This window comes from Nuphar pumila, chromosome 5 (genome assembly GCF_984573655.1).
Source record: "Nuphar pumila chromosome 5, dmNupPumi1.hap1.1, whole genome shotgun sequence".
Lineage (NCBI taxonomy): Eukaryota > Viridiplantae > Streptophyta > Magnoliopsida > Nymphaeales > Nymphaeaceae > Nuphar > Nuphar pumila.
Genome location: NC_143253.1, coordinates 20,958,631 through 21,030,719, shown reverse-complemented (window position 1 = coordinate 21,030,719; position 72,089 = coordinate 20,958,631). Strand labels below are relative to the sequence as shown.

Here is a 72,089-nt window from a genome sequence, read left to right as displayed (position 1 = left end):
TTAATGAAGACACTGCAATTTGATTCACTAATATTTATCTGGCTAACAGACACACTTGTGTATCTTCATGCAGCACGCAGTAGGGAAGACAAAGCATCACATGTTGAACTTATCCTCCTCCCACATAGCTAATATATACACTTGGCCTTTCTTTCAACAAAAAGAAAAGCCAATAAACTTGGCTTAGTATGTGCCTTGATGGGGAGAAAAAATAAATTAATGGTTTAATTAGGAAAGTATTGTTAAACAAAAATTTGCAATCATAGTTAAGAAATTAAGAATAGTGTTTCAAGGACCTTAACTAGAACACAGCATATATCTTGCTGTTTCATTATAAACCATGCAGTCTTAAACAACTCCAAAATCATAGCCAAAACACTAAGAAAGGTGATTGAAAAGGTTCTTAACTAGATCCAGCACAAAAGGTCAGCTCTCTCTCTCTCTCTCTCTCTCTCTCTCTCTCTCTCTCTCTCTCTATATATATATATATATATATATATATATATATATATTATTGCAGATGTTGAAGGGCGTACATGATTGCACATGCTGGATCCAAAGTGAGCGCCATATGCATAATAAAATATCATCGATCAATCATTTTGGCAACGCCATCAAATCTTTAACTTCCCTTTCACACCAACCCCAACTCTTTTAGTGTCTCACATGGGGCAGTGCAGTCCTTTTTTAACAAAATAGCCGCATCTTCGGTCAGCTTTTTTAAATGACAAATATTGTCCTAGGGTTTCATGGTATATTTTTTCCTTCACGGGGTTGCCCTTGAGGAAGTGGGACATGGGAACCTCACAGAAAACAGGCTCTAAACAATGTGGATCCAGATAAGGGGCTTGCAAAGATGAAGGCTCGAGAGACCAAATCCATGTCCAGGTATGTCACAAATATATATCAGCAATATTTTTTAATTTATCGCAGCATAAATTCACAAGAGGATATATCCCAAAAAGATTGAGATGAGTTCAAAATATAACTTCTTTTTTGGCAATATACCATGATTTTATCACTACTCTAGTAGGCTTTAAAGTTCTATTATTTTTAAAATAGGATCTGCTTCCCTCAGTTAAATGGACATAAGAAGCGATGCATGAAGCAAAAGTGGGAAAGCGAGTGTTAAAAAAGAAGTATGAAGCACATTTACAAATATGCAATAGGACATTCATAAACACTAAGAACGCAATTTCTAGAAAAAAAATGAAGATGCAAAAACAATCCATGAAATATTCTTGTACTAAACAATATCCTCTCAACTCCAAAGCAGATTTCAATCATGGAAATGTAAATCAAATTTTATGAACAAGCAACAAGTCGAAAATATAACGTTGAATCAGTCCAAACGAATGCTTTAACAAGAGGGAACAAAAAATATGCAAAACAGAGAAAAATAAAAATCAGAAAAGAGGGTGTCAGCCAAGGGGGTTGGAGATTTCTTAGCTCCCGCGATGAATGCTAGCCAAATCCATCACATCGTAGCTCCAACTCCGCTCCAGCCAGACTGAGGGTCACGCAGCCTGCCATTTTCCCGCATAGCACCTACACACACAGGCAACTCCTTCACATGAGGCACCAACAAGAGAGAGATGGGAACTCGACTCCTCCTCAGTGTCTTCGCCAAATGGCGTTCCACGAAAGGAGGGGGGTTTATAAATTTTCAAAACAACAACATTTTTTGTTCTCTTCACAGTGGGGGTTTTCCTTAAGAACCAAAAGGGAAAGAGGGAGAGAGTCTCTCTCTCTATTTTCACACTGCTAGCGGGTCCTTGGGGCCAGCGAGTGGGAGGCCTCAGGTTAGATCCTGTTTGGCTAGATTTCTATAACTGAAAAAATTACAAAAAATATAAAACTACCTGACAAACCCTCGACACCCTCTAATTGCCTAAACAAATCCTAACAGTCATCAAAACTACCCTAATTAAAATAAAATTTATAAATGCATAAAATAAACATCATCTATTCAAAATTTGAGTTTCAGGTCAAAAGGCTTTGTCCTCGAAGCCTACACTTTGCTTGATAAATCTCCTTGATACCTAAAAATAAATTTCACAAAAAAATACATCAACAGTGTCATATCAAGAAGGGAGATTTAATTGGTAAGCATTCTCATTAACAAGTGCAAGAGAAACAAAATAACAACTATCCGGTATTTCTTGGGATAAGACTAACAACCTATTAAAAAAAGTGTAATCATCAACGTGTAACGAAATAAGCTTATTAACTAATATATCAAATAAAAGAAATGTTTTTCCGCTAAAAAATCACTATAATTAAAATATGAAATCAAAATAGGAAAATGTGAGAGGGAGTAAAACACTTTTCAAAAGATTTGTTAATGCTCAAAATCAATGGGGAAGTAGAATTTACAAAAGATTTTGATATGCTATTGAAATGTGAGATGAAGCTTTAATAGAATGAAGCAAGACCATGAAAACTACGCACAACAATAATGAAAGTAGGAGTGGGCCAATTCTTGATTGATTCAACATTAGCAGGGAATACCCCTACTTGATGCTACATATCCCAAAAATAAGTCCTCATCTACAAAAAAATATGCATTCGCCGGGGGCAGCATAAAATTATTATTTTCTCAATACAGAAAACACTATTTGTAAAAATAAGTGCTCATAGACATCTATCAAAATATCAAGAAAATATTCAATAAGGAGTTTTTCTATGCATAACATTAAAACTCGATTTATGATATGCAAAAAAAATAGATGGTGTCTAATAAACCAAGAAATATAATAAACTATCCATTCAAAGCAATTTTTTATTCATTTCATGATTGAATACTAGTTTGAAAGTTTTCACTACAAAAATCAATGTGGGGTCGTACCTCAGGCAAGGAAGGTAACCCAAATGAGAACTCCTTAAAGGATATATCCTAAAGTGGCTGCACTAGAGGATCCACCTCATGCTCTACCAAGGGTGGTTCAGACACTAAAAAAATGGGAAGTGTAGGGACTTTAGACCGATGTTCTCTCATTTCAAATACTAGTGAAATCAAACGCTTACCCTCAAATTCAGATGAGGGTTCTTCCTCAACTTCTTCATCAAAATTGAGTTCACCTTCAAATTCTCACAAGGGTTCTTTATGAACCTCATCAAATATAGAAGCACCATCAAATTCATGTGAGGGTTACCCCTCAATCTCATTGAAGATCTAATCACTGAAGATTTCGTGGAGAGGTTCCTCTGTGAAATTGGTAGAGGCATCAACCTCTTCTTCCTCTTCATCATCCCTTCATGCTTGTTTGACCCTCATAACTTCTAATCATTGTGCCATTGTGTCCAACTAGCATCGGAGTTCATGGTTTTGCCTATGCAAAGCACAAAACTCTAACACATCCAATCTCTGTATCATATCCTTTATCTGATGTTGATGGAGATGGTGTTGGTAACAAAGCTCCTGAACAATTTTAGGAAACTTCATAATTATACCTAGGCCACATCCTTTTGAGGCCTCGTTAGTAAAGAATAGACCATACCGAATTAGGAAATTCGGTAGGCTGCATTGTGATATCACTTGATGGTGCTGTCTACGAGGGACACGGAGAACTGGATGAATAGGACACTAATGTGCATAAATGCTCACATGTGCCAAGGCAAAGCCTAAAGAAACTAACTATGGTGGAATTTTAGGGAACCTATTCAGCTATCCAAATGAACAAAAATGAGAATCTAACGTGTGCAAATATATTTTGAAACTATTCCAAACATCTAGAGAAAAAATCAAAATTAACGGACGCACTTAATCTCATTGAGGTGTTTCACCAACACTTGGTGAGTGCCTCAAAAATAGAAATTTGACATGACTTTTCCTAATTATTTCAACACAATAATTCGTGACAATGATATATATTGCCTAAACAAAAATATGAACACCCAATATATCCAAAATCTAATTTAATCAAAAAAATTCAATTCAATTTTCATAATGCATATCATTCCAATACTTATCAAAACCTCTTAAAAATCTGAAAACTAAAATAAATTTTCCTAAATAGATTTTCCTACTAACTGAAATCTATGTACAATGACAACATTCTGAATGAAATTGATGTGGACTTGGTATGCACCGATCCATGATCCATGATCCATGATCCATGATCCAAGATCCAAACGGATTTCAATACGTGTGAAAGCTTTTTCACTAAGATGAGTCCGAATAGGACTCTGGGAAATAGGTTTTTCAAAACCTGTGCACTCTGTTTCAATAGAGGTGGTTCAAAGGAAAGTTGTGCACGACTCGTACACCTTTCTAATGAATCCAAAATCACTGGATTTGGATCAGAAATGTTTGTTCCACGGACTTGAAATCGGGACTGATAGTCAAATCTGGGACAGACTCTTCGAGTTAGGTGGATAGCCTGTTTGAAGAAGGTTTTGATGCCTCAGATGATAGAGTTTGTGAAAACTCCCAAGAGATGAATTGAAGGTCTGATTCAAACCTTTCCAGAAAGCTATGACTCATAATTTTTTAGCAACCACACACGCCTCTATTAAATTTTAAAGATCCTTGACGATCTAATTGTTAACTAACCTAACCTGATAAAAGCGTTCTAGTTGGCCACATGAATCACCTTGGATTCGGGCATACAGATGAGGGTTTCAGAAGAAACCTTAAACTTCACTGTAGTGCAGACGGATGTTAGCTAACCAGACTAACTTTTGGATTTTAATTTCACACCATACATATTCAGATATTCAAAAATTAAGCAGCCATACACAAAATACTATAACAATGAATATTATATTCAAACCTAAGACAAATATAGAAAAATAGATTTTTCAGGCTACTTGCAAGCTGAATCGATTAAAATGAAAAACATGAAAATTTTAGATCTTTGTTTTAGCTTTATAAAGAGTCAAACAGATCAGATTTTTTAGGAGGGAATTGTGAGAAATCCCCAAAATACGGAATATTGTTCACAGTGTTCTGGACGGGAAAGGGTCTGATAGATTCTGTTTGACCGACTGCTTGACAGGAAATTTCAGAGACCTTACTTATCAAATCAGACTGCAACCTCAACAGCAATGTTGTAGGCCAGTGTCTTAGCTTTTCAGGAAGCCCAAGAACACCATAGTTGGACTAGTATCTTAGCATATACAGTTGATTATTTAGAATTGTTTCTGACAACTCCAGAACCGAGAATCCGATTTTTGACAGGAAATGGAAGAGTAAGCAATCACGAGTTTTACAGATTGTTGGAATTTACTTTCAAACAACATATAAACATAAAACTCAAACTTTCATTCATGAACATAAGTCAAGTGCTTGCATGCTGATAAAATCAAAAGTAACAAGTTTAAAATATAAGAACAAGGGTTTGAAAAGGCAAACAAAGCTTGCATATGTCAATGGAGATGAGGTAGGATGGTTTGAATGCGCCAACTCCTCCAACTGCAGCGACAGTGGTCCTCCTCACCAGTTCGAGCTCTTTCTTTATTCACCAAAATACACTCATCGAAGATCCTTCTCACTCACATACTCACCTTCTTCACATCCTTCTCACACTCACTAGGATCTCTCACAACCCATCACCCATAAACTTTCTTAATGCCATCAGTAGGTGATTTGTCATAGACTTTATTGGCTTAACCGAGATGAATCAAGTCAAGTGGTAAAAAGCAAACTTGTAGAACATGATCTTAGCTTTCCAACGAACTAAATATCATACAATTTGGACTAGTATCTAGGAAGATACGTCCAAAATACTAGGACTGTCTTCAAACCTTTCTTCTCCACTCCATTTTCAGATTTTTTTTTCTTTTCTCAAAACAACAACCACCAGACTTCATGGTCGACAACCATGAGGGTCAAAAAGGTGTCATAATGTTGCTGCCCTCTTGCTCCAATCATGCAAAAAGAGAGGTAGACTTCCCCAAGTCACTGCCCACTTGCCCAATGCATGGGCTCCTTTCAAAAATGGTTGTCATTGTTTCTCCAACAGACCCTTTTGACCTCCTACGGTCAAACTGATTCAAAAAGAGGTTATATGTATTCAACCCAAAGTGATGCCAATTAGGGTTTGGGTTGCTTTCGATCTTGGATAAGATCCAAGATCCAAATGATATTTTTGCTTCAAAAACCTTAACGATATTGGTTTTTTTAAATCCGAAAAAAAAAAACTACTCTGAGTACCCCATACACCCTCTAGTGCCGCAAAACAATCCTACAGAGCACTAGAACTATCCGAATCCGTAGAATCTGGCACCTAAAAATAAAAATAAAAATTACATAAAATAAAATACATAAATGATTCCAGAGACGTACAAAATGGAATCAAACATAGAAATACAATTTTTAAGAAAACAAAATATCCTAGAAATTGAAACATGATATTCAAAATGGATTTGGATACATGAAGATCCAATTGGACCCAGATGGTTCTGCATGATTGGATCTGCCACATATCACATCCTGGATCGGATCTTGAGAATTGGATTTGGATCCAATTCATCTTTAAAGCTCGGATCTTTAGGATGCTCTGCATCATTCTCCCCCTCGTTCGAAAGGCTTCATCCTTAGAGCCTTGTTCTTCTCATGCGAAGCTCCATAATCCCTGCAAAGATTCAAAATAAAATCAAGGCAGAGTATGTCTACAAGAAAAATAAATGTATTATGCAATATAGACAACATCAGATATATATTTAAACCATTATGCATGCTCGACAAATATTGTAAATTGCTATCAGATATTAACACATTAACATTTTTATCATGCAAGCCAAACATACTTGGGGTTTTACTCAAATATTCACATGGATTCTCACAAATATTTATGGTTTGACTAAAAACATGCAAATTAACATTCCTTGCATAATCTAATTCAGACGAATTAGATTGAAACACAAAATTTTTTGAGGACTTGATATTTAATAATTTGACCATATATCAGGGCTCTAACGATTGCAACAAAATTCAGATCAATCAAAGAGAAAATTTGTCTATGTATCATGCTAATCACAATATCAAACTTCACACACAGAGTTTTGTAATCATAAGATAATTCATTTTGAAAATAAGCAACACAATATAATAATAGAGAAAAATTACTATATTAATTTATTAAAGATAAAGAAATATGATTATCAACAAAATCCTGATGGTCACAAAAAAAATTAGAGTTTTTATGTTTGCCATTTCCAATGTATTTGTCTTATAATTTTTTAACAAGTCAATAAGAGACATTTCATTTTGAGCTTCTAAATTTTCAATTCCTAAAAGCACCTTATCACACATCTCGATCGAATTTTCAACACTATGATAGGGCTTTTCAATTTTGACATTTTTATCAAAGATGAATTCACTAATGAGACTTGACAGATCAATGTTGACAATCATGTCAAACGCATCTCGAGGCAAAATCATATCTTCTATAGGCTCATAAAATTTCTCGTAGACCAAATCGTCAAGACTGACATAAGATTGGTCTTCTAGAGGTTTTATTTTCCAAAATGATGAGATGTAGGGCATCTCTTCATACATCGTTTCTAACACTGGTTCAGTAATAAATCCATGCATAGGAACATCCTCAATTTCAAGTGAGGGTTTCTTCTCGATTTCATCAATTTTATCAGACAACGCATCGAACACTATATCGAGGATAGATTCTTCTTCATTCTCCTCATCGAATATCGGGTCACCTACAATTTTATGAAAAGGCTCCTCGGGAGAATCCTTTATGGAAATGATATGAGTACGACTGATTTCATCACACTAGGACTCTTTTTCGGGTTCTAGATCAATTTTAAAATTGCCACCTATGACCTTTTGGATTTTTGGAGATTCTAAGTCATAAGAAACAAAATTATCTTCATCCTCGCAACTCACATACAAGGTTTCCTCTAACCAGACTCCAGCATTAATATTCTTAAATGAGGTGGGGTTGGGTCAGGGACTAAAAGATGAGACGGGCATACGAGGGCCTTGCCTCGATTCTCTACGCGAAGAATTCACATAATGGGGCGTCAGATTTAGAATACGAGATTCTCAATTAGATCTTCTTGACGTATTCTTCTGTTTACATAAAGACGAATACTGATGTGAGTCAGACCCACGAATGGAATCAGACCTCTAAGATTGGAGCAGATCAAGTCTGTGACGACGGTCTTCCTATAACTTCAGTTCACAAAGTCTAGATTTTATCCTTGCCATCTGATTTTTTTCAATGATCTATTAACTTTACAAAAACCTTATTTTCTTATTCTATTCTGACTCAAATTCATCATAAGAGTCATAAGGAAGTGTTCTATGCATTTCTCGAGAAACTCATTGACTTTGCTCTAATGGCTTCTCCCGCTTCTTGGTAAAATCTTCTATTTTATGACAAAGATCATCGATTTGATGCCCCAAGGTTTGGGTTCCATCACCAAGGTTGTGAATGTCCTTTTCAAGGATATACTCGCTTTGACTTCTATATCTTATTCGCATAGACATGGCGCGTGGATTCTAAAAAAAAAAATAACCTTCCCGCTACACCAGGAATTATGTCGGATTGATAAATCCGGCAACCTTCGCTCTGATACCAAAATGATGTGGACTCGGTATGCACCGATCCACGATCTAAAATCCAAACGGATCTCATTACGTGCAGAAGCTTTTTCACTAAGATGAGTCTGAATCGAACTTTGGGAAATAGAGTTTTCGAGACCCGTGCACTCTGCACTGATCCACGATCCAAAATTCAAATAGATCTCAATACATGCAGAAGCTTTTTTACTAAGATGAATCCGCATAGGACTTTGAGAAATAGGGTTTTCAGGACCCCTGAACTCTGTTTCGTCAGAGGTGGTCCAAAGGAAAGTTGTGCGCGATTTGCATACCTTTCCAATGAATCTAAAATCACTAGATTCGAATCAAGAATGTCTGCTCCATGGACTTGAAACTGGGACTGATAGTCAAATCTGGGACAGGCTCATCGGGTTCAATGAACAGCCTATTTGAAGAGGGTTTTGATGCCTCAGATGATAGAGTTTGAGAAAACTCCCAACAGATGAACTGAAGGTCTGATTCAGACCTTTTCAGAAAGTTGTGGCTTATAATTTTTTAGCAATCATGCACACCTCTATTGAATTTTAAAGATCCTTGATGATCTAATTGTTAACTAACCTAACCTGATAAAGGGGTTCTAGTTTACCACGTGAATCACCTTGGATTCGGGCATACAGATGAGGGCTTTAGAAGAAATTCTGAACTTCATTATAGTGTGGACGGATGTTAGCTAACCATACTAACTTTCGGATTTTGATTTTACAGCATAGATATTTAGATATTCAAAAATTAAGCAGCCATACACAGAATGCTATAACATTGAATATTATATTCAAACCTAAGACAAGTATAGAAAGATAGTTTTTTTCAGGTTACTTGTAGGCTGAATCGATTAAAATGTAAAACATAAAAAAAATAGATATTTGTTTTAGCTTTTACAAAGTCAAACGGATCAAATTTTTTTGTTCCATATGAGTAAAGAGACCTTGTCTGAACCAGTGTTACTTGTGCCTCTTGGGGACCACCATGTTTCACCTCTTCATAATTCAACATCACTTGAAAGTTGTCATCCTGCTACTTCAAATCTAGAAGAAACTCAGCTATCTCACCTCCATGACTTCTCCAGAACTAGTTTTATCATCTCATTTATGACGATCTACTAGAGAATGTCAACCATCTATTCAATTGAAGTATTTTTATTGCGCGTCGATTCATTCATCACCTCAACCATCATCAAAATCGATTGGAGGTACGCGTTTTCCTTTGTCCAATTTTGTTTTCTTTGATAAATTTTCTCCCTCTCATAAAGTCTTTCTTGCTAACATATCCAATGATGTTGAACCCACAACCTTCACCCAAGGTATAAAACATTCTTGTTGGAGAGAGGCAATGGCTACTGAAATTCAGGCCCTTGAAGCAAATTGTACTTGGACTATCACCGAATTACCACCAGGAATCAAACCCATTGGGAGCAAGTGGATTTATAACATTAAATATAAATCTGATGGATCAATTGAACACTTTAAGACTCGGTTGGTCGCTAAAGGATACTTTCAACAATGGGGTCTCGATTATCATGAAACATTTGCCCCTGTTACAAAGATGACTACCGTTCGATGCCTTCTCACTGTGGTGGCCACACAAAATTGTTTTTTACAACAAATGGATGTTCATAATGCCTTCCTTCATGGAGATTTAAAAGAAGATGTTTATATGTCTATACCTTTTGGACTTGCACAACAGGGGCAGCATCGAGTGTGCAAACTTCACAAGTTCTTGTATGGGCTTAAACAAACACCCAGAAATTGGTTTGCAAAATTCTTTTATGCTCTCCTCGACTTTGGTTTCCATCAATCTCCGACGGACTATTCTCTATTTACTTTTCAGCAGGACAATGCCTTCATTGTATTACTTGTATATGTAGATGATCTCATTCTTGCTGGAAACAAGGAGTTTGTCATTCAAACTGTCAAGAAATATTTACATAGTCAGTTTCATATGAAGGATCTGGGTAACTTGAAATATTTTTTGGGCATCGAGGTGGCTCATGCAAAAGAGGGTATATCCCTTTCTCAAAGAAAATATACTCTAGAATTACTTGATGAAACAAGTTTATTGGGAGGTAAACCTGTTAATTTTTCTATGGAGCAACAACAACATCTCACAAGTACCGAGGGAAATTTGTTGCATGATCAAATCATCTATCGATGTCTCGTTGGGCGTCTCATCTATTTGACTATAACTCGACCAAATATTTTGTTTTCAGTACATATCTTAAGTCGGTTCATGCATGCTCCATGGCAACCTCACATGGATGCAGCACTTCATGTTGTCAGATACTTGAAGTGTCATCCAGGTCAAGGATTGTTTTTGTCTTCTTCGTCTCCTCTTCAGATTCATGCTTATTGTGACTCTGATTGGGCTGCTTGTCCGGAAACACTACAAGAAAACTGTGGATTAGCGACGGCCTCTATCCATCGCTAATCCGTCACTAAGTCGTCGCTAAACTGTTTAGCGACGGCTTAGCGACGGATTAGCGATGGATAGAGGCCATCGCGAATTTTTGCTCGCTAATTAGCGGAAAAAATTATCTATCGTTAATTCCGTCGCTAATTTGTGACAGATTAGCGACGGACATTATCCGTCGCTAATCTGTCGCTAAATTTAAAAATAAAAAATAAAAAAAAATTGATCCTTGTCGGGCGGTATTCCGGCAGCACTAAGCCGGACTTATACAAAAAGAAAAATTCATCGATGCATGGACAAAAAGAAAAAAATATTACTTAAATCAATCAATCTCTCTTATTAATCTTAATGAACATCATCAAATGATCTAAATAGGCAAGAATCATTTTGAAGGAATCTTCATTTGAACCATATTACTCTTCTCTCATGTGTTTATGTCCATGTCATGCTTGTTTGTAATGAATCTCTACACCTTCATTATGACTAATGTCATTGATGATTTCTCTTGGAGTCACCTTCGAGTTATCGAGCATGTGTTTAACATGCAATCCATGAGGCAGATATTTTTTTCACTCGAAGGTTGCTCAATAATATAGCAAATATATGTTCTCTTTCATACTTCTTCACTTCAAATAATGTTGTTCTGCACACATTTGTACAATAGATCTTTTAAGGGCAATTACCTATAGTCTACGGGTTTTTTCTCATGCATACGACAGTCACTCTATTACTACTACTCCTCATGAATTTTATTTTATACTTATTTCAGATCACGTGATTTTTTAAAAAAATCATGAAAGTGCTTTAGACCATTAAATCTTTAGCTGACAACATTATCTTCATCATTTGAGTTTATTGTTAGCTATTAGAAAGATTTTTTATCATTAAGTTTTTCGTTATGTAACTCTTCAGTCAATTAAGATGCATCTGCTTAAATAATTTTCAATTGCTCTTCATTGCATGAGAATTCATTAAACGAGAACATATTCAACCACGTCTCATTAGTATAAAAATATAAAATAATTCTATTATCTAATAAATGCTTATACAACTTGTATAATATACCAAGGGTTTAACTTTTCATTTGTTATGTGTATCATTTATATCCACCTTTAATTATCACATGTCATCAGTATCTTGGTCCTCTCCTATCATTTATGAGTCATCCTCATTTGACATCGTATAGTCTTCAGTATCATTTGATTCTCCTTTGTTAACGTGATTGCTGCTATAACTAATTGATTGTTTGAATGCATAAACTAAATAAAAAATTATTGTATTTATGACTTCATTTGTTTTCATGCATGCAACATTCTTTCATTTTTAAATTTCATGATTAATCATAAAAATTACTTACATCTCAAGAATAAATTACACAGTTCAACAACTTATACCTACTTATGGCATTTACCCTGAAAGACTAGATGTTATCCAAATTATTGCCGTGAAGATCAATAACAGTGGTTTGTTGACATAGTTTCTCATCCTCTACAATGATTCTCTAATCATGTATAATAGCAATTGTTTGTGAAAGTTCTTCATTGCCTACACGTCAAACATTTATATCCTTAATTGGTTCAAACAATTGAATGTTCGCCAAAGGACTAAGTTCAATAGATGGTGTCAAAGCAATTATTTCTTGCTTAACTTTGTGAGCATCCAATTAAACATCATAACTAAATAACATTGTTAGTATATTATCATCGTCCAAAACATCTATCCATATTTGTTGGCTATCTATGTTTGAAGAATAACTACATCGAAGACTTAATAACTCTTTCGCATATCTAATTTTATTTGACATCAAAGCCATAAATTCTTTAAAGTTACTACTTTTGGAGATCAAAGCCATAAATTACGGTGACCAGTGCTACGATAGTGTATTTTAACATTTTTAGATGTCATCATTAATTGCCTATATCAATTATACAATATATCATTCATCTAATGAAAATAGCATGTGACAAAAAGGTTATCCATATAGCTTTCATACATTTAATTAACAAAACTACTTACAACAATCACTCTAAAAATCAACTACCTACAAAAACCTTAAGCCGTTTTAAATAATTATACACAATCAACCCCATCACACTAGTTGAGTGCTTGTACACGGTCAACCCTAACTCCATGATAAAACCACTAAATATTAATTAAAGGACAAAAAAATAAATATAAATTATCTGCAACACCAACATATATATATATATATATATATATATATATAACCCTAACAAAAAAATCTAGTCAAATATTAAATAAAACATAGGTAAACATACATAAATCATCAACGTCAACAACCAAACACAAATACTACAAGCCCATATTAAATATATATCTAAAATAACTAAGAATGCAAGAAAATAAAATATATATTTATATATGAAACTCACTTTTTAACCTAATCGAAACACAAGAAAGTTGACCAAAAAGATGTTGCAACTTCATCGAAATGCTGCAAGATGATTTTACAAAAATCACCGTAAAGAAGAGAGAGAAAAGGGTTAAGGTTCTAAAAAAATATATAATTACTTTATATATAAATCAACATGCATGTCAAGGTACAAACATTCGCAAAAAATATTTGTGAATATCATTGCATATTTTGTGAACGTACATGAAGAGTATTTAGTTAAAGGAGGTTCACAGGTTTTCTTTGCAAAGATCATACTATATTTGCAAAGGTCATATTGTATTTGCGAAGCTCAGATCAGAGTGCAAATGATGGAACATTCATAACAGGTGACTTTGAATGGTAGCATACATTTGTGAAGCTCTTTGAGGAGTATTTACTTAAGGGAGTTTTGTAGGGTATCTTTGCTAATGTTGTATTATATTTACAAAGCTTCGCAAGCAATTTCCTTTTTTATTAGAGGTTGTGAACTCAACGTACCTATATATCACGCAAACATCAGTAGGTTCGCATGTACGAAAGACAAAATGTCCTAAAAATCATGAATCAAAGATTTTGGATATGTGGAGTATTTCGACAAATTGGAAGCACACCATTTTGCAACGCCAGTAAGATCATTTCCTGTATAAAGTATTGGTATTGGAGTATTTAGAAGCACTTTGATGAGTAAATTTGGAATCAAGCAAGAGTTAAACTCTCTAAAAGTTTTGAATCACGTGGTCAGCATGATGACCCTTTTTCTCTAAGTTGGAGAACCATTTTCTATAATGGTGCTTTCTCTCGTACAACCATAAATGGTTCAACTGAGCAACACAGAACTGAGTTAAATAAAGTCAATTATTAACTGCATGAAGGTAGGTCCTCCAAATTTTGTTGGTTTGGTGCATTGCCATAAGAACAACTCTACAGTACTAATATGCAACATAACGATCTCCCTTTTCACAAGAGACTAATAATGTGGAAATGCAATTAGGATCCAGTAATCCCTAAGTTCCACCTATTGTCATTAGGGGTGTCAACGGCTCGGGTTTGGTTCTCATCCAGGTGGAACCAGACTTAGATCAGATTTTCAGGTATGGTATCGGGTCCGAACCTGACTCTAATCGGGTCTATTATAAGAAAAAACATACCCGAAACCAATAAGAACTACATGAACCAGACCCGGACCATACTCGGTAAAATAATATTTTTTATCATTTTTTCATTGAAAAAATTACAGGTCTTAATCGGAACTCAGGTCGGGCCCGAGTCTGAAATAAAATTTCACAAACTATACCCGGGTCCATGTATTACACAGGGTCTTCTTATTTGTCACCATACCAGGACCCTATAGGGTTTGGTTGGGGTCGGGTTTTGGTAAACCAGTCCTGTTGACACCCCTAATTGTCATATATTGGAGGCAAAACACTTATATATACAATATTGTCGGTATCGGCTGATGGCAGAAAATTGATACGATACTATCCGGAATTGGCTATTTTTTAATAAATATAAAAATACTTAAAATTAATTTTCTAATATTATCGTAATGATTTTAACACATGTTACGTTATTATTGACACAAAATATTTTTAAATTAATTATTTTTTAGCTGATTCAGAATGATTCACTTGAGAATCGGTATCGGCCAATTCACCTGAATTGTTGGCCAAACGATTCGATAGCCGATACAATTTTGACAACATTGCTTATAAAGTAGGCACCTTTGTTCGATACTTGGTAAAAGTTTTGAGAGTGGCTTTTGCTAAAACTAGAGGAATTTTGACTTTAATATAGAGGTTCCTTTTTTTTTTACAAGGGGAAGCTATTATGTGGCTCCTCAGAATGGGGTTCATCAAACTCCCTCTTATCTCACTTGTCTTTTTAAATCGAATATCTCTAGTTTTTGTTTTCTTTTTTTTTCTTTTTAACCACCATAATCTCTAGTTTTTGTTTTCGTTTTTTTTTTAAACCACCATTATGGTTTGAACATCTTGTTATGTGCCAAGAGGTGCCACATTGACTTTGATCTTTGACTCTCCTTGATATAAATCGAGAGAGTTTGATTTACGAGAAAATCTACTAACTATTATTACCTCTAGTGTATATTCAAAAAAATTGAAAAATAATGAAATAACTGAAAACTTAACAACTTAGATTCTTATATCAACTTGGTTGTTTAGATAGAACTCATTTTTTTTTTTTATAGATGAGGTCTCCCAAATCTCAATCCAAGTAAACTACTTGTTCTGGTAAACTCTTAAAAAAAAACTCTTTTTAATTATCCCAACCTAAGAGTAGAAGAACTAATAAGAGTTTTAGTTTTTAAGAGTTTATCACAATAAGTAGTTTACTTGGATTGGGATTGAGAAGACCTCATTTATAAAAAAGATGAGAACTCTGTGCAGAGAGCAGGGTTGATATGAGAATCTTAGTTACTTGTTACGTTTTCAGTTATTTTCTATTTTTTTTTAGTTTTTCTTTGATATACAGTAAAAATAATCGTAGATGATCTATGTTCAAATAAATCGAGCCTTCCTGCATGGGAGGGCTCAATTTACAAGAAAATCATGTTACCTTACTCTTGTGCACAAAAATTGAGATAAACATGAAAATACAAAAAAATAATTAGAAAATAATAAATTTATAAATAATTTAATTGAAAACAAGAATAATTAATCATTAAGTATTTATAAGAAAACACTATAAACCCTAGGTACTTTGTGTCTGAGATTAATCCATTACATAAAAAGATCCTATTCTAAATGATAAAAAATCTAAAAACATCAAAGTAAATCTAAACAGATTTTTATGAACCCACAACTTTTGCTCTACCCAATAGAGGTAGTTTTTCATTAGCTTCCTTTAGCAAAAGACACCCCTTGTATGGAACTCGCAACGGCCTCCAATTTGTATGATGTCACCCACCTAGCCAGGTGTGTAGAGCCACACCCGAAGAGAGCGTGTGCACCCCAGGAACGGGGTCTTCACTGAGCGTCACATGGTGCTCAGTGGGGTGTACGAGGGAGCCGTACATCAGCCTTCAGGATGTACGGTGTGTAAGGCAAGCTAGTGTTAGGCCGACCCCTATCAGTTATACAAACTATATCATTGGGTTTTGAACCTGCAACCTCCCAACACAAGGTGACCTGCACTAGCTGCTCCTATCAGATAAGCGGAACCCCTCGCCCAAAAAATATGATAAAACATGGACAATTCATGACTCAAAATATGATAAATCCAGCCAATTGATTTTTTTTCTTGATGATTTTATCATTTTGTCACCTGAAAATTTAGGAGCTTTGATATCAAACCACACTTGTTTGAGTTGTAACCTGAAAAAAAATCAAACGCTGACACACGGGTGTTTTTAAAAAGGTATAAATCGTTCAAAAAATAAATTAATTAACGAAGAAAACAAAAAAATGCATAATAAAGCATAAAATAGCTAAATTATGATTTGTGCAAATAATTTAGTTGTGGGGCCCGGGGGTTTCCTTGCTGCATGTTCTATGGCCAAGCTTCTAGTTTTTTTATCATATATTTTGAATCCGGTTATTACATTGAATCTGGATCTTAAACTTCAATGTTTTCTTTACCACCAAATGGATCTGAATCTTCAAGTTGGATTTGGATTCCCTCGACATTTGCTTGGAATCTGCAGCACGGTAGCAGCTTGGAATTGGATTGAACAATCCAAAAGCCCTACTGTACTTTCGTTGGATCCGTAACACTCTCCAAGGTCCCATTATATAAATGATTGGCATAGGATTGAGGCTCTCAGACCCAACAAAGATCATGAAGCATCTGAATACATCCAGTATCTCATCAAGAGCATATTGGGTTCACCTTGGATTCGAACCGAATCCAATCCATTGACACATGAGCCGCTGAGTGATATGGCAAATATGGCAATTTCAGGTTATTATCAGGATGAGAGAGGGAGGGGGTTTCTGGAGAGGTCTAGACTCTCTCTCTCTCTCTCTCTCTCTCTCTCTCTCTCTCTCTCTCATATATATTAGAGAGAGAGAGAGACCCACCTTCCCTTTCTCTATCTATAAGAAAAAGATCCCATTGTTCAGTGAACCTTACGACGAGAGAGAGAGAGAGGGTGGGTGGGGTGATTCTTTTGTTTCTCTTGCCTTTATCTCCCTTCGGGTTCCGTCTTTTTTGGGTCTTAGTCCCCCAAATTCCGGCATTCTTTTTCACCATTTGTCCAGGTTCCGGCGACGTTGATGGCTGGGTTCGTGTCCGCGAAGATGAAGAGAAAGGATCTCGAAGGTGATGTATTCGATGACTTCGATTTCTCCCTGCCTCCTCCGGCTAGGAAGATTCGCCGCCTGGTAACTCTCTATCTCTCTCGTTTTCCCCTTCACATACGGTTTTTCTTTTTTCTTTTGATTTTCTATCGGATTTCTAGAAGAAAAATTCGGAATGTTTAGAAAGTTTTGTTGATTATTTTGGTTGGGCCCTTTGAATTTACGTGGAAAATCGGACCGATTAAGAGAATAGTCAACAACAACAACAACTATAACTGTGGTTGTTTTTCTTGTTGTTGAAAAGGCGGAGGAATTTTGGGGAAAGGCATTTTATGGGGATCGCATAAGAAAGAAGGAAAGGAAAAAAGGATGGATTCTGTATAGGTGGAATTTTGGGTATATAGCTTGTGAGGAAAGAGGGAGAACGAATCATGGTTGCAGTTTTCCTTTTTCGGGGTTTTCTCGGAAGGGGAAAATCTCACGATATGTTAGAAAAACTAATAACCCCACTACAGAGTGGTCTGTTCTGGTGTATTTGGTGAATGATGGACATTGGTTCTGAGTTTGTGAGGAAATTTGGCGGGCTTCGTGTTGTTTGAGTCAATTAGATGGAATTCAAATAAGTTCTGCTAGTGCAAGGTATTCGTTCTTATAGCTGGTCCGAAGCTATTTGTGAGAAACATGACCCAATTTTCTTATTCTTTCGGTGTCTAGGAACAAGCCTTTTTCATGTTTTCATGTAGATTTAGGGCCATGCTTATCTGAATTAGTTTGTGGACTTTTGTTCGAAGTTCTATTCAGTTTCACGCTGAAAAACAATATAAATTGACAGTTCCAACTCATGAGTCAACACAATCTTTAGATACGTTGTCGTGAGAATTGTGTCACTATCGCTGAAAAAGTCAAAATAGTTTAGAGTAGTATTCGAACACCATGTTGATCTTACCTGGTCAATTTTGTGACATACTCGGATTAGACTCATGAACCAAGTAATGTATTGCGGGGTTCAAGTTTGCGTACTGCATCTTAACATGAGATTTGTGAATTTGCTGAAAAGTTCCGATTGACTCATGGACTGATCCAAGCTACAGTTCAGAACTTCAGATGGACATGACCATTCAGATATGTAGAAGAGATTATGTCTCTATAGACTTCCAACGTTTTGGGGCTTTTTGGTTTATGTATTTGTATTTTAGGCTGGATGTGATAGGGATGTGTCAAGGTGTTCGGGTGCTAAGCTTAGATTCGTGAACAGACTTTTTTTTTCTTGGAATGGTTGGGGATGCGTCAAACTTTGTGATGATCCACAAATCAACTTGAATGCAGAGTTTGTGAACACCACCTTGGTTTTGGGTAGGCAAATTTGAACATTCTTTTTTGTCATGTTCTAAGAAGGTCATTGTTTTTGTGTTTTTGGTTGACGTCTAAGAAGGGTCTTGCTTTTTCTTTTCCGGATTCATTCTACATGTAGTGTTAATTGTGTGGGGATGGACGTTGTTTTCTTCCTAAATTTATAGGATGGTGTTGCACCCAACCTTGTAGCTACTAGCAAGGAACATGCTTTCCTGTGGCTCTGGAACAGTGATTTCTCTTATCATGTTTTCTTATTATTCAGCTATCTTCTTTATGGGGAGAGATTGAGAGACATTGTTCTTTTTGAATTTATAGGATGGTGTAATGCTCCCAATTTTGGAAGAAGAACCAGAACTTTCCGAAGCTTCTGAACACCAATTTCATGGTGAACATCCATTTGACATGAAAGATGATAGCAAACAGCCGGCAGCTGTAATCACTGAAGTAGACCCACTCGTTTCTCTGAATGAAGAGAGAGCTCTTGTTCTTTACAAGCCTGTGAACTCACCTTCTTATGTGGCTCTGATCAATTTAAACACTCCTGTGTCATCTGATATTTCTTATACAGTGGATTCAGACTTTATCACAGGTTTAAAGAGTAAGATTTACTCCATTACCTTCTTATTTGTGATTTTTTTTCCCATTACAATAAGCATCTATAAGCATCCAAATCAAGTGATGCAATGAACTCATCTTTTCTTCTTGCTCAAAGGACGGTTTGGAGATTGTCATATTATTTCGCATCAGTTGTGAAAGCTTCTGACCATATAGGTTTTCTCCAACTTTTTTTTCCTGGTCAGGCTTGATTAGGAGTTTACTGTTTCACCTTGCTTTCACCAGTTATTATTATGAAAATACCTAAAGTGTATTGTCCTCTTGTTTTTTGGGAGTGCAGCATCTTGTCTTAGTCACAACATAAACAGTTGCTACTGAAAACAGTTTAACCACACAATTTTTTTGGATGCTTGTGTTTTACCCGGAGTTACTGGAAGCTTCTTAGATAGGTGGGAAGTCTGCTTCTTGAAAACTCGCTTCGAAAGCGCAATACTCCTTGCTTCCGAAACTTTATGAGAATCTCGATTCTCTCACGCTTCTCCTATGCTTTCTGCATGCTTTATCTATTCGTGTTATATGTTTTATCAGTCTAAGTTTCATGTTTTTTATGTGTTTTCTCTCATACTTCACACTCACTTTCATGTGCTTTCTCTGAATTGGCAGTCATATTTTTTAGATTTTGTTAAAAATTTAATTCTTACACTAAAAAATCATGAAATTTAATAAGTCACTTTTATTTTAGTTTTTATTTGCATTTTATTTTGTTTCTCATTCAATTCTTATATTGTTTTTTTTAATTTATTGCTTCCCGCTTCCTATACATTTTAAAATGTAGTTTCCCGCTTCTGCTTCCTAGTCTGGCAACCTTGGTTTTACCTATCTCTGGGTGTTCAAGCAACACAGCCAGAGCCACCCTGGTTCCAAGATGCAGTCATTACCGTCACACTCCAATATGGTGCCTTAATTCAAGGTTCACATTCTTTAAATTTTATGAGGCCATTAAGTTGTTGACGGAGTATATCAGTTGGCCAAAGTCTTGCACCTAAGTGCAAGGTTTTTCCAAGAGCAATGTACGGTATTTCTAGTGGATAGTGTTATCAACTTATTAATTACTTTTATTCTTATGGCCAACTTATCAACTCATGCTTACCATGTTGTTACTCTCAGATCAATCAACCCCTAGGCCAAGCACAACATCCTTACATGGAGTAGGAACAAGTGATAGGTTGGCTGTTGTCCCCTGGGTGCCACCATCTTATCTCCCGGAACATCAAGCGGTAGCAGCTGAGGCAATGCCATTTGAGCCAATGGAAGCTGAAGAAATGGATGCAGAGATGGAAGAGGACACGGGAATCAGTGTCGGGGCATCACAGCCAGCAGGGATGGGGGTTGAAGGTTTGCAGTGGCAGCAGCATTGTATGACTGCTCAAAGTCCTCATACGACCCCCGTAATGTGGTCTTGGTAGGATTAGTTTCTCTGCACTTATGTAGGTGTTTAATCATGTCCCCTTCTGGGACAAATTTACAGGACTTCTTGAAGGGGCATCCGTCTAAATTTTGTAAATATATGGGGGTGGGTGGGGTAGCAGTCTGAATACTCGCTTTGGCAGTTGTAATAGCCAATTCTTGGAAGTTTCATTAGTTTTATATCCGAAGGGTACCCTACTGATTTGCGGTGGCCAAAGTAAAGAAAAATGGTTTTCTTTCTGATTTTCCATTTCTTTGTTTTCATGTCTTTGTGTGAATACCTTGAGTTTGCATGAGGATGAACCCAAGTTAGCTAACTGATGCTTCAGAGTTATTCGTGATCTTTTTATGTAACTCTGTTGTTTACCACATTCAGCCAACAAATTCCACGAATCTCATCAACTTCTATAATGGATACATCGCTACCTGCCCTGGGATGATCAGAACATAGAGGTTATTTCATGAAACAGCGAAAGGATAAATGCTTCTGAACCTTTAGATGAGAATAAGAGAATATGCCGCTAGTATAAATTTCAGGTCTACTTACCATGATGCAAACATACTAAATGGGTTTTTCAAGGTTTTTCATTTTATTTTTAAATTTTAACCATGCAGGTGATCTACGTGATCTGTGTACTTGATTTTATAGAGATCAACTCTTAGAGTGGTCGATTCCCACAAGAGCGTCCAAAATCTTTGTAAAATTTTTAGGCTCTAAATATCATTTTTTATCCAAAATACATGTTTCAGGTATCATTTTTTAGTAAACCGGACGCATCTATGGGGTTGGAATCACTAAAAAAACACTGAAAAAGCTAAAAAACTTATTTAGCATGTTTGCATCTCTCTCACTATATATAGAGGGTAATAGATCCATGGCACTGTGCTAAATGAAACATGCTATTAGATTTTTGGGTTCCTTTGAAATTTTGATTGAACATAAGTGATCTATATGCTTATGCTTGTGTTTATAGGAATCAGTTATTGGAGCATTTGATTTCTATGTATGGATAGGTTTTTACAAGAGTTCAAAAATCAATGGCCTACAATTTTCAAAAAAACGAGCTACCACGTTTATATATATATATATATATATATATATATATATATGTGTGTGTGTGTGTTAGGCATGCCCAGCTACCACTTTATCTATATATATGTATACTCGGATTAGACCGAGTGAGGTCGGATATCCGACAAAAATTATAGATGAAACGCAACCCCCATATTACTCTGGGCAAGGTTCGGACCGACCTGAGTAATATTCAAGGGAGCATCTACATCTTTATGTTCCATTTCGGGACTCCAGTCGGATGCCTAACGCAAACGCCACCCATTGGCATCCCCAGTTTACAAATTGTTCAGTACTCCATTTAAAATTTAAAATTAACTAAAAAAGAGCCAGCGGCATATTCCTTCATAAAGTTAAGCAAACTGCAATTACATGATTCGAGCTTGATGGGAATGATTTCTTAGCCACATTTTCATTGTCATAGGAGACATTTAAATTTTAAAAAACAAAGGGAAATTCATTTATTCTTTGGATAAACCATAAGATTTGATTCTAATTATGAAGCCCTATTAGGAAAGCTACACAAGAGATTGTGGTCACAAGTTTATACTAAATGAGAAGATGGGGGAAGTGACTTTCAACCAAAGATCTTGATCTTGAGACACAAGTCATGACGTTTTGATGACATCCCCAAATGCTTTTGTTTGGAAGGACGAATATATGGAGAAAAGTAGGTTATAAGTTTCAGTTATTACTCTCTTTTTTTCTAGAGAAACCACCCAATCTTTTTCTAATTAAAAAAAAAACTCTACCAAACCAACGATCATGCTCAGACCAGGCATCGTCATCCATATTTCAGACATACAACACCAGAATTGCAAGGATCAAAGAAGACCACATGATCATGCTCAGACCAGGCATCGTCATCCATATTTCAGACATACAACACCAGAATTGCAAGGATCAAAGAAGACCACGACTTCATGAAGATGGAAAATTCTGCAAGTGTAAAATCCGAGATACAAAAATCACACATGTTTAATAGGGAATCGAACCGAAACAAAGAGAAACTAAAACAAAAATTTTGGATCCCCATGATACAACACAACGACATCAGGCATCTGAGTAGAAGTTCAACAACAATGTCTAGTGGATCTGGAGGTTGTTGAGATCTCTGGATAAGCTCAATGGTGTTTGAAGTCTACCATCAGGGATTGCAATCAGAACTACTGGCTTTGAAGATCGCACATAAGGAACATCGCACCGGTAATAACCTTTCCTTTCCAGCTGCAGTATCTCTCCACGTTTCAAGTTTCGCATGTTGGAGTCACCCAGAGCTGGCGTCTCCCGTCTAGTGCAGGGATTGAGCACGTCAAGGAAGTCCTCCCCTTCTTCCAACTGCAGTTAGAGAAGGTTAGCATTTGATAGCTCCGCCAATACCGAGGGGAACTAACTCAGAAAACAGCGATCTGATCGATAAGAAAAGTTTCTTAAATATGGAAAGCAGTGAAGATATGTAATAAAAGGTTTATAATTTGGTGTAACCAGCTACACAGAGTACAGACAAAAGAAAACAATTCCTACATTTGGGCAAGCAAAATGAGTTATTAACTTGAAAACTACAACTGAATATGAGATCATATGCTAAAGATCTTTGCAGTAACTAAAGATGTGAAAGAGACCAAGTGACAACCCAAAATAGCAATGGACCAAATCAACATTCATGGCCTGCTCTTTCAAAGGCTAGGGTGCAGCAGAAACAAATAGCAGTTTGAAATGGTTTGCACGCAGTTAAATCAGAAAATCTGAGCAGACTGTCTAACTAGAAGGCTAAAAAGAAACCAAATGCGTATAACATGTGAGAGGAAGAAAGAAAATGAAGCACAAGCAATGAGTGGGCAAAGATGCCTCTGCCTAACTAGGAATTAACTATCATGTTCATGCACCACCTATGAGGTGTTATGATCAAAATGAAGCATAATTGTCTTTTGTCTACCTTTTTTCACAAGCGTGAGATCTACGAGGTCCCTCATGCAAAACATACAAATACCACCACATGAGCACTGCCTTTTATGCCAAAATATTATCAAACATACATAGATAACATAAGATACTTTATATGATTATTAAATATTTAACAAACTCTTAACTAAGCTTGCCAAGCTTGTTAAGTATTTTCAGGCTTGATCTCGGTTTATTTATTATATAAGCAAGCTTCAGTGAAGCCCAAGCTTCTCATGAGAACCCAGCTTGTTGCACAGAGCCCTGCTAGTAGGGTGAATCCTGAAATCTCATTGTATATAAAAAAGACAACTGCAAAGTGAGAAAACCTCAAACTATAGAATAAATCAGAAGCATAAATGTACCTTCTTTTTCGTGATCAGGTGATCAAGATCGACTAAAGAAAGATTAACCAGTTCTGTTGTCTCGGGCAACCATGTAAGTTTCAATTTGGTACTTTTCACAGACCCCTCAAGATGTAAAATTCCTGTTAGGCGGGTGACAATTCCATCCTGATCCTTATGGATTTCTTTTATGATAGCATTTCCCCAGTCCATTAAAGTTACCTCCTCTCCTTCTGACATAGCAGAAGCATCAGCACTTTCTATCCAAATCGTCTTTGTAAATGTAGTAGCCTTTAGTCCAGCACCCTCATACTTTTTATGCCGAGGTATAATTCGAACAAATGGTGTTTCAGGACCATTAGTTAAAGTCAAAATTACCCGTCCCTCCTCAAGAACTGCAGTATGCCTTGGGCATATTGGATCAATTAATTTCTTATTGATGGTCCACAATTTGTCCCACTCCATGAGGTTGAGATTTTTTGAAGCACCCTGAAAGAATATTAAGGAGATTTATATTCCTTTAGTAAAAGCAAATATAATAAGAAAAGAAGATTTATGTGCAAATAGCTTACCTGTGAAAGAATGAACTGAAGAAGAGCCTCAACAGTTAAGCCTCTACGCACCATTCCTTGTACAGTGGGAAACCGAGGATCATCCCAACCCTCAACTTTCCCATGCTCAACAAACCACAAAAGTTTACGCTTGCTCAAAAGAGTGTACACAAGATTCAACCGACTGAATTCATAGATCTGTACTTTACGCACTCCCATATCATCTAAAATCCTGTAATACTGCTCGTTACGATCATGATATTCACTTGAACGTAGTGCATGTGTTATACCTTCATATGCATCAACAAAAGGGCAAGCAAAGTCATAGGTTGGATACACCTTATAGACTTTTCCTATACGATGATGAGGAACTGGGTTGGAACGATAATAAACTGGATCTCGAAGTGATTTGTTCAGGGCCTGCATGTCCAATTTACCACGTAAGCAGCACAGCAGACCCCTTTCTGTCCCATCTTTCATTTCTTTCCACAAAGCCAAATTAGTTGCAACATCATTGTTCCTACATTTTGATTCAATGCCATCCATTCTCTCTTTCTGCATCTGTTCACGTGGTGTATCATCAACATATGCTTTTCCATTGATTATCAATTTCTCAGCCATTTCCATCAACTGTGGGAAGTAATCTGAAGTGTAAGTAACTCTCTCATATTTGATCCCCAAAGTGCCTATGTCTAACAAGATATTCTCCACAAACTCATTGCTTTCCTTAGCAGGATTTGTGTCATCAAAACGCACTATCAGTCTTCCTTGGTATTTTTGAGCAAAGTATTGGTTGAGAAGTGCAGCCTTGGAATGGCCAATATGAAGGTAACCACTGGGCTCTGGAGCAAATCGTAGAACCACCTTGCCAACTTCTGCCCCTGGAAGGTCTACAGCGAAAGGGCTTACAGACTTATCATTACTGTTGGCATTTATAGTAGACTCCTCCTCCAGTTTTGCAGATTTTGGCTTCCCCAATCCTCTTTTGCCAACATATGCATCAGTAACTTCATTTAAGGCTGTCCCATATTCTGATGCTATTGAGTTAAACCAGCGAACTAAATTCTGATATTTCTTGGACTTTCTCAAACTATCCCATCTTTGCCCGGTACCTTTAGAAACAAGCATACAGGCAATAGTACAAAAAGAAGTTACCAACCATGCCAGATAGAAAGCATGTGTTCAAATCCTAAATGTACAGTAGAGTATGCAGAAGTACCTGCAAGACCTGACCAGATGGCTATGTCTGCAATAGATAAGCTATAACCAACCAAGAAAGTCCGGTTCAACAGATAGCCGTCCACGCATTCACATGCATTCTCAAATCCTGCTCCAGATGAAAAGGTCGCTGCATACTCTAGCCATTTCTCAACCTGTCAATGGCATTGCAGTATACCCACAAAAAGCAGGTATTAAAGACATTTATTCATGGGAAAAAGAAACTGGCTTTTTTTATAAGGTGAGGAACCTTGAACCACCTGTTTAAATTCAACTGCATCAAAGGGATGAAAATTTGGAAGGTTTGCACCTTGTCCAAAATGACGGAGAAGCTTGGTGGTTCCCTGCCATTTTGATCTGGTAAATAGATTAAGTACAACGGTCATCAAAACAGACATTATAGATGTAATGAAATATACGAAAATACAAAACAAGGGCTTCTAAGGGCTTACAAAATCATAATCACAAAGTGCACATGCACATACACAAGTCCAACTAAGGGACAATACAAGATCACAAAGGCATTACACAATCACTAAGTGCATTCAAGACAACAAAGAATACAAAAGAGGAATGAATATAAGAACATAAAAAATATATATTGTTGAGCATGAATGCTTAAGAGAAGCATTAAAGAACAAGAGGGGGCTTTCACCCCTATTTGTACACAAGAGGTAGTCTCAAATAAAGCTGTTGAACTGTTCCAATAGCTATAAATATAGTTGTTGGACTATTTCAACAGATCTATAAAGTAGTCAACTCTATGTTGACTAGTCCAAAAAGAACTGAGACCAAATAGTTATTATAAAAACAGAAAATAACAAAAAGAACAAAATAAAGTAAAAGTATTAATGTGCCCTAATAGGCAGCACAACCTATTAAAAAGACTGAAATGACCAAAATACCTCTAATAAGAATTTACCTATTACATCATTATATATATATATAACTTAACACTCCCCGTCAAACTTACGGTGTGATATACCGAAAGTTTAGAAATACAAAAAAGAATCAATAGAAAGAATCCAAGTCTTCAAGTGTCTTCATTGGTGATCATCCCCAAATGCCTTCATCAACTATCTCCATCGTCATGATGCATCAAAGATATTCTTTTCTCAATCCATCACATCTTTAAGAACCTGCAAAGAGAACAAAACAAAAGAAGGTATTCTAACCAAATAGTTATAAAGTTTCAAAACAAATATATATTTTAAACAAGAGTAACAAGTATAATTTTTCAAACGAAGTAGCAATAATTTTTAGACAATTATTAATTAAGATAAGAGGTGCATACCTCTAAGAAGTTTTTTTATGAAATCAATTTTGGACAATCATGAACCTAAAATCAACATAGTTTTCAAAAAAACATAAATATCGATCATAAGGGAATTTAATCACTAAAGAACATATAAATTATCAAGAAAAGATAAATAATCATGTATTAATAATATCTCAATTTTTTTAGAAAAACACTTCAAATAAAACAAATCATCAATTTATACTGAAAACAACATGCATATAAAGCATAACATTTCAAAGAAAAGAACCCTCAAGAAAAGAAGACTTAATGAAATTTATGCATATAACAATGTGAACACGAATAATCCATATGAGACATATATATGCAATATTTTTAATGCACATAATAATTAATGAAAGCAATCTCATAAATCACAACCCAGTAGAATTCACTCACACAACCAAGAATGGGTTTAAGTACAAGGAACAAAATAACAATCTTTAAAACATATATATATGTTATCAATGAAATGCGTGAAATTTCATCAATAAACATTTTTTTATACAAGAAAAAACTAGTAAAAGTTTAAAAAATTTATGAAGAGATTTTAAAAATCCCACAAATATCAAGAAATGATATTTTGCAAATCTCAACAATAATTCGACCACCACAAGCAATCACCGCACTAGACCTTCAAACCTCAAAATTCAAGTGTATCAAGTACTAGAACAAGAGCACAATCACAACACTGCTTATGGGCTTAACAAACATACAAAAAGTGTGAATAACCAATGGGTACACATAACTCACCACACTAACAAAACAACATATTGTGTCTACATAAAATGACACTTAAATAACAGACAAACCTCAATATAAGTATATCAGCTACTAGAACAAGAGCATAATGAAAACAAACAAAAAGTGTGAATAACCAACGGATGCACATAACTCACCAAAAATAGCATCCCTTGTCTATATAAAATGTTACTTAAATAAGATACAAACCTCAATATTCAAGTATAAATGCTATTAGAACAAGAGCATAATACAAACACACAAAAAAGTGTGAATAACCAATGGGTGCACATAACTCACCACAAAATAGCATCCCTTGTCTACATAAAATGACACTTAAATAAGAGGCATAATAGGAAAAAACACACAAGGTAAGAGAGCTTGTAATTAAAACAAACTATGTCACTAAGAAGAATAAGGATATCAATTTTAACAATCTTTCGAAACACCATAGTTTCAAAAATAGATAGTCATCACAAATAAACATGATTATAAGCATCCAACATAAGGCCAAATAAACAAATGAGTGATACAACACACCCATAGAACCAAAAATCAAACAACCGTTAGTTAGAATCGAACTATAAGCCAACAATCTAAACTAATAAAAAATAAGGTGCACACAACTACCCCAACAAACATCTTTACTTCAACAAAGCCAACATGGATCCAGAAGTCAATCAAATATCAATCAGACCCAAGATAAGTGACAATACATCACTCATAACCCTTGGGAATCTAAACTGATAAGATGACATGAGGTGCACACATAACTCACCTCAACGGCTAACCCTGATCCAATAACAAGGCCAAAAAGAAATGAAATTTGTGATCAACAAAACAAATGTCATAAGAAGGCTATGTCACATGGGTGCAGGTGCGGGAGTGCGGCACTATATATATATATATATATATATTTATATATATATATATATGTTTTATATATATATATATATATATGTTTTATCAGTTAACAACATTATCAGTTTCACAGTCTTGAATTAGTTCATACTTACATATGCATGGCTTAATCTTTGAGACAAGCATATGTGTAAATCCCTCATTAAAAAAAAAAGTCTGACACGTGTTGGGCACGTATCGGACACTCGACGATGTTGGTTTGCCGTATCGGACCCGGATCCGAGCCTGACCCGGGTTCCAGATTGTTCGCATGCACCTTTTAAAAGACGCAGGCTAAGAGGCGAAGGGAAAAACCCTTGCCCCTTTTCTCTCTCCTCTCACTCGCCCGTCTCTGTCCCCTTCGATGTTGACGTCGATGATCGAATCGCCGGTGACCCCCGTGCTCCGACAATCACCACTGCCGACAACCCGCTGCCACCACCCCAGTCCGACGCCCCCCCCTGCGAAACCCTCCAAAACCCCGAGCTCTCTTTCCCTCTCTCTGTTGTCTGCAATCGCCGTTGTCAGCGATCCTCCGGGACTGCCTCTCTTTCCCTCTACCTCTCGTATTCTCTCAACCTCGTTGGGTTCTCCGACACCATCGTCGGCCCCCTTTGCTGAGATCCTGGATGATCGCCCAACACCCCCGCGTCGCCTCCTTTTTGCAGCTGTCAAACCCCCCGACAACCCCTCCTGGGTCGTTCCTTGCCACTGGCGTCCCTGGGCTCCCCCTTCGTCGGTGAATCTACAGGTATACCGCTTCTTCTCCAAGGTTTTAAAACCCGTGACTCGGAACTTGACTCGTTCTTTATTGACTCGTGACTCGGCGGGTCAACTCGATGACTCGGACCGGGTTTTGTTAACTTTTGATTTTAAAAGAAAAACAATATATAATTTGTCTGAAACCATGTTTTTGAGTAAACATAGTCTCCAAATGTCTGTAAGAATATAAAAACAACCGCAAAGAGCTATAGAGGTTTGCTTGAATAATTGAATTTGATATCTATACAAGCACTTTGACTAATTCATGACTTGAATTAGAGGATTTGGTCACCATGAGTTCAGTCTGCTACTACCTAAGGTTCCTAAAATGGCCAATCATATATGCTAGCTTGTTTTAAAAGTTTTAATTCCCTCTCTAACAAATCCATAAATGTAAAATAGGGATATATGTGCATATTGAAAGTTTACAGAATGCCCAATATCAACATAAATAAGCAATTTTCTCATGTATAAAACTATGCAGAAAATATATTAATGGCACAACTATAAAAAAACTACTAATATTTGAATATGTACAATGCTTGTTCACATAACAAATGGATGATGGATGATGAAACCTAAATGTGACTTCCCATAGGCACAGTTGACCCTCCATATATAGTGAGAATCATTTCTTTAAAATATTTTGCTAGAATAAGTTGATAACACAGGGTGAACAGTAGTTCGAACAACATGGCGATTTTATTCTATGGATTTAAATGCTTTTTTATCTTTAAATGATTTTTATTTTCTTTTTTATACAAAATATGGGGGTAACCCTTGTTAAAATATATGTACTTATATATTTCGAAGTTGTAATTTGAAACTCAAAAAACAAATTTCAAACATCCCAAAACTCGCCTGAGTCAGACCGAGTCAAGCCCGAGTTTTGGCAAACCGAGTTTGCCTTGCCGGGTTGACTCGCTGGAGGGCCGAGTTAGCCGAGTCAACGAGTTGACTCGGCGAGTTTTAAAACATTGTTCTTCTCTCTACCTTCTTCTACTTCGACCTTTTTTGTTTTCTCGGTCAAGCAGCAAGATCGTCGCCTGCTTTGTGTCGTCAAGTCGGCAGGGGCATTGTCCGCACCCAGGGTCAGGTTGACCGCACCGAGTGCCGCACGCGCACCCGCATCGCATTGACGCGGGTGCAACACCTGGTTGGCCGAATCCCTGTGACATAGTAAGAAGACAATACATACTCACATAAATCAATTTTCAAATAAGTGAGTTCATATATAGAAACCAATTTGAAAAAATAAATTTTCAAATCAAATCCAATAAAGGTAGATGAAACCTTAGAATGAATATAGTGCAATAATATGCACAACAAGATGAGATGTCAATTAATGCAGTCATATGCATGGTTAATACAAGCCAATCTACTATGAGACAACAAAGACATACAACATTAAAGAGAGCCAAAACATATATAGAGATTCTCAAATAACCATATAGGAAACCAAGAGCATACACAAGTACAACTAATCATGGATACTCATAAAGAAATCAACATTCAAGTATATGCAATAATCTTAATAACTTAAAGTCACATATCCTATACAAAAGCAATAAATAATACATAAGATTTGTATAAGAACACATTTAAGCATATATGCAAGTAATAGACTACTTTAACGCAAGATATATATAAAAAGTACCATACGATACGTGATCTAATTATCCACAAGAGATTATTACAAAGGACACAAAAGGAACAACAATAACATAACTATTTTTAATAATTTTAAAAACATTCATAAAAGTAAATAACTCTCATAAAAAGAATCCATGCTCAATACCTCATGCATAAGGATCATATATCAATATAAAAATAATATTTATTCAAATTTCAAAAATAACAAAATATCCATGATCACTAAGATACAAACCACAATTTTTTTTAATATTTCATAAAATATTTTATGTTTCACATAATAATACATCAAAGCAAAATCCCATAAAACATACTTGTGAATGACACATCAAACCATTTTAAAATAAATATTTTAAAGTATTTTAAAGTATTTGACAATTTTTTAAAAACAAACAAATTTCAATAACAATAAGTACGAACATGATTTGACATTTATAACCATAAAGTGCTTAAATAAAGCATCTAAATGCCAATACATGCTTAAGAATACTAGATCATATACATACATATAAAATAAGTTCAAAATCTATGATTCAAACTAGATCTCATAAAATCATCTGTATATATCATTTCACAAGATCAAATAAATTTTATAAACCTTATAAAACATTTAATAAGAATAAATCCAACAATAATTTTAAAAAACATTTAAGGATTTTAGTTTTTAGCAAAAATAACTAATAACGTTTCAAAGATAAGAAAAATGAGTGGTTTCTCATGCATAATGCATGAGATAGATAACTCAAGTAACACTAAAGATTCAAGACACATATCGGGTCAAGATTTTTCTTGAATCCAAGCTACACAACGATCATGAACCTTCATGAAACATGAACTTGAACCAAAGAATCCCAAGACCCAAAAGGCAAAATGCCAAGAAAGATTTCTTGGCTCTAATACCATGTAATAAAATATGCGAAAATACAAAACAAGTGCCTCTAAGGGCTTACAAGATCATAAACATAAATTGTGCATGAACATAGACAAGTTCAACTAAGGGCCAATACAAGAGCACAAAGGTACTACATAAGCACTAAGTGCATTCAAGACAACAAAGAATTTGAAAAAGGAACACAAGAACATAAAAGTATATATATTTTATTGAGTATTAATGCTTAAGAGAAGCATTAAAGAACAAGAGGAGGGTTCAACCCTATTTATACACAAGAGGTAGTCTCAAATAGAGTTGTTGGACTATTCCAACAGCTCTATTGACTAGTCAACTCTATATTGACTAGTCCAAAAAGAACCCAACAGCTCTATTTGATATTTGACCAAATAGTCCCTATAAAAACAGAAAAGGACAAAATTAACAAAATAAAGTAAAAGTACTAATGTGCCCCTAATGAGGGCAACCTATTACAAAGACTGAAATGACCAAAAGATCCCTAATGGGTATTTACCTATTACAGCATTTTAAATATATATATATATATATACAAAGCATATATATATATATAGAAATGCATACATACATCAACTTAACAATAGATTCATAGTAACTATTCTACAAAAACCATGATTTTGGTAAAAGAATAGCAAGGATTCATAGTAACTATTCTACAAAACCCATGATTTTGATAAACGAATAGCAAGGATTCATAGTAACTATTCTACAAAAACATGATTTTGGTACAAGAATAACAAGGAAATGATTTGACATCCTTGAGCATGTTAACGAAAGTATATTTTTGAAACCTATTGCCCTCAACAAACACATGAATATGTCCAAATGAACAAAAAGCCTAGCCAGTAAATGATAATGTGTTACGTTGTTGCAGTGGTGACAAATATCACAACATATTCATCTCTTCCATTACATTCCTTAAGAGTATGCTCAGATGCACCTGCTTATCCAAGCAAGTGACATAAGCTAAGGATACAGATAAGAGTCCATAATGCAATTTCCCTATTTATCCCACTTTTCTGAATAAAGTTAGTATGTCCAAATGCTTCATAAATGAAAAGGCCGCAAAAAACCTTGCAAAATATGCGACAAATACCTAGTCCGATAAGTAAAAAGGGAGAACAGAACAGACAGACAGACTAACTGGAGGTACCATTAAAAATATTATGATCCAATTCTACGTCACAAGAGATCATCCTCAAGAACATCTCGATAGCAAATACACTGTTTTCTCAGGAAATTCTCTTCAAAAGCTGAGAAAAAGAAAGAAAACTAAAAATGGGAAAAAGGAAATTTTCATTTTTTTTTCATGCATACTGGACTACATAGATAATCTAGGGAATTCGAAGATATTATGATAAATTCAGAACTAGTGACATTTAGGGGGTGTTTGGGTGCACCCACTTACCCAGATAAACGGGATAAGCTGGGAAATCGCATCATCATCTATAATAGAAGATCCCACCTCCCGCTCATCTGGATAAAGAGGTTGCATCCAAACACCACCTTATAGTTCCGGGGGAAAGAAAGATAAAAAATCCATGATATTTTCATAATACTGAAGCACACTTTAGTGAGACAATGAACAGGGCTTCTTCAGATAAACAAAATATCCTCATAAAAGATTAAACGAAAGACACCTTCTTGATCAATATCATACCCAAACCAAACCACCAACTTAACCCAAGGAAAAGCACAGGAGAGATAGAGAGAGAGAGGTATACCCTGAAGAATCGGACAACTCCGGCAATGAGCCGGAAGGCAGAGTCGGATCGATAGCAAGGGAAACGCCGGCAATTTTAGCTGCCGCAATCACTGAAAGTGGCGGACTATCCGCAGCGAACGATAGTTTGAATTCCATATCTGCAGAATAACAATATGAGAAAAATATGGAAAATGAAAAAAATTGAATTCCTATTACTGAAGGAAAAAAACAAAATGAAATCGTTAATGCTTGCCCAGTTTCAAATAACCGACTTATTCATCTCACATATAAAAATTCTGATCAATCTGAAGCAAGAAAAATGAGAAGAAAAAAAAAAACAACTTTTCAAGAAAATTTTTTCGGCATCATATAGAATTTCCATCGAAAACCAGCAAAGCTTAAATCCTAGTCTCAGAAAACTTCGAAAAAAAAGGAAATAATTTCTTTTAAAATTGATTTCGTACCAGTAATTTGAGAAGACGAGAAGATCAGAAAGAGGTAAACTGAAAATTTATCGGACGAGAGTTACGAATGGGATTCCCCACAAGAAACCCTAGCCAATGGAGGAGAAGAAACCCCAAGCTTGCTTTTTATTGTTCAAGGCTTCAGTAGAAAAACTTTCTATTTCAGCCCCTTTATCTTCATGTTTATTCTTAAAGCCTGCTCTTAGGTTTTGATGAATGCCCCTATGGACCCGGATCATCCAGAACCTAAATCACAGACACATGCTATTTTGGCGGCGTGTCCATGATGACACGAAAAGAAGACTAAGACACGTGAACACGGATATTGACACGTAAGATCAATATTTTAATATTATTTTGTTATTTTTTAATATTTTAAGATTTTATTTTAATAAAAATCAACTCGGATTATATTATCCAAAAGGTCCGCCCTTTATTTTTTGACAAAAAAATTATTGTTTTATAAATTAAAATTTTACATGTGTCTCTGTGAGTAGGTAGGGGTGTCAACGGGTTGGGTTTTGTTCGGACCCAGGTGAAACTAGTTCTGGTCTCGATTTTTGGGTACGGTATTGGGTCTGAACTCGGGTTTAATCAGACTCACCATAAAAAACCATAGCCAAACCCCATTAAGAACTACATGAACCCGACTGGGCCATACCCGGTAAAATATTATTTTTTATCATTTTTACATTGAAAATTTGCAGGTTTTAATGAAACTCAGGTCAGGCCCAGGTCTGGTATAAAATTTCACAAACTATATCAGTCTCCATGTATTAATCGGACCTTCGGGTCCAGACCCAGGTAAACCTGACCCATTGACATCCCTAGGCGTAGTCTGGAACCCGTGATCAGGGTCTTGTTCTCCTCCCTGAAAAAGGGTCGGATCTGGGATGAACCCATATTGGATCAAACTTTCCATGAGTTGGTCCTGTTTTCAATATAGATTTGACTTATAACACATAGTAGAGCTCTGGATCTGGATGTGATCCAACTTCCTTTGATAGTGGATCCGCAAAAAAATGGGCCTATAAAATATGTAAAAGAGACTGGTTGGAATCGTACCCGGAACAGTTCCAAACCTATGTGTTTATGCTACTCCGACCCTAATCCGACTGATAATTGAAATTGCTTCTTCCAAATAGGATCCGGAACCTGCTTTAGTGGTCCATATCCGCCCGAATTTCTCTCGGTCAGGTTGGAATAGAACAACGGACCCACTTACAGACCTAACCCAATACATGCCTGAATTTGAACAGTGACCACACTGCACACAGAGTCCAATGATTAGCCTTGAGCATGATGGTTGGTTCAAGATGTGCATTTGCCAATTGGGCTTTTGGTTTGAGGTCTGTCATGTACTTGATTTGGAATCAAGTCTAAAAATTTAGATCCAAATCCGATTAATATGAACCGAGCTCCAGTCCTGTTTGATGCTGAGAGTACTGTTTTGTTGCAAAGAAGAGTTGTCAGTCGGGGAAGCGGGATAAAAAAGCGAAAGCGGAAAGCGTGGCACTTCCAAAATTTAAATAAGCAAAAAGAGCGAGACAACTTAAAAGTGAACCAAGAATCATCTCAGAAGCGACTTAGAAAGCAAACCAAAAGCGACATAAGAAGCGAGAAGGAAACAAAAAGAAAAGTAAAAAAAAAAATACATAAAAATAAAAAATAAGAGGAAGCGAGGGAAAAGTGAGTCCCTAAATTAGAAAGCGTGTTTCTCAATTTTTTTTTTGTGCTTCTCCGCATGTTTTGAAAGTGTCACATTTTGGGCTTCTGAAACGCGCTTTGGGAAAATGTGATTCCCCATATAATATGGTGCTTCCGATAACCCTGTTTCAAACCCATATAGGTCATTAGATTAGGGTAAACATGTTGGGTGTGGTACAAACACGTTAAATAAATATAGGTTAAGCTTTTAATGGATTGGATTGAGTTGGGTTTTAATATAAATCTGGTCCGATAATATTCATAATATCTTGGGTTAGAATTGGCTGTTTAGTTTGGGTATAAACCGGGTAGATTGCCAACAGTGTTGGGCTCAAACAGGGTTAAAAGAGCTTAGTAGGAAACCTCATAAATTTGGGATTAGCTAGCACTGAGTAAAGATAATTAGACGTCTTCAAAGAAATAAGAAAATGAGTATATTGTAGGGATTAAATTAGTTTGGGTCCTTATTGCTTAAGACTGACATAGGTACTGGTATAAACCGGTTCATGTGTGTTTTGTAATATAAATTGGCTAATATAGGAATTTCTTATACACAAATAGAGAGAGAGAGAGAGAGAGATTGTCTTACTTGGAGCAAACTCATGCTTACTTGACAGTTAATTCATGCTAAAGATGGGTCCAGCCACTGGCTCAACTAATCCTGGAAGTTGGCTGAGCCCAGTTCAGCCCCACCTACCAAACTGGATAGATACCGTAAACATGCTTGTTTAATTTATAAAAAGACACCTAACTTATCAACTATGTATAAAACTGCTGGATATTTCAATACTCATATTTTTCTAGTGAATCACCTTTCTCTGTCTCACTGTGGCTCTATTAATTTCGAAAATGTTCATTGTATATGAACTTAGAGCGAATCACTCTTTTAAATCAAGTTGGGGCAGGAATCGTTTCCCTCTCTTGGTGAAACGCCCCTCTTTGATCCTTTCCTCTTCCAACTGTTTACATGTAAATCGATTTATTTAATTTAATTTCAATTAATTAAATATATTAAGTTTGTTTCCTTTTATAGTTTTGCATGTCAGTTTCATTGCATGAGAGGTGGGCCCACCTCTCATACGTTTAGGATTCTAGACTGTTGAGATGGCCCCTCTCAACAGTCCTAGATCCTCATAAAGGAGGTTCTTCCTAATGGATGGATTTGTTTTATAAATGGTCATGTGATCATAAATCGTTACATCTCTTACTTGGCCATAAGCTATTTAGGGGCGTTCAATGTCACAAAGCCTACTTCCACTTTTATGGGATTTCGCATTTGTACACTCACTATTTCATATTTTATTTATGCATATTGCAAAAAATAATACGAGCATCATGAGGATTTCTTTCACTTTAAGTGAACTATTCACTTATGATAATTGACACATACTTGAGTCTCATGTGACTCACATGTCTAGAAAGACATCTTCAGTAACAGCCTTCGTCAATGGATCAGCCACCATGTCTGATGAATGTAAATAACTAATTGAGATTTTACTTTTCTTTATCATATCATAAACATACTGATATCTTACCTCAATATGTTTACTCTTAAAGCTATCAACTTCAAAATTCATAAAACTTATTGCAGATTTATTGTTATAAAATATTTGAACCAGTTCATTCAAGATATCCAGTCTTAACTTGCTCAAGCGACCAATCTATACCCTGAAGGTTGCAGTCATATTATAAGTTATATATTTAGCTTCTTGAGTATGCAATGTCATACAACCTTGTTTCTTGCAAGAGCAAGAAACAACACTACTGCCCAAAGTAAAAACACATCTGAAAGTGAAATTTTCATTATCAATGTTTCCTACAAAGTCAACATCAGAATAACCAATAATCTTTAGCTTTTTAAGTTCCTTAGTTCTCTTAAGATACCAAAAGATTTTTTTTTATTGCTTCTCAATGAGGAATGTCAGGATTACTTTGGTATCTACTCATTAGACTCATAACAAAACTAAGTCTGGTCTAGTGCACAATATATCATACATCAGGCTACCGCATAAGAGACTTCAAATTTTTCTTGTTTATCCTCTAGATGATCATTCTTACTTAATTTCATTTCTTTTTCAATAGGGATTAACTTGGGCAAATCATGAATTTTGTCAAAAAGAGGCAGTTTGGAAACTTCCCATGAATGTGACCTTACATCCCATGGGGAGCCACCATGTGGTGCCCCTTTCTCTTCTCTTTCTCTCTCCTCTTTCTTCCTTGCTCTTTTTTCTCTCCTCCCCTTTCCTTCCTCTCTCTCCTCTTGTTGATGCTCTCTCTCTCTCTCTCTCTCTCTCTCTCTCTCTCTCTCTCTCTCTCTCTCTCTCTCTCTCTCTCTCTCCTTTGGTTTTTCCCTTTCACGAGACTGATGACGGCCGATCTCCTCTCGCAAGATCACCACCCTGTTGTTGGCCTCTCTCTCCTCTGATTAACCAGCCATCATTGTCGGTCAAGGTTGTCGATCACCACTACCCTGCCCGACTGATCACCACTGATCAGTAGCCGAGCCCCCTACCTGTCAGGGTTCCCTGCCAACTAGTTGCCACCCTCGTGGCCCGACCATCTGAACCCCATTGGGGTCTTCCTCTGTCAAGGCCACCTAGAACACTCACCCCCATTGTTGGGGTTGCCTGCCAGCAGTGGGCCACCCTCTGTTGAGCACCCCCCCCCCCCCCCCTTTACTGGGGCCCTCTGTCAGCCACTTGCTGCCAGCCGAGGCCACACACCACCCCCCAGCCCCCGCCGAAGGGGCATCCTTTATTTATCTAACTCTTCCTTTTGACCACTTGTGATCATTGCAAAATTTTTCCTCTTGTAATATTTCTCTATCTTCCTTCTTTTTTCCTTTCCAAACTCGATTTCCTCCTTTTTGAAGGGAGAAAATAAAATTCAGAAAGAAAGAGAGAAGAGAAAAGAAAAGAAAGAGAAGAGAAGAGGAACTCTTTTGTGGGGCCTCACTTGACCTTAAATTTTGAAGATATTTGAGAAAATAACTCGCCTCCGTTTTGAAAATATTTGCGAGAAAACTGGGAGACGGGATTCGCTCGTCAGTACGAGGTTCGACCGTTCCTGGCGCCTTTACCAGGGGTAATCGAACCAAGGGTCGAATTCATGCCTTTTGCTATGCCTAAATATATTCTAAGAATTTGTCCTAAGTCTAAATGCACAAAGAATCATGCTTGTGCAATGCAAGGATGTATGTTCTTTTGAGAAAATATTTTGGAAATCTCCAAGTTTTCTGAGATAGACTTGATAATGGAGTGAAGAAATGATTGAATCTAACTTAGAATATGAGATAGATCAGAGAAGTTCTAAGTCTTTAAAATAATGAGAGTTGGAAGAATAAATCTTGATTTTGAGAAAGAATGATTTAAAGCTGAGGTGAAAGGAAATGAAGCTTCAAAGTCAGAAATGGACTTTGAATTTGAATTTAGGAGAAGAGATAAAATTTGAAATGGAATTGAATTTGAAATCTGATATTGAGAATGGAATTGGATTCTGGATCTTGAATAGAATCAGATCCAAGATCTGGAATCCAAGATGGGATTAGATTCTGAGTCCTAAAATGGATTTTTGGATCTGAAGTCTGAGATCCAAGATGGAATTGCATTCTGGATCCTAAAATGGATTTGGATCTGAAGTCTGAGATCCAAGGTGAAACTGAGTTCTAGATCCTAAAAATGGATTTGGATCTGAAGTCTGAGATCCAAAGTGAAACTGGGTTCTGGATCCTAAAAATGGATTTGGATCTGAGATCTGTAATCTAAGATGAGATTGAGTTCTAACTTTGGATTTTGGACTTTGAAAGTCCAAATGGGATTTTGAAGATGGATCTGGGTCTTTTGAAAACCCAGATTGAATTTAAAACTTAGAAAAAGACTTGAATCTTGAGATTCAAAATCAATCTCAAAACTTGGATTTTGAGGATAAAGAAATAAACTTGATTTTGAACTTGAAACGAGAAGATGAATCAGAGGTTTCAAAGTTAATTTGAACTTTGAAAATGGAATTTTTAGATATCAAATTCAATTTTGAATTTGAATCTTGACAATGAATTTAAAATTTGATTTGAAAATTGAATTTTGAGTATACAAATGAATTTCAAAGTCAAATGGGACTTTGATTTTAAAGTTTGAAATTGGGAATCAGAAGATGAATCAGAAATTTCAAAGTTTAAATTGAACTTTGAAATTTGATTTGAATTAGAATTTGAATTTTGGATATACAACTCAATTTCAAAGTCAAATTGGACTTCGAATTTTAAGTTGGAATCTGGAAATGATATTTGAATGAAGAAGATATCCGAAAGAAATCACTTGGATTTCTGAAGAAAAAAAAATTGAAAATATAATGCAATTCTGTCCTAAATGATGAATGAATCTAACGAATTTAAAATTGGATTTTGAAAGGCTATTTCATTCTTTGAATGAATTAAAATAAGATTGAAGATATAATACATCCCTGACTATGGTCATTGAATGTATTATATAATAATCTATATTTAAATTCAAAAAGAAGAATAAAATATATTTTTGGTGCTTTTATAGAATTTAAAATGAAATTAACTCTCAATATACCCTGACTATGATCATTGGTATATATATTGAATTAATTTTAAATCAAATTTTGATAAAAGAGGAAAATATTTATAGAAAATATGATGATTTTTTAAAAGGATCTAGTGTGGATTCAGTGTTATTTTATGAAAGATAAAAATCCTAAGTTTTGTTTACATCCTGACTATGGTCATTAATGTAAATCATCAACTTAGGATTAATTACCTCTTACGAAATGGTGCACGTACCATTCGTGTTCATATTTGTGAGATTTTGGAAAATGAAGGTAAAAACATGCAAATAAGCAATTTATGATTTTTACAATGCTCATTCATTTTATCTAAAATAGGAAATGTAAATTCTCATTAAGATCTAACTTATTACAAAAATTGAATTTACAACCCCCAAGTAATGATATTTTCCACATATTCTCTGCAAAACAACTGGATTAACATGAAAATAAAAGAAAAATGGCATGTATCACATGGATATCTAAAGAAATGTTCATATACCAAGATATGAATGACAGAAAGATGGAAGATGACTTATATATACTTATATATACTTATATACATATCTATGTATATATATACGTATATATATAGGTGTTCATATATATACATATATACGTGACATATATAAATTGTGGTTAGAGATGAATGCAAGTGTTGTAGCGAAAGGACCATGTAGATGAATGGTAACCTATTGCTGCTGGGAGTTATGTATATGCTGGGAAAATGATAACAAGGTGAAGGTCTTCTAAGAGACCGTGTGCTGAGGGAAGTAAAAATACAGCAAAATCGTCATTGTGTAATCGGTACATGACAAGCACAAGGTGCTGTGAAAGGCAGAATGTAGTAAGTGGGAGATTGGCATCCGTGGGCAGCTATTGCACCAGCTGTGTAGGCATATGAGGTATATGCAGGGTACCGAGGTGATACAGTTGTAGCTAATGATAGTGGGACATAGGCGAGTTGAAGCGGGAAGAGGCAACATATGATGGGTTGCTTGTTACATTGAGAATGCATGCATATGCTGAGTGGAATGGAGTGTTGTAAATAATGGCTTTTGCAGAAAATGTGCCACAGGTAGGGTGAATGCTTAGACACAACATGTTTTTAAGGAATATACTCATATAGCAGTTTTACCTGTCAAAATATGTTTGCAGAAAAAAATTTACAGAAGCTGTTGTGTTGTGGTAATGAGATGGTGTGTACAAGGGATGCAGCACCATGCGCATATGGAGACCTATTACAAATTGCTATATGATGCAGATAGTAGGCTACTGATGTGCAGGAGCTTAACCTACTGTAACATAGGTAAGCAAGGGACAGCAGGGACGATGGTGACTGGAAGCGGGAAGCTGGAAGTTGCAATGGCAGTGGATGAGAGATGCTGCTATAAGCAATGTGTGACAACAGTGGTGACTGTGTTTCTGCAGAAAGAGTGGCAGAGTGTGTGGGGAAAATATATTGAATATGAACTGTAAAATGAAATGAACCAGCTATGTGGTTAGTTTTAATCTCAGTGTTTGTAAACCAAGATTTGACTCAGCAGCATGTCTAAAGCCCATATCTGATTCAACAACATACTTAACATACTCAATCAAGATTATTTTGGTACTATCCATTGGGAGTATTATAACCATATATCATCATGGACAATCTCATTACCTGCAGATCTCAAAACCCTAGCTGATTTGGTGATTCTTTACTGAGAAAAGTCCTTTTGGATGGTATTGGGATATACTTATGAGAGTCAAAACGTAAACTAGACACAGACACCTAACCAACAAATTATTACTTTATATTAATTAAACTACAATTAGCAACATAACTAATATGTGATCGCAGGTACAAAGAGAAAATATGGAAAAGTAATTTCATTAAATTAGGAACGCCATCATATTAGCATTGGATCAAAAGAGGTATATGCTGGTACAATCAGACTAATATATTCGATATGAACAACTAATGAAATGGTTGAATTAGCATGCACCATTAATGACACTTCAGATAACTAACATAGTCCTTGAATACTTGCAGCTAATGTAGTCCTTGAACAATAGCAATCAAGGTTATTTATTCACAAAAGTTTTATGGTGATGCAATTCCTTGCAGTTTATATCAATACAGGGTACTGTGAAGCTCTAGAAAATTCCCACAGTAAAGCAAATATGTCAAATGCAGCAAAATTCAAGATCAGTTATTTAAGTAAATTCACACAACAGGAAGATATGCAGATCTATTTAACATCATATACGTGAGGGATCAAGCCACATAATGTATTGACATTACCTATACTCCAGAATCCCAGTTGCCTGGAATATTCAAACATACATTTTGCATAGTGAAAATGACATGCATTGCAAGTTTGAGCTAGATAACCAAAAAAAAAATTAAATAAATAAATAAATAAAATGTCACATCTGCTTAACCTCATTGTGCATTTAGAATTCAAAACTCCAGGCATATGTAAATAGCTTTTCAGATAATGTGCCTCCATTATTATAAGAGAAATATTTGAAAGGATCAAAGAATAGTTCCACATAAATTGACTTATTCCAGAATCTAATGCTCAGGTAAGAGAAAGCACAAGTAACACAATAGGCATACCTCTCTCAAGTATTTCTGAACAAATTCTGAACTGACTACACGGCTGCAGTTGTGATCTCCAATGTCTTAACCCACAACATGAAATTTCAGATAGCATCACACATAACCCAGAGATTGATTCTGCACTTAGAGAGCAAAGACTGATGACTCCATCAGAATGCCCCTCTTTGTTGTATGGTGATATATAGCACCATGATCATGGTAGCTTTGCATGATTATGAGAAATTACCAGGGTCCTACGTAGAGATCTTCAAGGATTTGAGGTAGCTGATGAGAGACTGACTTGCAAGGTTTTTGAACGAGGGGAAATTTCCTCTTACTTGCCATGGAGATCCCCTGTCGCTGAAAGAGGAGAAGGGCGATCGAGGGGAAGACACCGAGTGGAGAGCGCGGCTCCACAGAGATTCTGAAGGGTGGAGCTGAGGTCTCTTAGAGAGGGAAAATTCGCCGAAGCCGTTCAGGGAGTCTGGAGGATCAGTTTCCTTTGTTCGACCGTGGTTGATGTTTAGGGATTGATGCCTCTATGTCTTTCTTAATCATGATCGAGCTTTTCGCCACTCCAAGAAGAGGCACCAGGAAAATGTAAAGGGGAAGAAGAAGAATCGGGAAGAAGGAAGGCAATGGGAAGATGGAACGTGGTTTGTGAAAGAGTAGGTGCGGTGGTAGGGTGAAAACAGGTGGCTGAAAAGGGTTTTCTGAGTCCCCTTTTAAGGAGGAACAGGGAAGGTTCGGGAAGAAGGGTCGTTGGGTATCGATGGCGGAGGATTGAGAGTGAGAGATGAATGGTGATGGAGGGTTTTGGTGGTTCTGCAGAAAGAGGTGAGAGTGAGGGGGGGGCGGTTTTTTTTCTTTTTCGCCCTTTCCTTGCTTACAAAGGGTTTTCAAACCCTAAAAAGAGTTTTGCGGAGGAGCCCCTCTGATTTTTGATATTTTACAAAGAGGGGGCTCCAGAGGCTTTTAGCAAAATTAAATTCAAAAAAAAGGTTCAAAATCATTTGTTTTTCTCATAGTTTTTCCAATTTTTTTTTGTTATTTTTCAATTTTTTGTATTTTTTTAGAATAAAGTCCTAAAAGTTTTATGAGAAGACAAAGATTAAAACTAATTTTTTGTGTTTTTTTGCAAAAATATTTACATAAGGGAATTTTTCTGAGAATTAAAAGCTATTTTGAGAAAATTTCTTCAGAAAATGGGTTTATATCCAGATTTTTTGAAAATATTTGAAGTTTACAACCTCAAACTGAAAAATGTAAAGTCGTGGATCCAAGAGGATGCCGGATGAACTGCTCGAGTCATTCAAAACCATTTTGGGTATTTTTTGTAATTTTTGATTTGAAAATCGGACAACGAGACTCAGATTTGGGTTTAAAACACTGGGTTCGGAACCGGATTTGAATTTGAATATATCAATATGGAATTTAATCCAGAAAATCTGAAGAATATTTGAATTTTAGTTTTGATTTTCTCAGAAAATGGAGCCAGGGGAAAAAAGGTCATTTTTGCAAATCTTTAAAAAATTTGGGGTGTTCACACCACCTCCTCTCGGTCTCCTCTCCCTCTCCTCTCTCTCCTCTATTCTATCATAAAAGAGGAAGACAAAGGAATAAGAAGAGGAAAGAAGAAAGTAAAAAAAAGAAGAGATGAAAGAAAGGGAAGAAGAAGGAAGAGCAAGTTGTCGCCCCACTACCACCCCCATGCACAATAGTTGATGATGCCATCTTGTTGAGTCGTGTGGACCCCTTGATGTCAGGCAGTTCCACTGTCGTAGTAGTGTCATACTCACGTTGTTGTTGTGTTATATGTGCGCGTTGTCGCAAACCCACACTGCAACTGTCATAGTTGCCATTGTCGCATAGTCAATATGCCATCGGAGTTCATGCTGAGTTCAAAAAATCTTTGAAATCGACGTGACTATAGAGGTATGGTTCTTTGGATCCTTATTGTATCTTTAGGTTAATCATGCAGAAATAGGGCAAGCTTTGCTCTGACCTCTAGCGAGATATGTAGACCCCAAAAGAGACATCCTGGGGTTCATAATATATAATTATTTTATTAAACTAATCGGAGTTAGGAAATTGGCGGATGAGGGATGAAAATTGTACAACCATGTAATCCAAAATTTTAAAAAGTGCTTTGTTTCACAGGATGAATGTTAAGCATTAAAGGATAAAAATTGTATATAAAATTATGTATTTTGCAGGTAAGAACACTAAAAGTGTATGTCGATGTTGTGTGTGTGCATGTGTCGGGATGACATACATACGAATATATAATTGTGCACGTAAACAAGTATAACATACATATAGATGTTTGTGATGTGACACATATGTATATGCAATTGTGATATATGTATGATGAATATATTGGCGTGTTTTGGGATGGTTTTTATATAACTGTTATCAATATGCAACAAGTACATAGACGATCATGTCATATATAGGAATGCTCATGTGATGATATGTGTATGTATGTGATTGAAACATATGTGTGAATGCTTGTATTATAATGTTATTTGTGTGCATGTGTTGGAACGGCATATGAATGAATGTAATGTATACGGTTACACCATACGCAAGGATATATGCTATGTAATGCATATATACGCAATTATGGCATATATATGAAACATATATTGTTATTTGTGTGTATGTGTGTCAAAATAACACACAAATGAATGTTTATTTGTGCGTGAAGGCTATGGAGGCATATGCATGATTGTGTATTTTATGATGCATATGTATGCAATCATGGTATACGTACAAGAATTATATTGTGTGTACTCGGGGTATATATTTTTGTTGCACTCATTTTCAAGAGTCGAGCCCTTGCCTAGTTTGTTCCTTTCGCAAATTGTTTACTAGAGTGAACTAATATACGCTTACGCTTACGCTTGCACTCAGGCAAGACTTTTAGTACTTAGTTTGATTGGTATCACCAATGATCATGCCTCATGTTGTTGGGAAAGTAAAGTGAATGGTAATATTCATGAAGTACATGTACTTGAGTAGTTTGTATATAGCTATGTGTTGATATGTGACACAGGCGTATGCCATAGTGCTATATGCATGAATGCTATGGCATGTATACAATTGCGACATATGTATGTGCACTTATGTGATCTGACGTGCATATATGTCATATGTGTTAATGATGGATGTACACCTAGTGATGTATATATGCTAGTTTGGCATGTGCATTAATAGCCTGGGTTATGCCATTTAGCGAACCTGTGATCATGGACTGTCCATAAGGATGGCAGTGAACTGGGGCAGGGGCATGGAACAAAGTCTTCACTCCTGCCCCATCTCAAAATTTTGCCCTCCATCCTCGCATGGGTTTTGATTTTAACCTCCATCCTTGGTGCATTCATTGTTTCATGTCCTCCATCCCCAATCCAAATGGGCGAGGCGAGGCCTTGTTTTCCTTGATCCACTGCCATCCTTAAGTGTCCAAGAGCTCATATGGAATGAGACATAATGAAATGATGCATGCATTAGAATTTAACCGTATAGAGCTATTGGCACACATTAGAAGATATATGTTTAAGCTAGGTGGCATAGACGGATGGATGTCGAGGTAAAGGGGACTTCTAGTTTTGGGATGGACTGGATTCTTCTGCCATTTTGCCTTTTGAATTGTAAACTTTGAATTTTATTTATAGAATGAATGAAATCGTTTTAATAATATTTGAATTATAATGGTTTGAATTGTTTGATTTTAAATTGTGACGTGCCAAAGTTTTGGAGGTAGTATCGAAGTCATCCATAGTGCATTAAAAAAAATCCCCCTAGGTTTGAAAGGTAGGGCATTATACATTTGATGTAATTCAAATTCAAAGAATGTCACTAATGTCAATAAAATTTGAATGAAAATGAATTTCACCACTGGAGCGTAAGTTTCTTCATAATTGATGCCCTCACGTTGAGTATATCCTTTTCCAACCAATCTTGCTTTAAATTTGTCAATGGTCCTATCAACTTTATTTCTTTCATAGAACCCATTTGGAACCAATCACTACAAGAAACTTGTGGATTAGCGACAACCTAAATTCGTCGCTAATCCGACGCCAATCCGTCGCTAAACTGTTTAGCGACGGATTAGCATCGGATTAGCGACAGATAACTTTCATCGCAAATTTTTTGACGCTAAGTAGTGCCACAACTTATCCGCCGCTAATTTCGTCGCTAATTTGTGATGGATTAGTGACAGATATGATCCATCGTGAGTCCTTCGCTATTTTAAATTAGCGATGGATAATATCCGTCGCTAATCCGTCGTTAAATTCAAAAAAAAATTAAAAATTGCTCGCTGCCGGCACGTTCTCCGGCAGGGAGGAATTTTTTTTATAGAACCGGCGTCGGGACGCTCTTCCGCAGCGAGCCATTCACGACTGGAGACGGGATTCGGCGAGGGTCGTAGTGGAGACGGGATCCGGCGAGGGAAAGGAGGGACAGGCGGTGGAGACTGCCGAGGGGCACCGACGAGAGGAGCGGTCAAGGCAGACGGCGTAGCCAGGGTTCACAGGGGAGAACTTGCAGGAGGCGTTGGGATGGACGACGACGCGGAGGATGGAGGTGCCATTGGTGCCCGAGCAGTCTCCACCGAGAGGTGCCTGAGAATGGAGGATGGAGGTGCCGTCAGGCTGGACGATGAGACGGGAACAGAGGGATCGCTGCAGAGTGGCTGCAAAAGTTGCGCGTGGTGCGAGAGTTGTCGTTGGGCTGGACGATGAGACGAGGACGAAGGGATCGCTGCAGAGCGGCTGCAGAAGTTGCGCGTGGTGCGAGAGGTGCCTGAGAAGGTCGACCTCCGTGGTGCGAGAGGTCATTGTGCATCGTCAGAGGAAGGTGGGGATGGTTTAAATCGAACGGGAGGAGGGAAAAACAGAGGGAAGAAAATTTTCGAACGGGTGGGAGGGAAAATTTCGCGCCTTAGGAGAGATGGTTTTAAATCAAAAATTAGCGACGAAATTAGCGAGGGAATTTTTCCGTCGCTAATTAGCGATGGATTAGGGACAGAAAAATTCCCTCGCTAATTATCATTTTTTGTAGTGTTTTGGCGACGAAAAAACATTGTCGCTAATCCGTCGCTAATTAGCGACGGATTTAGCGATGGATATATTTCCATCGCTAATTTTGCAAATATTTCAAATGTTAGCGACAAATAGTTTTCGCTCGCTGATCCATCGCAAATTTGCGACAGAAAAAATCCTTCGCAAATTTCCGTCGCTAATTAGCATTTTTCTTGTAGTGAATTGCCTTATGATCATTAGGCAATATTACGAGTTCTCATACTTCATTCTTTTTTATTGAGTCAATTTTATATTTTATTGCTTCAATCCATTCATTGGATTCATGTGAATTAATCATATCTTAAAAGCTAAGATTATCAATAGCTTTATCAAAACTAATAAAGTAATATAGTTTCTCTACCAGAAATATAGTAATAATCCAAATAGGATGGAAGAACTCTAGACCTTTTATGTTCAGTTATACATTATGGAGACTGCTCGTCATCTACAAATTCCTCTTGATGCTCTGTAAATGGCACACCATCAATAGTTAAGATGTTAAATTGTACATAATCTTCCTGAACATATAATTCTCATTCTTTTTCTTTTAGGAATTCAATATCTCTACTCTCTATAAAACCTTTTTTAGGGTTATACTTAATCTATACATCTTTGCACCGTCAGGATACCCAACAAAAATACACCTAACTGTTTTGCTCGGTAACTTATTCCTTAGATGTCTAGGAATTAGAGTATGTGCAACCAACCCCCACTTTCATAGGTAAGTCAAATCTAATTTTTTATCAATCCATAAATCATATAGTATTAGCTCAACAAAATTTAAGGGGACTCTATTTAAAATATATATGGCAATACGAATAGTCTCTTCCCAAAATTTCTTTGTAAGGTTTGCATGAGCTCATCAATATCCTATTTTATCTTTCAGTTACACCATTTTTCTCAGGAGTATAAGGCATTGTAGTATTATGACTAATATGGTTGTCATGACAAAGGCTTTAAACTCATCAGAGTTGTACCCATCTCCTCGAGTTGATTGACTTACTTTGATCTCTTAAATTGGGATTTTCAGGCTTTTTTTCATTTTATTTTAAATTTCTGATTATTCATGTGTCGTCTATGTACTTGATTTTATAAGGATCTCTTGAAGTACTGGATTTGAACAAATATGTGGATTTTATAAGGTTTGTTAAAGTCTTTATAATTTTTGAGGCTCCAACTATCATTTTTTCATGGAAAATTGATTATCAGATGTTGATTCCTAGTACATTGACCATGCCCAACACATTCATGGGGTAGGAAACACAAAAAAATACTAGAAAAGTTGAAAATCCCATTCAACATATTTCATTTAGCACAAATGCATTACCTTACCTACCAACCTATATATATATATATATAGAGAGAGAGAGAGAGAGAGAGAGAGAGATGCCTAACAGCTTTTGTGCCTGATGAAAATAGACGTGCATGTGGTGAATGACCAATATGTTTGTGTATAAAAGGGTCTTTAGCAACACTTCAAAAGCACCACTAAAGACCCATTTATACGTAGGCAATATTGAGCATCCATCATGTGTGTGCGATGGACACTCAATGCACATCCATCTCCATTAGGCAACTACCACTTTTTGTATATGAAAAATGACTGTATTGTACAGTAAAAATGATATGTTTTCCTAAAAATCTCACAAATTACTAAAATGAGCCTGATGACCAAAATCACAAATAGCCAACTTTGTAAGGAGATTTTTACCATTCACACGTGTGAAACTCATATGTTCACACGATATATCATTCCACTTGTCAAAATAACGACCTCCAACAACACCAACATGTTAATGCTTATTTTTTCAATCCTCATGCTACTCAAACTTGCATAGAGGTGTACATGTGTGATAACTCCCCATGCGTATTTCTCGATGCGATTCAAGTCTCTTACAAATTTAATATACATACTATTGATTGACTTTTCACCAGTGTCGATGAATACACATGTACCAAAGAAGTAGAGCAAGAATGCTCTCAATTCTTTATCCAAGATATTATTAGTACCGATATTCCTTCCAACACACGGTAGTTTCTCATTCATTATTCTGGCCTGCTGGGGTCAAAGTGATTCTTCAGTCATGATAACAATATTTTTTTAGGAATGTATCATCCTTCGCTCTCAGATAAATATCATACATGTTTTTTAAATCTTTCCATCTATGTTCACTCACCGACTTTTCTTGACACTTAAATCCAGTGATTTATGTCACATCTTTCAACGTAATGGTCATCTCAATATATCTGAACTAGAATGTATTGGTTGCCACATTCTATAACTTTACAATGGCCTCTATGAGGAGTGATTGATGTCCCATGGTGTGATTTTCAAGAATTTTCAGACATACATACCATCAAACCTGTCCTTCTCATCCTCCCTTAGATATAGAAACTATTGTTATGCTTGAAACTAGTAGAACTAGTGCATGTGGCCTCTACAATCACTCTTCTTGCCTTACGATTCATACACTATATATCAATATATATAATAATTTAATAAATGATTCAATGTAAAATATAAAATGATTGCAAACATTTTAGAAACATTTATATAAAAATAACAAATGAATAACCTTCTTCTCTGCTTCAATTTCTTTCTCGGAGCTTGCACTTCTTCTCCGTGTCCTCTCCTTGATAAGGTGCTTCTTCCCTTTGCTGAGGTGCCTTCTCCCCTTTTTTGCAGAGTTCTTCATCTTTTTTGTTGAGGTGCCTCCTCTCATTCTCCTTGTTGAGGTTCCTTTTTCCATTCTCCTTGTTGAAGTGCTTCTTCCACCCCTCTATCATTCATGACAAGAGTAACACCAATGAGTTCCATCCAACCAAGTGGCGCTTAGTCCGAGGTTGTCAACCAGACCAAAGAAAATTCGCCATCAAACGAGAGAACTTCTTCTCCACACCCAAGGGCATTAGAATCATAGACATAAAAAATTCTGGGATAGAGAACAAAACGTACCTAATAAGGGTAAGTTGATTGGCGATGGAAAGGTAGGAAGCCTGCCATGAAGAAATTTTGGTTTGGACTTTTTGGATAGTGGTAGTCCAAGCGGCTGAGGGGATGCGCTTTATTTGCAAAGGGAGACCTGGATAGGAAATAGGTAAATCCGAAGATAAGCAGCAAAAAATCTGTTGTCTGGCGGCCAGCAATGAAGGGGGCATTGAACATAAATAGGCAGCATTTACTATCATTAAGGGATAAACACGAAAGAGAGATAAAAAGGTGAAGGGTGAGCTTGAATCTCAACATCTGTTGCATGGAAGCACGGCCAAAAATGATCATGTTGTCAGCATAGGTGAGAATATCATGAGGGAATTCCTGGATGCCGATGGAATCAATTATGCCTTTATCTGTAGCCCTCTTGAACAACACCACAAGACCCTCGGCAATGGCATTAAATAATAAAGAGAAGAGGTGGCCGTCATGCTGAATATCGCGCCCAAGCTTGAACTACCTACCTTTGACTCTGTTAAGCTTAATCAAAGAGTGAGCATTTGAAACTAGCTCGCGCACCCATCGAGAGAAACAGTGACCGATACCGAAGTTGGCTAGCATGTGGAATAAGAAAAGCCAATGGATCGAGTCAAAAGCTTTATGGAAGTCGAGCTTGAGAGAGAAGAAAGGTCGGTCACTGATATGCAAAAAGTGAAAAACTTTCGAGGCCAAGATGAATGAGTGATGAATCTGCATGTGAGGGATAAAAGCGAATTGGGAGTCCGAGAAGATTTGAGCAGCTACAGCTCAAAGCCTATTGGTCAAAACCTTAGCAATAATATGGTAGAGCGCACCTATAACCAAAATCAAACGAAACCTCAAGATATCAGAAGTTGTCACGTCCTTCGAGATGAGAGAGATAATGGCTAAGTGCGTGTGAACCGGCAGTCGACCGTAGTGATGAAACTCAGTGAAGACATTGATAACGTCATACTAAATGCAAGACCAAAAGATACAGAAGAAATCCAAGTAAAGTCATCGTAACCAAGCGCTTTTCATCCTGAAATGTTGTTGATAGCTAAAATGATTTCAACGTCAGCAAACTTAGATTGCATAGTTTTGACTTAAGCTTGATCAATAGCCCGAATGAGAAGAGGACCGATAGTGTCGTCGATGGAGGTCTGGGTAGTATAAAGGGTCTTGAAATAGTGGGAAACCACAGGTAAGACATTGTCGGCGGAATAACTGACTCCCCCAATGAAAATAGAGGGGATAATGTTTCTTCTATGGCAGTGTGAAGCGTAGGAGTGGAAGAATCTAGTGTTGCTGTCACCAGCCGCAAGTCAATGCACCCTCGCTTGTTGTTTCCATCGAATTTCATCCTTGATCCACCAAGTTTGCAGAAGCAAAGAAAGCTCAGTGGATCTGGCCTTTAAGCTTTGAAGAGTAGGATCGGAAAAAGAATCTGGGAGAGACATAGAATGATGAATGGCCAGCAACTCTTGTTCCCAGGCGTCCATTTGCTAGAATTTACTGATATTATTATTCAGAAACCAAGCTTTGATGTCGCGGGTCAGGATTCTCATGGCACCGGATGGCGGCCTTGACCGCAGTAGAAGGCTTGCTCCACGAATGGTAGACCACAGATTCAAAGTTTGGCTCCTTCAGCCACCACTTTTCAAAGATGAAAGACCTTGTAGAGGTAAAGCCTTCCCCTCAATGAGAGAGAGAGAGAGAGAGGTTAATGAGTAGTGACATGCGAACGGAAAATGAACGTTGGTTGTACTCTCGGGCACGACACACTAAAAAATCAGCTGGGGGGGGGGGGGGAGATTTTGGCATTTTTAAACTTTAAACAGTGAAGGAAGCATGATGCTACACCAAAAGAAGGGGAGTATGTGTTGCTAGGAGAGAGAGAGAGATGACTCGAGTTTAACTCGGATAGATTTGAGTCTGATTCCACTCATCCCCTATGTCATTCCTCATCTTCATACCCTTATTAAATCTTACTATGCATATTGTTTTTATTGAATCTGACCTTAAAGATTTATAAATGGATTCGGTTTAATAAGAATCGACACTTGTGTCCTGTTTCTTTGATAAAAAAAAATATATGATCTTTTAAAATCATAAAATTTTGTGTTTTATCAACCATTGATTTCTTTATTCACCAAAAAAATCGAACACCCAAGTGGGATTTATGTGATTTAAATGTCAATCTTCAATAAATGAATGGTGTGGACCACATCTATGGAGTCCAATTTGATCAAAACAATTTGCATCAACAAAATCCCAAAGAAGGGTACGAAGATAGGGATGACATATCGGATAAGTGAAACCTATTTGGTTTAAATTAAGGCATGCTAATTTCTTGTATACTAGAAATCATAGTTACCGGAAGCTTCTTGCTATATGGGGAAGCTCGTCTTTGTTCAAAAGCAATAAACTCCTTGCTTCTTCGAAATGAGGAGAAGCTTTGAGAAACCCGCTTACGAAATATGGGAAACTAAATTCTTGTTAGTGGAAAGCCTGCTTCCTCCTTGTTTAGAAATCGATTTTCTTCCGCTTTTTGTCAATCACTTGCTTGGCCCCAACATTTTGTGTTTTTTATATTAAAAATAGTAATTTTTTTATAACAAGCTTATATATTGGTTTTATATGATTTTATATTTGTGTTAGTGTCATATATTTTTTGCTTCTGCCCATGCTTCATATTTCTTTTTATGTGCTTTTTTATTTTTCATGTGGGTACATAATTGCTTCACACACCAATATCCCACTTCTTACTTCATGCTACATTTTTAACACTCGCTTCCCCGCTTTCACTTCACGAATGGCTTCTCGTATCCATTCTGTTTCCTGATAACTATGTGACAAATAGTCGGATATATTCAATTTACACCACACATCTCACCTGGGAACGGCAACATACGTGAGATTGGGGCTATGAATACCTCTATCAAGGTGATGAAATATTAACGTCATATACAATATGTTGGTAACTTCTCTCCTTTTTTTGAAGTAGGTAGGATGGTTAGAAGGAAGGCTCTGTTTGGGAGCCTGTGTCGGAAGTGGAGACTCTGAGATCTCGGCCTCGGCTTGGCTAGGGATGGCAGTGGACCGGGGGAAAGCGGGGCCCCGCCTCGCCCCGTTTGGACTGGGGATGAAGGGTATGAAACGGGGATGGAGGCGGGGACGAAGGTTAAAATCCATCCCCGTTTGGGGATGGAGGCAGGGATGGACTTACACTTTTCCCCGCCTAGCCCCGCCCCGCCTCATCCCCAGACCTTCTAAAGGATGGCAATAGACTACGGGGAAACGGGGCCCCGCCTCGTCCCCATTTGAACTGGGGATGGCGGACATGAAACAAGGTTGAAGGCGGGGGGTGGAGGTTAAAATCCATCCCCGTGCGGGGATGGAGGTTCTAATCTTGAGAAGGGGCAGGGGTGGAGACCCTGTCCCCCGCCCCGGTCCATTGCCATCCCTAGGCTCGGCTGATTGTTTTGGAGTAGTTGACAGAGGAGAGGAGATCGAAGCAGAGTTGGGATGAGCAGAGCATTCTTTATTGTGTTGTTCAACAATGGAGTTGAACCAACAGGGGTTCTGCTTGTCTGGCAGGAGCAATTAGTGCACGTCACCTTGTGTTGGGACGTTGCAAGTTCGAACCCCAAACGGTATGGTTGTATAACTGGTAGGGGTCTGCCTAACCCCAGCTTTCTCTGTCAAAAAAAAAAAAAACAATGGAATTGAATAACATCCTTCAGAGGATGTTGTAACTCCACCAACCCATCTCCACTATTGTTTCCCTCTCAACTCCGGCTCCCAAACGGAGCCTAAATTCTGTGAATCCATGACACCCTTCATTCTATTTTAATAACAGTCCATGGTGTTGTTTTAACTAGAATTAAGCTAGCCATAAGATGCAATTACATCAATCTCTATTCATGAGAGCCTTTAGGGTGCATGTGAATACCCCTGTTCTCCGAACCAAGTTATGCTTTGTAACATATGATATGAGAACCTTTATTCTCGAATCCCTGATTTCTGGCCTGAGACTCCCAAAGTGTACAGAAATAGTGATGGAGGGGTGTCAACTGGTCAGGTTTGGTTCTGACCCAGGTAAAACCAGACCTAGCCTCTATTTTTGGGTATGATATCGGGTCCGGACCTGGGTCTAATCAGACCCACCATAAGAGAAACCATACCCGAACCCGATAAAAACTACATGAACTAGACCCAGGCTATACCCAGTAAATCATTTTTACATTGAAAAATTGTGGGTCTTAATCGAAACTCGGGTCGGGCCGGGGTCTGGTATAAAATTTCACAAACTATACTCGGCTCTATGTATTAATCAGACCTTCGGGCCTGGACTCGGGTCTTCTTATTTATCACCATATCCGGACCCTATAGGGTTTGGTATGGGTCGGATCCAGGTAAACCGGACGCGCTGACACCCCTAGTGTGTAGTACTCCGGCTTCCCATGATACAAAGGAGGAACTATTTTTTTCAATACTGACTTATTATTAGTACTAGAGTATGAGGTAAAAATTCTAATATTTTGATCAGAAACTAAATAGTTGGCAGAAGAATATATCTTGTCTTCCGAGTGAGGAAATTGTCAGAAAGTTGTTTATTGGTCAGGTTTCACATGCCGAAGAAGATGTGTTTACAGATAAGTTGAGAGTCGGCTGAGGCACAAAAAATACCAAACCTCCTAATAAAACCTTGTGGAAATTGAACCAAAGAAGAAACTTTTCAACCCCTAAAGGTGTGGGAGTTTTCCTGAACTTTGACAGAATTCAACTGCTGTCCAGTTTATTTGTTCACAATTGGCGAGGAAAATTGCGAGGGACATGCCACTTTGGACTCGTCAAATTATGTTTTTGAAACAAGTCCAGAGTGTCCCGAAGCTTAACAGTTTTGGCCATCAATTTGCCAACCAATTGAAGCAAGCAACCAGCAGGGGCTCCGCTTATCTGGCAGGAGCAGTTAGTGAACGTCGCCTTGTATCGGGACCTTAGCAAGTTTGAATCCCAATGGTATGGTTGTATAACTAGTTATATCCAAAAACAATGGAAGCTAAACATCGACCGCAGCAAAAGGCATAATTCGAGTTCCAGCCTATTTCCTCATCGTAGACATGATTTCTGAAACAAGACACTGCATAACAATGTTGACAGCCATTCTCCTCTATTTACTAGGTTAACTTCAACACCGTAGATGCATAACAACGTTGGCGTGATTAGATTCAATCGTTTCAATTATGTTACACCATAGATACAGTAGTCATGCCTCACACATCGCTAGTATACCAAAAAACCATGGCAACCAAAGAAAAGAGCACCCAAAAAATCAAACCCATATTCTCGAGTATGCCTGCACTGCAAACAGGGCGTTAACAATACAGAAAAAAAGCTCTCTCTCTCTCTCTCTCTCTCTCTCTCTCTCTCTCTCTCACACACACACACAGACAGTTCTCTAGTTCTCAAGTTTATGCGTCCTGCAATTGTACAAGTATTCCTGGAGTGGATTTGTGAAAACAGGAGGCAGCAAACTGAATGTATAAGTAAATAAGAGGCAATGAATGCCGTCCAAATACATGCTCGGGCTCATAGTTTCCATTTCAAGGCACTAAATGGAAAATATAGAATCTGGAAAAACTATCTAATGCAAAACTCTCAAATGGTCGTACAGCAACTCTCAAAACAACAAATTGCACTCAAGCTCTTCACTCTGTTATCCCAACGCCTGCATTCTCAACATCAATCTCTCCCATTCCTGTATCTTCCTCCTCTTCATCGTTATCACCATCAACCTCATTCTCCATAGCCAACTTTGCCATGTGCTCCAGATGCCGCTTATCGTCATGTTCACTCACCTGGCAAAGAAACGTTGCAATCATTTTAGTTAGAATGTAAAGACTAGGAAGAAACAGGGAGTTGCACCGCACTTGGAGTCATGTGTCAGGTAGCTAGGGCCAAGTTGATGAGTTGTTTGACTGTTCCACTCAACCAACTCTAACCGATCATTGATAATGGACCTGCATGTCTTGCACATGCAGAGAAGGCTCAGTCCATCAAAATTCCTATTTCAGGGCCTTCAGCTTAGCTCAGGCCAGGTCAAACCAGCGTTGATTATTTGTCACATAACAGGATAGAATGAAGAAGAGCAAAGAACGCAATTTCCAGGACATGGAAACCCTTATGATGACAACATATCTAGTGGAAAATGCAACAACACAGAGAAACAGCAATTTTCAAACTGCTGCTTTTACATTGCCAAGCAGGTATATAAATAGAAGCTTTGATTTTAACAACCTAAGAAACAGAAAATGCAGCTAAACGCAATAAGAAGGAAACACCTAGACTGGCTTCTACAATTTGCAATGCTGAATTCAAGATGCCTAGAAATAACAAAATATGATAGGCTGGAGCCAACTTTGTGCATGTGATGCCTCATGGAACTTATTTTGACATGACGAATAATCGTGAACCAGCCATATTCTAGTTCAGACCAAAATTAGTTTTGACTAAACACTTGGGTATTAATATACCTATTTAGTTCAAGGAACAGGTCGGGCAAACTCGACATGAACCCAGCTATTCGCACCTCCACCGCCAGCCACGCCCCCCCCCCAACACACACACACACACACAGTCATCAACGGTTGGACCATGACTTGAGCCTGACTTGAAAAGAACAAAACTATGACCCAAAAAGTGGGTCAAACCCACCTGAGACATTTATCAAATCAAGTACAGCTTTGACGAACAATACCTAAATCATTAGGAAAGCTTCTTGGACATGATAGGTCTATGACTGGTTGGATAATACGTAGGCAGGATTCGGGCCTAGTTACAGAACAGATCATCGGCAGAACAATTCAAAGATGAAGCCTATAGTCAGAACAGAAGCCTAACAATGGAGGCAATTTACTGCAGACTATAGTTTCCATACTAAAAAGGAGTGCAGAACTAGATTTGAAACTTTACAAGGAAACAAAAAGCTTTTTATAGGAAATCCCTTTGAAAAGAGCTTAATACTAGCATCTGAGACAAAAAAATTGCATAGACTGCTGACTATTGAACATCTATAGATACCAGCATTAGTTATTGTCTTGTTAAATTAGGGAAATGGTGGTAGAAACTCACAGCTCTAGGGGCTTCCTTCACTACAAGCTTTCCCTTCTTGCTTTCAATTGCTTCTGTGCAAGCTTTGATTGCTGCATTCAAGACTAATATACCTTGTTCCTGCTCGAAAGGCACAAAGTAACACCAGGAATTAATGTGCAATAAAACATTGTGAAATCCATCAATGTGATGATCCGTCATTGAAATACCATAAGGGTTAGGAAGGGTAAACCTTGTTTTCATTTTGATCTAAGAAAACAACCTGACAGTAAACTATAGACATAAACAAAGTTATAGACATTGGCAATCCTGTTCAAATAGGAAAAGGACACATAAAATAAGAAAATAGGACCATATAACAAGCACAGTAGAAGCAACCTGCTCAGCCACTGAATATAAACAAACTTTACAGCTTGCCATCAGTAAACAGATTGTCCAGTTTTGCTGCGTCTATTGTTTGAATGTCATTAATTAGGAATCAAATGTCATCTCTAGGATTAATTACTGACTAATTGGTTTCTCTTTTAAGTTTTTTGTTGCATCAACACAGCTTCAGATGGAGAAAATGGCCACATGGCAGCTGACATCTAATCTGCAATAGATCATATCCAAAATTTAACTACATCATACTGAATTCATCCTGAACTAAATATGTATTAGTTTTGCCTTCTTTTTAATTGACTAAGAACCTGCCAAGGAACAGCACCCAGTGGCAAAAAAACCTGCAAAAAAGAAAAAAAAAAAAAGACAACAAACCTTGGCTGAGATCCTAGCCCACTAAAGCATACACACCAGGTAAACCGCAGATATAATCCCAGTGGGACTGATCACAGGACGACTGGGTAATTGGACGATCCAATTCATCCAAACCACATGGGGGAACATATAAACTAGATATATATAACTTTTTGCATCACATTTTGCACTTATCAAATTTCACATTTTCTTCGCCCCTATAATCAAAATACAGGTTCTTCAATCTGCAATCCAACCTTCACTCCATCATGCTTGCTTTGGGGCCCTCCCCTCCAACTAACTGCTAACCTATATGTCCTGTGAAAAAGAAAGAAACTTGGCTCTTTCTCGTTATTGTTTACATGCCAATCCTCCCATACTCTTTGGCTCTTTTTCTTCAGTTGTCCTGCAATTAACCATAACTATCCTTGTTGGCCATTTTTAATGTTCAACAAAGTTATGTCTTTATCAAGTCTAAACCAGGTTCTGGGGCCAAAACCACATTGACCCATGTTGCTGACTATGATTCGATAGACTGGTTCTCAGTAAGTGCCAACATTGAAAATGAACCAGATGCTGATCATTGTTCTGAATGTAAACTTAACTCTACCAACTATTAGTACTGGTCCTCCAAATAAATGTAGCAAAGGATAGAAATTTCTGGGGCTATGGTACTATAAAAGAAGAGGCCCCTCGTGAAAGTTCATCAGTCAATTACCACCACAAGTTATGCATCATGGAAATGAATAACTTCAAAATCATTGCAAAGATCGTATAAATCTAGTTAATCCAAAGTAGAAACGTGACCTGGCCAAGGATACATAATCAATGAAATCTAATTAATTATGTTAGTTGGCAAATTTACGCTGCTATAGAGGCATGGGATTGATTATGCCTAATATATCAGCAGAATTTCTGACCTTTTTACCCAATTAAGTCCCTTCAGTTTTTCACAAAGCTTTATTTGGAGTTTGAGGATAGGGGAACACATTTTTTTCTTTCAGGGTGATATATTACAGGTGTAACATCTGCAAGTTGCAACAATTTTAACAGCAACTTGATCAAAGGGTGGTTTTGAACTAGCATGTTTAACAAGCATAAAAGTCGGGTGTTTCTTAGAAAGAATTTTAAGGATAAACAAAAAAAACTACTACTTGATAAGGACAAACTTCACTTTTAGTTTTTCTAGCCTTTAAAATAAGGATAAGAATATCTGATTTGCACTACATTCTTAAAAGAAGATAGATGCCCTTAAATGCAGAAAAAAAACTAATAATGTTGTAAACTACAGCATTTTTTCATTTTTCAGTTTTTTTAAATATTAGAAACCATTCATTTTTTAACAAGATTACATACAATCTTATTGGACCCAACAAAAGACACAAACAACACCCTTTCTATGATAATTTAGAGCATTTTATGGCATGATAATTTATCATTTTTATTTGCAGAGACCTTACAAGGATTACTAGTTATATATTCCTTCTCAAATATGACTTAACGATTTTTATGCTAATAAGAAATATCACTTGTAACGAAGCTAAGAACTTTTATTATCCTTTGAGGACTTTAATTGCTTGTTTGCTTACTGTTTTTAATTATTTTGGTCTTTAAAATATTTTAACTATTTAATCATAATACTTACAATTCACCATCTATGTCACATAGGTGCGGGTGCGGGTGCAGATGCGGCACTTTACAAAACCTTTTGTGTGTGTGTGTATATATATATATATATATATATATATATATATATATATATATATATATATATATATATATGGACTTGATTAGGGTTAACGGAATCTACTTTTGGGTAGAAATGGACCCCGGTGTGGTTGACTTCACCTAACACAAAGGAAGCTATGTCCAAGTGTCACACCCGCCTAGGTGCAACGCGGATGTGGTGCCCTGTTAGAAGAGTCCGTGTTACATAATTCACCATCTTATTCATGAATGTCGTGATGTTTCACTTTGTCTCAGTGCTTCTAAAAACATTGAAGTCATGATCATTTTCTTCCTCCCAAAACTCCTTCCCTACATATTGTCTTTCTACACCCTGTTCTCTTTTATAAATTTGTATAATCTTCTACTTTTTCATCACTAATCTCAATAGAACCACTACCGATGAATGCCTCTGAATTAGATCTAGAAAAAACAAGTGCTCTTGATTGTAATAATGATGATAAAAAAGAAATGTGTAAAGAAGAAAAGATCTCCACAGTAATATAAAATGCTAAGATCCTCACTTAGTCTAGTATGAAATAATGACTCACAAATAACATATGCACTAATCAGGAAATTGACTGGGTCATGGATGATGAAAATTTCTAACATACCTTGTTAAGAGTCTGAGTAGTGAGAACATAAAGAGGCGGTGCAACCAGTTTGATTTTTACTGGGCAGTCACTATTTCCAGCAGCTTCAGCTTTTCTCATTGCTTCCTGTCAAAACGAAAAATGATGAAGATAAAGGAAGAAAGATGTGACAAATGGTAGTGTATTTGTCTAGACCAATCACTTACAAATAAAATCAAACCAGACAATGCTATCAGTGGAGAAATAATGGAACACTACTGTACCTTAATATGAAGAACACCATCAAACTGAAAACACTTCATCTCGATATCAGCAGAAATCTTGAGAGGTTGAGGAGTCATCCGCCTCCTGATATTCATAACCAAAGCATCTTTGACATCTTCTGATAATGCAGGAACTACCTTTGTCACCTTTAACAAGTAAAAAAAAGGATTACCAAAAGCACTAAAAATATTCAAGGATAATAGGAAAAGAGATATCATAGGATTTCATACTTCCTGTCCATCAGGACCTATTTCTTTAACTTCCCTAGTAAGCGAATCTAAAAGTGAATCGGGATCTGCTACAATCAACTTGAATGCCTGCCCATCAAAAGAAGGATAAAGCAAATTCAATCCACATTGTTATCAACATAACTAATAATTTTACGATACTATACACACCTCAAAAGCATGTCCGTATTTTCGGTACAACGGCCAACCAACATGAATGTAAAGATCCTGCAAGAAGAAAGACCAATCAAACCTCAAACTTCACAATTGTACAAGAACGAAAAATACGGACATGTCCAAAAAAACACACTTGTGGGAGAAGTTAACAAGATTACTAAATTCATTTGGTCTTGACAATCTCGGACATTATCAACGTCGCATCACAATCAATTAGAAGCATCAAGGGAAATGCCCAAGTTTTAGCTTCAAACACAAACAAAGGGAAAGTCCGTATTGCACAGAGCATCAAAATCAAGCTTTGACCACAATGTGACCCAATCCCACGAAAGAAAAAAGGAAATTATTACCTGAAAACAAGCAATAAACCGAAACCTACCTCATACAAGTCAAGGAAACAACCAAATCACCAAATCAAGCAACACCCATTAAACTCATCACCAATCTAACCAAAATTAAGGGAGAAACAAAACAGGCATACAAAGAATACGCCAGAAATAACCGATAAAAACCAACGAAAATCATGAGAAACTTATCGATGAAGATCATATCGATCGAAAATTCACCAAATTTCTCGAAAAAATAAAGGAAGTTGGGGTACCTCCAAATCCATGTGCATCGTCTCGGCGACGTGGCGCATGATAGAATGGACAAGCTTGCTCTTGTTGTAGCGCTCCTCGCAGCCCTGGATTTCTTCCTCGGAGACGCGGCGCTTGCTGAGGTCGATGTAGCCCTTCTCCTTGTCGACGCGGAGGACCATGACGGGCTCCTGGCGGCCGACCCTGATGAGGCTGCTGACGCTGCGGATGCGGCGTCGGGAGAGCTCGGAGAATAGGATCATGCCCTCGATGTTGTTGTACTCGAGGAGAGAGACGTAGGCGCCCATGTCGGCGATGTTCTTCACCTGTATCATCACCGCTTGGTCCACCTCCGGATACTTCGCCTCGTACATCCTGCACTCCAAATTTGGAGTGCCCGTCGCCATTGCTCCCTCTTTCCTCCTCCCGAAACGGCTTAGGGCAAAAAATTCGCAGAAAAGAGACTAGGGTTTGTCGATTTTGAGAGAGAGAGAGGGAGAACCCATTAGGAGAAGGGGGTGAAAAAGAGAGGGGATGCTTATTATATAGTCTCGAAAATGTCTCCGATGTTTTAAAAATATTTTTGAGAGAGATCCGATATTTTAAAAATAACGCAACACTTTATCGATACGTTCTCTAAAAACGTGATCTTTTTAATATGGCGTGTATTTTTTAAAATGTCACGTTTTCATCACGATATTAAGAAAATATGATATTTTTTTACAACAACAACAACTACGCCTTCATCCCAAAATAATTGGGGTCGGCGATATGAACCAAAAAAGAAAATCATTATGGGTCTTCCACATGAATCATTCTCCTCCAATCATTTCTATCCAATGCCATGTCCTTGGTGAGGTTCAAAGCATTCATATCATTTCCTATCACCTTCATCCATGTCTTCCTAGGCCTACATCGATCTCTTTTAAATAATATATTTTTCCATTTCTCCATCCTTCTAACTGGAGCATCATTAGGCCTTCGCCGAATATGTCCAAACCACCGTAAACGATTCTCTCTCATCTTATTTTCAATGGGTGCAACGCCTACCTTCTTATGTATCTCCTCATTCTGAATCTTATCTTTTATTGTATTTCCACACATCCATCTCAGCATCGCATCTCAGCTACACTCATTTTTTGAATATGATGTCTCTTGGTAGCCCAACATTCCGTACCATATAGTACAGCAGGCCTAATAGTCATCCTATAAAACTTTCCCTTCAGCCGCAATGGCATTCTACGATCGCACAACACTCCAGTTGCACTTTTCCATTTCATCCACCCAACCTTTATCCTATGATTTACATCTCCATCAATTTCTTAATACTTTTGAATGATAGATCCTAAATATTGCTCACAAAAAATCAATTAATTGAGTAAATAAGAAATAAAGTACAGCGGAGTACTTTAAACAATAATTAACGACCTTATTACAAACCTAAATAATTAAAATAAAAATAAACACTTAATTCTAAAAGAAAGAGAAAATGTCTTCGGTGCTTGGATCCTTGTCTCCTTGTGTTCTCTCCTTCTGCTTTTCTTATTTGTATATCATTTTATGGTTCCTCTAAGGACACTTTTGAGGGCTTGAAGGGTCCTCAGAGGGTACTTTTAGAGCATGAAAAAGGGTTTTACCATACTTTTCAATGTTTTTCTGCAAGAATCAAATACGCAAACGCAACAAAATGATAGAAACTAAACCAAATGTAAACTTAAATATCAACAAAAACTAAGATTTAAGGTAACTAACATCAAGCCACTAAATGACAAATTACCAAAACCACCTAACTACTAATCAAGAACACTTTGTAACAACTTGAAACTAACTATGCTATGAATATATGAATCTTGATTTAATTAACTACCTTAATTGATAAACTATGGCTAACATAATTTACTAAGGGCTGACGAGAATATCAAAATTCTTACCTACATTAACTATTAACAAAGAACAATTTTTTCTTACTACTACAGAACATGTTAAAACTCTAATAAAATATTATCAGTTGGCTGAAGACATTAATCTAATTGGTTGCTCACAATAAATTACTAGATGCCCATCTACATAAGTGCACGATCATAACTAAACAAAATAACTTTCTAAACTAAACAGTTAGGCACTGTAATGTCAACTAACAAGTAAATCACCTAACAAAAACTAACTAAGATCTAGCTCAACCTCATTCATGTATCACAACAGAGCCCCCCCCCCCCCCCAAAAAAAAAAAAGAACAGTTTTTATAACAATAAATTTTAGCATTTTTGTTGTCATTGATTTTTTAATAGCCAAAAAAAAGTTACATACATACAGGACAGGTCAGATTCTTGGGACTCAAAAGCCGATATTCACTAAATAAACCATGTAGATCACATCTATAGTGTCAGATTTCTGTGATTCAAAAGCCAACATTCACTAAATAGACCACGTAGATCACATCTATAGTGTTAGATTTAATTAAAACAATTTGCATCAATGAAATCCCAATTCTAAGTATGATGATAGGATGACATAGGGTATAAATGGAGCAAAATCAAGCTGGCTACTTGATTTAATTGACTTGCAGCTTTTGATTAAGGTTCTCATGTATACTCTACCAGGGGTCTGTCTCACCCTGTCTTGCCAAATGTAAAAAATGAACTGAATGTTCTAACATAACTTGGAAGGGCTTGACATCACGCCTTCTATCATGTGGCATCAATAGTCTCGCATTACTTGTTTGAAATTCGGGAACCAAAACACCAAATATTTTTTTCTTCGGGACTCCTATCGCAGACTCACCGACGAATAGGACAGGGGATGGTGGATAGGGATGGTAGTGGACCCGGGTAGGGGCAGGAGACAAGGTCTCCCTCCTGCCCCGTCTCAAAATCTTGCCCTCGATTACCACCTTCATCCTCGCACAGGTTTTGATTTTAACCTCCATCTTCATTTCATGTCTTCCATCCCTGGTTCAAACGCAGCGAGGCGGGCTGAGTCCCGTTTCCTCTCGGTCCATTGCCATCCTTAAAGAAGGATTGGAGACGGGGTGGGGGAAGATGTAAGTCCATCCCCACCTTCATCCCTGCATGGATTCTGATTTTAACCTCCATCCCCGTTTCATGTCCTTCATCCCTGGTCCAAACTGGGCGATGCAGTGAGGGGCCCCGTTTTCCCCCGGTCTACTGCCATCTCTAATGGTTGGAAGGGTCTGATATCATTTTAAACAACTCTTCTTGGATCCTATGTACCCCGCGGGAAGGTTGGTGGATCTTCTCTCTCTCAGGCCGCCCTATGGTTGCTTCCGTTACACCAGTTTTCAATCCCACTTCAAAATATTTTGGGATGACTGTAAGGGAGAGATGTTGTGCATGGTTCATGAATTTCACTGAAATGATGTGCTGCTAAAAGAGCTAAATAGATCTGAGTTTCTTCTTATCCCGAAGCACCTGCATGCTGATGACATCTCTAGATTCTACCCCATTTTTCCTATTCGTCAGCCTTCATAAAATCCCGCGAGTAGCAAACCAAATGAATGTGGTGCTTCCTTCATTGATTTCTCCTCTCCAAATGGCCTTTAAAGGGTAGTCATATTTCCTTCTTGATAACAAAGTTATTCATTCCCTACCATGCAAGGGTGAGTTGACTTGTTCAAAGCTTTTGACACAAGTTGGTTGGTCTTTACTAAAGAGTTGCATGCTACAAATGGCCTTTGACGATAGCTTTATCAACTGAATTATGAAACTCTTCTCCAATGCCCGAATTGTTGTGGTCATTAATGGTAAACAAGGAGATCTAGTACTTTCAAATGAAGCATGGCCTTTGGCAAGGATGCCCCATCTCCCTCCTTTCTCTATAACATCATAAGTGAGGGCCAAGGCACTTCATTCATGTTTTAAAAGAGGCAGCTCCTCTTGTTTCATCGACCACCTGCCTCTTCCAAGGTTGGAAAATTGTTGCATGCTTCAATATGCATATAACATTTTGGTTTTTTTCTCTGCCCCACCTTCGCAAATAGCACAAATTTAGACTCTTATCAAATCGTTTGAAGTGCTCCAGTCTTAAGGTGAGTGAAGATAAATGCAAAATAACCTTGCTTAACTCGTCCTTCCAACAAACCATGATGGCTGAATCTCTTCTTGGTTGCCCTTCATCGTCTCTTCCTATGGACTTATCTTGGGCAAAGCCAGACCAAGTAGTCCCTATGGTCCGACCTTGTTCAAAAGGTGAAGGCGAAGGTGGAAATCATGGGATGGTAAATTCCTCCCCAAGCCAGCTAGAGTCACCTTAATTCGTGATTGATGTCTGGGAAGAAAGGAACAATTGCATTTTCAGAGATACATGCAGGTCAGTGGAATTCGTCATCCTATCGATTCAATCGGATTTATTCTGTTCACAAAAATGACCTCGGCGGTGGAATCAGATCTCTCATGGATTGGTGCTCATCTACTAGGTCCGTTCATTTCTCAAAAAACGCCAATAGTATATGTTCTTTGTAACCTCATTGCAGTATGGATGGCAGTGGATCGGTGCGGAGGCGGGGGATAAGGTCTCCACTCCCATCCCGTCTTAAAATCCTGCCCTTCATTCCTGCCTTCATTCCGGCACGGGTTTTGATTTTAACCTCCATCCCCGGTCCAAACGGTGCGAGGCCGGGTGGGGCCTCATTTTCCCTTGGTCCATTGCCATTTCTAAAGAAGGATTGAGGATGGGGCAGAGTGGGGCAAGGCAGGGATCAGGAGGGGGACAGGGCAGGGTGGGAGAAAGTGTAAATCCATCCCCGCCTCTATGGCACAAATTTTGATTTTAACCTCCATCCCCGTTTCATGTCCTGGTCCAAACGGGGCAAGGTGGGGCGGGTGGGGCCCCGTTTCCCTTTGGTCCACTGCCATCCCTACATTGCAGGTTTTATGAAATTGCTTCATCATCCCTGCTCGTTTGCTTTGCTTTAATAAAGTTCCATTTTCCTCAAAAAAAAAAAAAAACTTGGCAGTAGAGTTGCAAAAGGGTTGAATTTGGGTTGGATATGTCCAATTAATGATCCAAATTCAATGTAGAACATGTGGCATAGTTCCAGATCCAAATGTGATTGGACACCCTTTTCACACAGAATTCTAGATCGGAAAAAAAGCTTTTTCTATAAAATATACAAAATGGGGCATATCAAAATTGGGTCAACCCAATTCTAAACCTATTTGTTTCTTTGATTTCATCCTAAATCTAACTTACCTGGAAATCATTTGTTATGAATTCGGAATTCCATCCGTTGATAGAACGGAACCTATTTTTATGGATCATATCTGCCCAAATTTCCTTTGGTTGGGGTGGAATCAGATAAGGATCTGACCCACTTACACTCCTACTTTGCGTATGCAACTATGCCTAAATTTGGTATAGGTTTTAAATGTGTAGCCATATGACGTTGTATTGCTCAAGTTAGGAAAGCAGTGGTCAGCGTCTGCCAGTAAAAGGCCCTAAGAGTAGTCACATGGGGTGTGGACTTTTTTTTTTTACTCGGAGAAACCGCTTCAGGTGCAGAGACCTAGCCGCGCTGGCTCAGCTTGCTTTTAGGACTCCGCCGGCACCTTATGAGAAATTAATCAAAGCTTTTGGGTTCTGGAGGAGTATAGTCGCAAGGCTGAAACTTAAAGGAATTGATGGAAGGTCACCACCAGAAGTGGAGTCTGCGGGTTAATTTGACTCAACACGGGAGAAACTTACCAGGTCCAGACATAGTAAGGATTGACAGACTGAAAGCTCTTTCTTGATTCTATGGGTGGTGGTGCGTGGCAGTTCTTAGTTGATAGAGCGATTTGTCTGGTTAATTCTGTTAAGGAATGAGACCTCAGCCTGCTAACTAGCTACGTGGAGGTACCTGTCCACGGCCAGCTTCTTAGAGGAACTATAGCCATTTAGGCTACGGAAGTTTGAGGCAATAACAGGTTTGTGATGCCCTTTGATGTTCTGAGCTGCACACGCGCTACACTGATGTATTCAATGAGTCTATAGCCTTAGCCGACAGGCTCGAATATCTTCAAAAACTACATCACGATGGAATAGATCGTTGCAATTGTTGGTCTTAGCATTGACTACGTCCCTGCCCTTTGTACACACCGTCGTTGCTCCTACCGATTGAATGGTCCGATAAAGTGTGTTTGGATCACGGTGATGGAGGTGTGGTATTCACCCAACCACAAAAACCAGTTGTCCATATTGAGTCTATGTGTCTTTATCTCTTTGAGATCAATTGCTTTAAGAAGTGGCTTATTGTCGTAAAGCCGTAATACAGGCACATGAAAAATAAAAAGGAAACACATAGAAAGCAATATGAAGCTCGGGCAGATGCCAATAAGAAATGACATGTAAACAAGCATAAACCATATTAAATCAACATGTCAGTTTATTATAAAAAATATATTATTTTTTAATATGAAAAATATCAGAAGTCAGGGAGAAGAGAGCGAGGAATGACAAGAAGCGAGAAGGAAACATTAAGTGAAAGGGAATCCAAGGAATCAAGACTTTCCACTAAAGAGAATCGACTTTCCCTTATTTGAGAAGCGAGTTTCCAAAGTTTTCCCTCCTTTCGAAGAAGTGAAGAGTTTCCCGATTATGAGGTAAGTTTCTGGGGAAGCAGAGTTTCCTCATGCTGTAAGAATCTTTTGGTTATGGGTAAAACCCTTGAGGTCCCCACCCACCAAAGAGTAAACCTAGCTTTCATTTTGTAATAAAAGGATGCCCTCTGTGGTTTCGAAACATGGTTGTCCCATGTTAGGTGGCAAATCGCAGTCGACCCTAGTCAGGAAGTCCAAGCCCTTGTACATAGATACCAGAAGTACTTAAGATGTTCATAATCAGAAACAAATCTTGCTTAAAGTTAACATTCCTAAAATGGTTTTATGTTGTAATAGTATTTATACAATACATTGAATTGCATTTCTGTAATAACATGATTTCCCTATGGCATAAAGTTATGATTGTCAATTAGGCTAACCCTACATTTTCATTATATATATATATATACATATATACATATATATATATATATGTATATAGTTAGAGGATATCAATACACTTGCAAGTGTTAAGGGTAGCGAGGGCAAACCAAAGTTCATTGTACGGTCTACTTGGATCTTGATTCATCCTCTTGTTTCCTTAGCAAATATCATCAAAGTATGTACATTTCTACGTGAATTGTTTTGTTTCTCTGTATGATCTATATTGCTATTGATCTGTTTTCTTTCTCACTATTGATCTCATCTATGCTCTGCATATCTTGGTTGATTTTCAAGTTATGTGCACAATTTTGTCTTCCCCATATGTTGAAATTTCTTACAAAAAGCTCTATCATGCATGTTCTCCTTTATGTTTTCATATAGGCGCAGGTGGTCAGCCCCTTGCATTGATAAGGGCAAGGGATAAGCCTTTACTCAGCCTAAGCTTGGCGACTCCCCGAGGTCGAGGGGTACGCCATGGGTTTACACTGTTGGGACAGTGACTGTAAGTACGTCCAGCCCTAATCTTGAAGGTGGTTTCCCCTTCCTTCCTGTAAATAAAACATGAAAAGATTGTTACTATATTATATGTATATGTATAGAAATCCATATTTTGTATACATGTGTTTAGGTATAAATTTGCTACCGTTGTTTGTACATGCAATCTAGTAGAAAACTTCATGTTTTCCTTCTTTTTTTTTTGTATATCTAACCTTATAGATGTGATGTATACAGTTTTTAGTAGAAATTAGGTTTTGGATCATGTTCTTTGAGAACATGTAAATTGTTTTTCCAAGGGCTTCAAAAATCATATATTATATTAAAAAATTAATCCAAAGTGTCATCCCTAACAAACAAACCATGTTAGACAGATCTATGAGGTGAGATTGAGTAGATACAACTTGCATCTATGATTTTCTGACTATATATAGTTTTAGTGCAAAACAGATTCGTTTTATAAAAAATTTCAAACTATTATCAAAATCTTCATGTCTGGTGTGTATTTAGTTTTTATTTTTATTTTTCTTCACTTGGCTAGTAATTTATGTAGATTTTTAAAAATGTAGTGCTTATCAGATTATCAACCAAAATGTAGTGCTTGAACAAGAAGAGGACAAGTGTCATTTGATTTTTTACGAAGAAGCCACCTGAGCTGCGACATGACTTTTTGCACCCAAAAAACAAGTCTCTTTCAAGGGGTGTGAGGTGATATGTGGATCCTGGAGTTTGAATCCCGGGGCATCCTCCCAAGTTGGGCCCGTAACAATAATGGACCATATCCAGTGCATCATATGGCAACCTATTCTTCCAAGGGATTCAATAAAATCAACTGCAATAAACTGATAATAGTGAAAAATTAATGCAAACAACTTGGTATATCATTTGCTCTTAAATGACCATAATGATCAAATAACTAACGCATGAATTCTACACGTTGGAGGAACAATAGTAGGAAATTTGGGTCAATTATATAGATCCACACTCATAGGTTTGATCCAAAATCTACTTCAAGGTAAGGCTGTCCATGAGTTGTGCCTGTAGCAGACCTAGGTGAAAGGGTGTCAAAGGGTCAGATCTGGATTGGACCCAAGTGAGTTCAAACCCAGATCTGTCTTTGAGGTGCTGATACTAGGTCTGGAGCTGAGTCTGATTGGGTCTGCCATAAGAAAAACCATACCCATGTCCTATAAAGATTGCATGGCCCAGACCCAGTCCATGCCCTGTAAAATAATATTTTTTATTTTATTTTTATATTACAAAATCATGGGTCTTAATTAAAATTCTGGTGGGTCCCAAGTCTGGTATGAAATTTCAAAAACCATACCCGGCTCCATATATTAATTGGAAGTGGACTTGGATTGGACCTGAGTTTGGTATAAAATTTCATGACCCATATCCAGCCCATTTGATATCTGGATCTCATGGGTCTGACTCAAATAGTTAATCCGACCCTTTCCTTTGTTACCAAACCCTGAACCTACTGTGGGTTCAGATCGGGTCATACCCAAACCATTGACACATTATTTACTTGTGTTTGCCCATGTACTTTCCACATGCCTAAGAGAACAACCGTTAGATCTAAAAAAATCAACGGTTTTGATTTATCGCTTCTGAACTATTAGATTTTTATTACTGATGGTTAGAATGAGGATTCAATCAAGAGAAATATAAATAAATATATAAGGCAAACACATTAGAAAAAATGTTTTTTATTGCACTAAAATCATGTTAAAATGGATATTTTTCAAT

At 37.2% G+C, this 72,089-nt stretch overlaps 3 protein-coding genes across 3 annotated transcripts; 1 reads left to right on the top strand and 2 right to left on the bottom strand.

Annotated features, from left to right (window-relative positions):
• Positions 1-17,429: 17,429 nt before the first annotated feature.
• LOC149837057 (uncharacterized) lies at positions 17,430-21,244 on the top strand. Its single transcript, XM_090005793.1, has 3 exons — positions 17,430-17,710; positions 19,295-19,577; positions 20,702-21,244. Exons 1-3 carry the CDS (start codon positions 17,603-17,605, stop codon positions 20,998-21,000), a joined length of 690 nt encoding a protein of 229 aa, XP_089861919.1. The 5' UTR covers positions 17,430-17,602; the 3' UTR covers positions 21,001-21,244.
• Positions 21,245-22,992: 1,748 nt separating this feature from the next.
• Positions 22,993-34,728, bottom strand: LOC149837056 (glutamate--tRNA ligase, cytoplasmic-like). Its single transcript, XM_090007224.1, has 7 exons — positions 34,557-34,728; positions 34,112-34,250; positions 26,388-26,484; positions 26,129-26,282; positions 24,931-26,021; positions 24,380-24,847; positions 22,993-23,411 (listed from the first exon to the last, which is right to left on the bottom strand). The coding sequence occupies exons 2-7, from the start codon at positions 34,246-34,248 to the stop codon at positions 23,160-23,162; spliced, it is 2,199 nt and encodes a 732-aa protein (XP_089863350.1). The 5' UTR covers positions 34,249-34,250; positions 34,557-34,728; the 3' UTR covers positions 22,993-23,159.
• A 22,253-nt stretch (positions 34,729-56,981) lies between these two features.
• Positions 56,982-63,380, bottom strand: LOC149837055 (eukaryotic translation initiation factor 2 subunit alpha homolog). The gene is made up of 7 exons (XM_090005792.1): positions 62,889-63,380; positions 62,282-62,338; positions 62,114-62,200; positions 61,883-62,029; positions 61,641-61,745; positions 58,588-58,686; positions 56,982-57,314 (listed from the first exon to the last, which is right to left on the bottom strand). The coding sequence occupies exons 1-7, from the start codon at positions 63,270-63,272 to the stop codon at positions 57,165-57,167; spliced, it is 1,029 nt and encodes a 342-aa protein (XP_089861918.1). The 5' UTR covers positions 63,273-63,380; the 3' UTR covers positions 56,982-57,164.
• Between the last annotated feature and the right edge of the window lie 8,709 nt (positions 63,381-72,089).

Excerpts from the sequence above, each read along its gene's own strand:
- LOC149837056 (XM_090007224.1), bottom strand. The coding sequence starts at position 34,248 with ATGGAATTCAAACTATCGTTCGCTGCGGATAGTCCGCCACTTTCAGTG. Across the intron at positions 26,283-26,387 it reads ATGCAGTTGAATTTAAACAG|GTTGAGAAATGGCTAGAGTA; the intron begins GTGGTTCAAGGT and ends TGCCATTGACAG. Across the intron at positions 26,022-26,128 it reads CATCTGGTCAGGTCTTGCAG|GTACCGGGCAAAGATGGGAT; the intron begins GTACTTCTGCAT and ends TTGTTTCTAAAG.
- LOC149837055 (XM_090005792.1), bottom strand. The coding sequence starts at position 63,272 with ATGGCGACGGGCACTCCAAATTTGGAGTGCAGGATGTACGAGGCGAAG. Across the intron at positions 62,339-62,888 it reads CGATGCACATGGATTTGGAG|GATCTTTACATTCATGTTGG; the intron begins GTACCCCAACTT and ends TTCTTCTTGCAG. Across the intron at positions 61,746-61,882 it reads ATGGTGTTCTTCATATTAAG|GAAGCAATGAGAAAAGCTGA; the intron begins GTACAGTAGTGT and ends TCGTTTTGACAG.
- LOC149837057 (XM_090005793.1), top strand. The coding sequence starts at position 17,603 with ATGGCTGGGTTCGTGTCCGCGAAGATGAAGAGAAAGGATCTCGAAGGT. Across the intron at positions 17,711-19,294 it reads CTAGGAAGATTCGCCGCCTG|GATGGTGTAATGCTCCCAAT; the intron begins GTAACTCTCTAT and ends TTGAATTTATAG. Across the intron at positions 19,578-20,701 it reads CTTTATCACAGGTTTAAAGA|ATCAATCAACCCCTAGGCCA; the intron begins GTAAGATTTACT and ends TGTTACTCTCAG.